General features: G+C 36.2%; 2 protein-coding genes and 1 non-coding gene across 3 annotated transcripts; 2 read left to right on the forward strand and 1 right to left on the reverse strand.

Moving 5' to 3' along the window:
• Positions 1-15,793: 15,793 nt before the first annotated feature.
• Positions 15,794-20,355, reverse strand: LOC149540940 (3-ketoacyl-CoA synthase 11-like). The gene is made up of 2 exons (XM_089799772.1): positions 18,917-20,355; positions 15,794-16,630 (listed from the first exon to the last, which is right to left on the reverse strand). Exons 1-2 carry the CDS (start codon positions 19,771-19,773, stop codon positions 15,928-15,930), a joined length of 1,560 nt encoding a protein of 519 aa, XP_089655898.1. The 5' UTR covers positions 19,774-20,355; the 3' UTR covers positions 15,794-15,927.
• A 271-nt stretch (positions 20,356-20,626) lies between these two features.
• TRNAY-GUA (transfer RNA tyrosine (anticodon GUA)) lies at positions 20,627-20,721 on the forward strand. Its single transcript has 2 exons — positions 20,627-20,663; positions 20,686-20,721. It is a non-coding gene; the product is annotated as a tRNA-Tyr (tRNA).
• Positions 20,722-33,067: 12,346 nt separating this feature from the next.
• On the forward strand, positions 33,068-37,608 carry LOC149540942 (uncharacterized). The gene is made up of 2 exons (XM_089802757.1): positions 33,068-35,055; positions 35,775-37,608. Exons 1-2 carry the CDS (start codon positions 33,068-33,070, stop codon positions 37,606-37,608), a joined length of 3,822 nt encoding a protein of 1,273 aa, XP_089658883.1.
• The last annotated feature ends 34,481 nt before the right edge of the window (positions 37,609-72,089 follow it).

Here is a 72,089-nt window from a genome sequence, read left to right on the forward strand (position 1 = left end):
TATTATGGTGGTGAAAACCACATGGAGGAATTCTGTTTGAAAAAGAAGGACAATAAAAGGCAACAAAACAAGCCCAAGAAAGGAAATTTTAAGGATGACAAGAAGGATAAATACAACTTTGTAGCCATCTCCCAAAAAAGAGAAGATGAATAAAATAAGGAGGTAACTTCTACACTTGAAATAAACTCTAATGTTGGGGAGGGGGGGTTAATTTACTTCAGGTTCTATAAAGAATGGATTTTAGATTCAGGTGCATCATTTCAAATGACTAGAGATATATCTTTTCTTACTGATTTTTATGAAGGAAAGAATTCAAATCAAAAAATTACTATTGGAAATAAAATGAAACTACCAGTTATAGGTACAAGAACTATTAATGTAACAAATGGGTCTTTGAAAAATGTTTTATTGGTTGAAGGATTAGAGGTGAATCTAATTTTCATATACAAAATAGTTCAAGATGGATGTAAGTTTGTTGTTACTACTGATCAAGTCATTGTTAGAGATAGAAAATACCCAACCAATATAATTTCCATTGGTAGAGTTGATCATGAAGAAAGTCTTTTAAAATTTGTGGGATTTTCTAATGAAGAATTTAAACACTCTCATGGTTATATTGCTCAAGCTGATTATATGTCAAAAATTTGGCATGCTAGACTTGGACATATCAATTATAGGAAATTGCAAGATATGGTTATTATAAGAATTTGGCTTAGGCCAGAATTCACCCAAGAACTAAAGAACTCAACACAAGCACACAGTAGACCAAAATTGATAGAGTATGATCAGAATGATAATATTCATTCAATAATTGGATTCAAGAGTACACTAGGAGTGCCTGAATATAAAGGCCTCAAGAGAGCTTCTAGAATGCATAGAAGTTAACATCATGATATGTCATACAACCAGACACATGTCCACTAGATATGGGTTATCCTCCATTAACCATGGGATTAAGTGCGATGATGTGAGGATAAGCCTACAATGGTGTAAGCATGAAAATCAGTGGAGTAGACAACATGTGCTAAATAAGGAGTGCGAATAACTATTTTTTCATCATGACAACTCAGTGAATGATGCATACTCCTGTGTTGTAGACACCATGTGCATAATTAGAGTTCTGTAACTCAATGAGAGTTCACAAACTCCTAAGTGTCTCACCTAAAATAATCATAAAATAATGCATTAACCTAAGAAAAACTTAAGTAACTGTAATAAGTAAATACTTATTTACACCAACACCCCCCCTTAAGTGCAACTTAGGGGAATGCCCTTAAGCTTACAAAATCTAAGATGAAATGCAATATGGGTCCCAGCTATTAGGCCATGTTAGGTACCCATGTACATAATGATATGCAATCTCCGATAAAGCGAGGAAAGAGGGAAAACCTCATGGGAAAAACCCTCCCCCAAAAAGAGAGATAAATAAGGATGCATCGATGGATGGAGTAATCAAGACCCCCCCATTACAACATACATCCAATATATACATAAGAGAATGATGAGAAGAGGAAGAGAGACAGGATGGGCTCCCCCCCCACCCCCCCCAAAGAAGAGTGCCAAACAGTGACTGCTCAAATGAAGAAGCTGATCCAAGATTGCAGAATGGTGTTCCTACCCTTAGGAAGAAATAATGCCAAGGGTACAAATGAGATGCTTCCACTATGTGTGGAAAGAATCCCATGGATAAGTGATTTCTTTGAAACCTGCTCAACTAACTGAAGAACCTATCCCAAAGAACTGTTTGCCTTTGCAACTGATGAAGAAGCCTACTGCAACTACTGATCATAAGTATCCACAATCACTTCAACTTGTGTCAATTGATCATGTAGAGAATGAACAAGAGAGTCAAATGGAACCCTCGTGACAACCAAAGAAAGTATTTCTGCATCAAGAAGAAGAGACAGATCATGAATACTGTCCCCCAAATCTGTCACTAAACCTGTATCTGGAAGACTAGATGTACCCTGTTGTTTTGGACCTATCACTGTGGTGATGTAGGCATGTGGATTGAACTGATGAAGTGACTTCTCACTGTATCTGTCGATATAACCCGACATGTTTGAATCTATTGAAGCACTATTGCTGGTGTCACTATCAGTATCCACACTACATGATCTATCAAGAGGAGTAGAGAACAAGCTTGGTGAACATTCCTCAAAGTATACATTCTTCTCCACAAATATTTGATGTGTCTTAGGATCTAGAAGTCTATATTCCTTCACACTATCTTCATGACCAATGAAAGTACAAGGCCAAGATGACTATGCCTTGCATCCCCTAGAAGATCTCTTTGCCCATGTAGGACAACCGAAGACTCTTAAGTGTGTCACAATAGATTTTCTGCCGCACCATGCCTCAAAAGGAGTTTTTCCATCTAAGGCTGGATGAGGAGAATGATTAAGAATGTGAGTGGCACTAGAGATTGCTTCAACTTCTAATGATGGATCAAGAGACTTGGCATGAATCATGCAACTTGCCATAGACTTAAGAGTTTGTATCCTCAAAGCTGCAACATCTATCTTATGTGGACTGAATGTTGGAGGAGTCTAAAGATCAATGCCCTCATGTCTGCAAAAGTCCTTAAGTCTTCTGTTCACATCCATGTTTCCATTGTCCATTCGGAGTACTTTGATGGCTTTTCTGGATTTTCGTTCTACATGAGCCTTGAAGTCTAGAAACTTGTCCAACACTTCATTCTTGCTATGCAAAAAATAGACCCAAGTGAACCTTGAAAAGTCATCAACAAAAGTATGTAGCGACCCTGGCTTAATGTAAAAGGACTTGCTAATACCATGTGAACCATTTGTAGAAGACTTTTTGCTCTAGAAGACTTCCCTCTTTGTAACTTCCCCTCTGGATGCATATCCACTGAATCTATTGAACACTTACCCTTAGAAAAGTTGATTTGAGGTAGACCTTTGACCATGTGGTATGTGCAAAGTTGCTAAAGATAGTGATAGTCAAGATGACCATAACGCTCATGCCATAATTGCATGTTTGAATTGGATTGAGATAACAAGGATTTTGAAGAAGACTTGGGTACAAAATGTGAGAAAGAGTACAACCTCTTGTGATCATTCACTTTCCCCACTGCAACCAAGGAATTATCTCTAAGACTGTGCACTTTTAATGAGTTTGGAAGGAACTCAACTCTATGTCCATCTCCAAAGTGAGTGACTTGGTAGATTGAAAGGAGATTTGAACTTAGGTTTGGAACATAGAGAACCTCTTGAAACTCTCCATTTTCCATCTCCACATTTCCTTTTCCTTCAACTTCCATTTTGCTATCATTCTGCATGAAGATGTGTAGTACCTTTGAGTGATTCAATGAAGAAAAATCCTCCTTTGAAGAACCCATGTGATATGAGGCACCTGAGTCAAATATCCATTCCTTTGAAGAGTTTGCATTTACCATGAGTGCTTTCCCTTTGCCCTTCAAATCTGAAGAAGATCCCTTCTCCTTATAAGCATTAGGCAATGGAACATTATGTTTCTTCATGATGTTGGTTAATTCATCAATCTGTTTGAGATAACACTCATGCTCTTCATGACCCGATTTCTTGCAATAAGCACACTTCTTCTTCTCCTTATTATTGTTGTACCCTTTCTTGTTGGAATTTGAGGACTTGCCTTATTGATTTGATTGAGGTGTTGTCTTTTCTGCATCCTCAGATTTTCTCTTCTATTTCTTCTTACCCTTTCCTTTATTTGAAGATTGTCCAGCTGAATGTTGAGAACCCTCATTGGCCACCAATGCTTTGGATTGAGGTGATTTGAGAATCCCCATTGATTTCAACTTCTTTTCTTCATCATCCAACAGTTTAGCATATTCATCAAAAGTGACTTTCTTGTAGGTAGACCCTAAGGCAGTCTTTGAGGTGTTAAAAGAAGATACAAATGTGGAATACTCCGATGGTAGCTTGTTATGGATGAGACAGATTAATCTGTCATCTTTTATAGAACTCCACAATCAGTAAGCTTTGTCCTTAATTCATTCACCTTGATGATGAAGTCCTGTATTGAGTCATACAACTTAGGATCTAAGGAAACAAGCTCATCTTCAATTTTGAACACATCCTCTTCAGACACTTTAACATAAAGGCTTTTGAGGGTATCCCAAGCTTCCTTGGATGTAGTACATTTCTTAATTTGATACATGATTTTATCATCTACCCCCAAACATATATCAACTAGGGCTTTCCTATCCGTGGCTACCCAATTAGAAATTTCACTTATTGATACATTATCACCTACTGGTTTAGGAAGAGTACCATCTACATATTGTGAAACTCCATTATGCTTAAGTGATACAACATTTTGATTGACCACGAAGCATAGTTATGAGAAGTTAATTTAGGAAACTTAAAGTTGCCCATAATGTAGAAAATGAAAGAAAAGTGCAGAAAAGAGAGAACACAACACCAAGAACACCCCCCCTTTTCACTAAATCAAGAAACCCCCCCAAAATAGATGCTTTGGGCACTTTATCAGTAGTGTGATTACAATGGGCCACTTGCCAATTTTGGCCTTTGTGGACTTCTAATTTTTCTTGTTATAACCTCTTAATGGAGTACAAATTTGAAACTTTACAAAGTGCTACAATACTGAAGCATTACAAAGCAAAGAAAGGCCCTATTGCTGAAAGTGACAATTTTGTCCACAAAACACTACAATCTAATGCTAGATCTGGAAAGTAGATGAAAAATAACGCACTTTCAAAAAAAATGGAACCTATTTTCGACTCCAGATGTGCTCGAATGGATCATTTGAAGTTGCAAAATGCAAGATTATGCAGGTATAGTCATCAAAAATTGCAATTTCTGAACAATTCATACACCAAAACCAAAAAATAGCTACACCACTAAAAAATTTAGAAAATTTTACCCAATTTCAAAAAAAATTGCACCTGATTTGGAGTTGATTTGGTGAGGGGTTGCACCAGCAAAAGATGGAGTTAAATTTGATAGGCATACGACCGTCGTAGAATTTTTAATGTGGCTTGTGATGACGTTCAAACGAGCGTCAATTTTAGGCTCGTAAAATGATGATGTCAGCAGAAAAACTTGCCCTTGGATAATGTGGCAGTTGACGTGGATGTTTGTACTATACGAAATCATATGGAAAGTATGGAAAAATGAGTCACTGTCTGCATGGATGCTAACTGGATTTTCACGTGTCCAGCTAGTATAGTAGAACAAGTTTCGAATTCCACTTTTGCAACACGTAGAATGTAGTAGCAGTGCTAGATTTCTTATGGAATTATCCCACATTTGTGGGTATATCATGCTCTGGACTATTGAAATACCAGTCTCCACGAGTTGTAAATCAAATGGCCACTGATGGTAAAGGGAGCTCTAAGCAGTGTTGTCGTCGGCTGTTTCACAGGTAGATGCCGAGAAATGCTTAGTGACATCGAATTTCACAGTGTTATAGTTGTGAAATGAGTGTACGGGGTCAGAGTTAAATGCACAGGTATGGCTGTCAGATTAATTAACTCGCCTGCAGATTCAATAAATAGCCCTACGAAAATAATAAAATATATCCGCCTAAATTTGCAGGCCAGGGGTTGATAGCTTGGTTCTGACAAAAATTTTCTCTGCTAATAAAATCAAAAATAATTTCAAAAATATCAAATAATTGTAGAGAAAAAATGACTTCAGATCTAAAAATTAATTAAATAGATCCGAAAATGAACATACTCAGATTGCAAATCGGGGCCTCCGGGTTCCGATTGGCAAATTTTTTTTTACCTCACAATCAACTTTCACCAAATATAGGCAAATTTATAGTTGATCTTCACCGAATCGATGCTCTGAATGCAATGGTGAGGTCAGATCTGGCTCTAGATGCTCCCAATTTTTTTGGATCCTCCAAATTTGTGTCAAGGTACTGAAGCATGAACAGTCTCGAATGGCTATGATGAGAATCTCCCTCAGCTCTGATACCATGTAAGAATTTGTCTTAGGCTAGAATTCATGCAACAACTAAAGAACTCAATACAAGCACACAGTAGACCAAAGTCGACAGAGTATGATCAGAATGATGATATTCATTCAATAATTAGATTCAAGAGTACACTAGGAGTGCCTGAATATAAAGGCCTCAAGAGAGCTTCTAGAATGCATAGAAGTTAGCATCATGATATGTCATATAACCGGACACATGTCCACCAGATATGGATTATCCTCCATTAAGCACAAGATTAAGTGCGATGATGTGAGGATAAGCCTACAATGGTGTAAGCATGCAAATCAGTGGAGTAGACAACATGTGCTAAATAAGGAGTGCAAATAATTGTGTTGTCATCATGACAACTTAGTGAATGATGCATACTCCTATGTTGTAGACACCATGTGCATAATTAGAGTTGCATAACTCAATGAGAGTTCACAAACTCCTAAGTGTCTCACCTAAAATAATAATAAAATAATGCAAAATAATTAAATAATGCATTAACCTAAGTAAAACATAAGTAAGTGTAATAAATAAATACTTATTTACACCAACAATTTTAATGGATATGGTTAGAGGGTTAAAAAAAATCTCACCATCTAAAGGAGTTTGTGAAGGATGTGTGCTAAGAAAACATCATCAAGATCCTTTTGATTTAGGTAAAGCATGAAGAGCCAATCATCCATTACAACTCATTCATAGTGATTTATGTGAACCAAAATATCCCTCACTTTCAAGTGCCAGATATCTCCTCACTTTTATTGATGATTATAGTAGGAGAGTGTGGATTTATTTCATTGAAGGAAAGACTGAGGTACTTGAAGTTTTCCAAAAATTTAAGGCTTTAGTTGAGAATCAGTGAGGGAAAAGAACTAAATGCTTAAGAATAGATAATGGGGGTGAGTAATATAACTATGCATTTGAGTCATTTTGTGAGAATTGTGGAATTAAAGTGCAAAAAGAAATACAATAGACTCCTCAACAAAATATGGTGGTTGAACGAATGAATAGAACTCTTCTACAAATGGCTCGTTGTATGTTGCATGTAAAAAGTTTTCTTGTGCCACATATATTGTGAATAGAGTTCCAACTAAAGCCCTCACAAATATCATCCCTAAAGAAGTTTGGAGTGGTAGAAAACCCCACATTGGTTATTTTAAATTATTTGGGTGTATTGCTTGGGCAATATCTCTGATGAAAAGAGGGAAAAGTTAGAACCAAAGAGTCACAAGTGTTTGTTTATGGGTTATAATGAAGAATCAAAGGCTTATAGGTTAAATAATTTGGCAAAAAATAAGGTATTTGTTAGTAGAGATGTAAAGTTTGATGAACATTCACAACTTATAAAAACAATTTGTTGCGAATATATTGAAAACAACAAAAGAGGGAGATAGTTTGAGGGAGATTATTGAGAGCATACAAGTATTATCAATATGTTTCAATCATTGTTTTGTCACTGATGTCAAACCTGCTACTTGTTGGTAAGACAACTACTTATATGGTTTAAGTACTATTACTTATTTTATTGATGAAGAGGATTTGATCAAAGGATGTAACAATAGCACCTAGAGGAAAGGTTGAGTTATGCTTATGTAAAGAAGTACAAGAATCAGCTAAGACAATGATAACATGATGTATTGATAATCTACTTAAGGTTACAAAGATTGGTTTCACTAAGAAAGTTTAGAAGAACAAGTAACACAAAGTTTGTCTGCCAAGCTTGACTGAATGGATAGTAGGTGCCGAGCAAAGTCAATGCAAGACAAGCATAAAATCAGTTGGAGTTGAGTAAAAGTTTATTCTAGTGTATGCCAAGCAAAATAGTGGATGCCAAGTAAAGTTTAGTTGATGTTGAGCACTAGTAAACTTTAGTTTGTGTCGAGTAATTTCACAAAGGATGTCAAGCAACGTAGTATATGCCGAGCATTAGAAGCCACATAATGCTGAGTGGCTACATTATTCAAAAGATCATGAATTTGATGAATTTGAGTTGACAAGTTTGTTTTCTTGGAATATGTGAACCAGATGGAAGATAAGGTTGATTAGCTAGTGGCACAAAATTCAAGGTAAACCATTTTTAGGAAAATTCAAAGAGGATTCAAGGAGAAGTCTCTAGAAGAGATATGGAATGTGGGATAGATTTATTATATCCTACCTAATCTATCCTAATCCTAAATTGAATGATGGAAAATGAGCAGGAAAAGATCTTAATTTTCTATTTATAGGAATGACTAGTCAGAAGCAAAGAGAGTCATGTGTGAGAACCTAAGGAAGACAGGGAGTCAAGGGTTTTGCTTCATCAAGTGACCTATGAGAAGAGACTGCATTGGCATGTCAAGTAAGAAGGCTTAAGGATATGAATGCTTGAAGGGTGGACAAGCTATCAGAGCTAAACAATATGAAGGCCAAGTAGAATGGAGGATTAAAACAATGATTTGTTATCTGCAAATGAAATTTTAAGTTGTTATCAAATCAAGCCTTACTATTACTCTCTAACAATTGTATCAATCTAGGGTAAATCCTTTGGATTAAGATTGACCTAATAGTCATTTGTAAATCCTTTAACCAAGTGATATTCTAAGTGAATGGTCTAAAGTCCTCTAAAAAGGCTCACTCCTAACAGGGTGATTGAAATCCTTTAATAGGTCACATTTAATAGTGTGTATTGTAACCTTTAATAGGGTTGGCCTTTCACAAGGCATCACTGCAGAAGAGTGAAAAAGAGTAGCATGTTACTAGTGGTTTTTTTTCAAATTGGGTTTCCACATAAATCATTGTGTCAATTATGTTAATGAATCTATTATGTTTCATGTTTACATTTTTGCAAGTTGATTTGACAGTAACCTACAAGTTTTAATGATTGCATAATCTTATGAATGCATGCATGAAGAATGTTTTATGGGTTCAGTAAGCTATGAAAAGTTTTATTTATACATCTGGACCTTGAATAACTAATTCACACCGCCCCCCCCCAACTATTCTAAAATGAATTCCAACATAATTGCTTCTCCTATTCTAGAACAAAGTGAAGACTGTATTGATGAGGATGATGTATGAATTACTGATACAAATAAAACTTCTAATGCTTTTGATCAACCATTATTTGTAGGTAGTGATAATAAAGAATATGTTTCTCCAATTAGACAAAAGATAAAAAGTGTTGAAGAAATCTATAGGCAAGGCTCAAAAATAAAAGGAAGGAATGGTTGTGCTCTCATGGCCAAAGTTACAAGAAAATGATCCAAAATCCAATGAGGAAGCTCAAGGGAAGAAAGAATGGGAGTAAGCTATGAAAGAAGAATATAATGCATTAAGTGAAAATGAAACTTGGGAACTTGCACCTCAACCCCAAAATAAGAATGTTATTGGTTGCAAGTGGGTTTACAAAACCAAATTTAGATCAAATGGTGATATAGAGAAATTCAAGGCTAAATTGGTTGCTAAAGGATTTAATAAAAAAGAGGGTGTTGATTATGAAGAAACATTTGCTCCTATCATTAAAATGAATACAGTTAGAGTTATTTTATCTTTGGCTACAAGTCTTAGGTGGTATGTTCATCAAATGGATGTAAAAAATGCTTTCTTAAATGGAGATTTATATGGAGAAATATATATGGATCAACCTCCAAGTTTTATAAATCAACAACATCATAATCATGTTTGCAGATTAAAGAAGTCACTCTATGGACTAAAGCAAGCACCGAGAGCATTGAATGAGAAGATTGACAAGTATGTTTAGCTTCATGGGTTTAGAAAATGTAAGTCAGATCCAAATCTTTATGTGAAGGTGGTGAAAGATGACATCATCATTGTTTCAATTTACGTAGATGATTTACTCATTGCTAGATGAAATATTAGTTTAATCAATGATTTGAAATTGACTCTCAAAGGGGTATTCTATATGACTGATTTGGGTGAACTAACTTATTTTCTTGGCATGCAAATTAGTAGGCTTCATGATGGGTTGTTCATCTCTTAAACAAAATATGTTTTGTATCTTTTAGAGAAATTTAAAATGCTTGATTGCAAGCTAGCCCCTACTCCTTTCCAATTTGGAGTCAAGCTTACTAAGGAATGAACCTCCAAGAAAGTAGATCCTACTCTACATAGAAAACTTGTTGGTAGCTTGGTATATCTAACTCATTCTAGACTAGACATTTGTTTTGCAGTTAATCTGGTATCTCGATTTATGCAGGAACCTAAAGAAAGTCATTGGATGGCTACCAAGATAATTTTGTGATATGTTTGTGGAACAATGTACTATGGCATACTTTACAATTATAAGTCCCCAATTTCCTTGCTTGGCTTTATAGATTAAGATTGGGGCAGTGATATTGATGATAGAAAATCTATTGGAGGCTATATTTTTCATCTTGGCTCAAATCCAATCACATGGAGCAGAAAAAACAAGCCACTACATCACTATCTTCATGTGAAGCAAAATATAGAGCAGCAAAAGAAGTGGGGAAAGAAGTAGTTTGGTTTCGACATCTTTTATGTGAGCTTGGCTTTGAACAAAGTTCAGCTATATTTACTAAGAGTATGCTTAAGGCTAAATTTCTCAAGCTACAGAATATGCTCAATATGATTGAGGTGAACATTAAGGGGGGATGTTTAGGGTTAAGATTGTCTATAAGAATCCAGAGAAGAGGCTTCCTAGAGCCTTCCATTGTACAATCCAGATTAGATTTAGAACATTCTAGGATATAGAATACTCTAAAAAAAGAGTTTCTAGAATTTGGTATTACATGTATAAATATGTGATGTGCACATACAAGTTGTGCATTGTTAGAAGACATTTGAAGGTCTGATGTATGTAAGCAAGCTAGATTAATTAACAATTATATATCTCTATTTTTTTGGCTATGTTTTTCCTTGCTTTCTATATTACAACAATCATTACTTTGGTTTTTATGTTGTTTATGGCCTATTTTAACACCTTTTCTCCCCCCTTATGAGGATCACCATAGTTCATCTCTCTATCCCTAGATGGGTTCCTAACCATCTTCAAAGTGAAGCAATTTCCTTGGAGATTAGACCAGAGACATAAGTGATTGTAATTCATATCCTTGAAAACCTTGTGTTGTGCCCAAGTTGAAACCGTATTTGCACAAGGCACACATGGGATTTAAGTGACAACAACACATGATTTTTTATATGAATTTGAGTGGTCATCTGCAATCAAAGACAATATTTATGCCCAAGACACCAGGGAGGAATATATGTATAGACTTCGTTCATAGATTGCAGTATGCTCTAGGTCATGCAATTTTTTGTAGAGTTGACATCATTCCAATAATTCAAAAAGTTATTTCTTAAAATGTTGCATTTTATTTTTTTTCTAAATGTTTTATCTTCATATGGTTTGAATTTTTTATTTTTCGCATATGAGAGTATCATATAGTTTTTTGTAGAGTCAACATCATTCCAATAATTCAAAAAAATATTTCTTACTATGTTGCATTTTATTTGTTTTCTAAATGCTTTATCTTCATATCATTTGAATTTATTATTTTTCGCATATGTTAAACTCAAGAAAGCCAAAGCCATGAAAAGGAAGAAAGCAAAACAAAAAAATGTATAAGGGACCCTAATTTTCTCTTTCATTTATTAGAAATATATAGTGCCACAGTAGTCTACTATGATGTATTCACTACTAGGTAGGATATATGAATGACTTATAAAATATATCAAACCCTCAAAGTCATCATTTTGTTTGGGGTGAAATTTTTGTTTCTATATTTATGAAAGGATTTTCCCTTGTATTTGGGCGAGTGTCTATATTTTGGGGTCCATTAGGGTTCATCAAATTAGCATGTGTAACAAGATGTAATATTTTAGAATCAATAGATAGGGAGTTTCCCCTTAACAACTATTAACTTATCAATAAAACTTATTGAAAATTATCATTTATTTTCCAATTCCTTCACATGTTAGTTGTGTTATATTTTGGGGTCCATTAGGGTTCATCAAATTAGCATGTGTAACAAGATGTAATATTTTAGAATCAATAGATGGGGAATTTCCCCTTAGCAACTTTTAACTTATCAAGAGAAAATAATGAAAATTATCATTTATTTTCCAAGTCCTTCACATGTTAGTTGTGTTATATTTTGGGGTCCATTAGGGTTCATCAAATTAGCATGTGTAACAAGATGAAATATTTTAAAATCAATAGATAGGGAGTTGCCCCTTAGCAACTATTAACATATCAATAAAAAATATTGAAAATTATCATTTATTTTCCAAGTCCTTCACATGTTAATTGTGTTGTTTGAGATTGGTTGGGCAATACAATGAATTTAGGGCCCAAAACTTAAATTCTTTTCTAAATATTTTATCTTTATATGATTTAAATTTACTATTTTTACATATGTTAAATTTCAGAAATACAAATTTATCATAAAATTTAAACACTATATATTTTGTCTTTTTAAATTAAAATATTTTAAAATTTCTTTTTATAATTAATTTTTTAATAAATAATTTTAAAAATATAAATATATCATAAATAAATATATTATAAATTTTGTAGAAGCATTTGATATACAAAATTTTGATGGGCAAGCCCCAATCATTTCCTAGATTGTACATATTGTGGAACAAATAAATGTTGGAGATATTGAAGTAAATGAGAAATTGATGGCTTGGTCAGCCAAGCAATCCAAGAATAAGGTTGTGGAGAAAGTCTCAACAACCATTGCTGAGAAAAAGGTTCAATTACATGAACATGTACATAATACCATGAAACTTATGCATAATGTACAATATTTTTTGTGTGATGTGCCAAGATTCACAAGTGATCTTCAAGCAAATATCCAACAAATTTAGGCTGATATTCAGAGAACAAGTATCATCATTTCATAGTCAGTTGAATCCAGCTCAAGCCATTATAATAATTTATTGAATGCTCAACGAAAATTGGATGAGCTTCAAATAGTTGATAATAGCATGAGGTCAAAATTGATCTCCATCCAATCCATGTTGATACCTCATTTGAAGGTATGTAGTGAGAAGTGAAGTCAACACAATATCTTATTCATGAAGATCACAATCTTTTAGTTGTTGATTTGGCAGCTAGATTGGAGTTACATAATCATATTTTGGAATCCACAAGAACCACTTGGGATCATGCACTTGCTATGATCAACCAAGTTCACAAACTATTCATTGAAAAATACAGTTTGATTCCATACATTCAACCCCACTAGAAGACATAAATGACAAAACCAAGGGGGAAAGATGGAAATAGGGAATGTAATGATGGTTACATATTTTTAAGGGAATAATGATTGATCACAAAGGGTATGTTAGATTAGAAGAGTAAAAATCAAACAATTCAGAGATCAACATGTAGAAGGAAAACAAGGTATGACACTGAAATAATCAGACTATTTAGATTAATGTGTATATATTGTTTATTGTTCATTTTATATTTGACATAAGTTTTGTTAGTTCTATATGAACTAAGTCATAGGCTTGGGGGGGGGGGGGTTACTCATATTATCATTATAGCAATGTAACAATGTAATCATGACAAAGTGTTTTTGCCACTAATGTGAGAGGGGGAGATTGTTGGTATCCCTAATTGTTGTTGTCTATTAGTGTCAAATACTTAGTCATATATTAGGAAGAGTTAGAAGGTCATCACTGTGACCGAGCTACTCTATATAGGCCAAATCATGTAAAGACTTGTGTATAAAACATGTAAATGCCAAGCTCCATACGAGTCTAGCAAGTCTTTGGTCCCTGCGTATTTTCAATGTAAGATGAGCCTAATGATTACTAAGCAGTTCAAGCATATTGATGCTAAGTTACACAAAATGTGTTGAGCATAGTAAAGACTGAGCGTCGACAACATGTATAGTGAATGTCGAGTATCAAAGACAGTAAGTGCCAAGCAACGTAGAATTGACATTCAAGTAAGGAATGATATAGACTTTGAGATAAACCATTTTAGGTTGACATGGACAAGATATTTAATACTTGTAGAGGAAAAGGTCATTATGCATTTTATGACATGGATCATAGATCCCTATGTTCTATGATGAACCAATTAGATGAAGAGGAAAAAGATGGAAGCATCTAGAAAACTCTTTACAAAATCTTTAAATAGAGAAGATCTTAACTTAGTTTGATATATGGTGAAGAGCATGTTGATGTGATGAGAACGAGTGAACAAGCTATTTGTGCAATCACAGAGAAAATAAAGTATGAATGTGTGAACATTGAAAATAAGGAAAAATAGTTAAGTTTTGTAGAGGACACAACCTTGTCAAAGCAGTGAAGGATAGTAAAGCTATATCAGATAAGAAATCAAATTATATTGAAGAAAGGAGATCCAGAATCAACTTAGCAGAGAAAATTGAGGATCAGGCACTAAATAAGTTTTAACAGATTAAGTCAGGGATAATCTCTTAACAGAGTGGTCTTAAAATATCTTTGTAAATCTCTTAATTGAGTCCTTACTTTGTTGTAAGTGTAAAATCATTTCACAAGGTGAGACCTAACAGTCTCAAATGCCTTTAACAGGGTAGACCCCTCACCTGGTAGATCATCAGATATGGTCAAACATTGTAACCCTAATAAGTTAACTTTATTACTGCGGCAGTGAAGATTTGTGGGTGTCATCCCACCCTAGTTTTACCTTCAACTTGGAGGGTTTCTAGGTAACCAAATCTTTGTGTTATGTGATTACATTTCATGCATGTGATATATTAGATCTATATGTTACTACAATTTTATTTTATAAGTTATGCATGCATTATATATGAGATGGTAAGTATGGTGAATGCACTAAAGTAATCTTGGTTTCCAATTAAGACTTCCAGCAAGAGGAACATATACAGACTTCGTTCATAGATTGCAGGATGCTTTAGATTATGTAGTTTTTTGGTAGAGTCAACATCATTTGAACAATTCAAAAAATTATTTCTTAATATGTGGCATTTTATTTTTTTTCTAAATGCTTTATCTTCATATGGTTTAAATTTATTATTTTTTGCATATGTTAAACTTAAGAAAGCCAAAGCCATGAAAAGAAAGACAGTAAAAAATATATATAAGGGACCCTGATTTTCTCTTTCATTTATAAGAAATATATACCACAATAGTCTACTATGATGTATTCACTACTAGGTAGGATATATGAATGACTTATAAAACATATCAAATCCTCAAAGTCACCATTTTGTTTGGGGTGACATTTTTGCCTCTATATTCATGAAAGGATTTTCCCTTGTATTTGGGTGAATGTCTATATTTTGAGGTCCATTAGGGTTCATCAAACTAGCATATGTAACAATATGTAATATTTTAGTATTCAATAGACAGGGAGTTGCCCCTTAGCAACTATTAACTTATCAATAAAAATTATTAAAAATTATCATTTATTTTCCAAGTCCTTCACATGTTAGTTGTGTTATATTTTGGGGTCCATTAGGGTTCATCAAATTAGCATGTGCAACAAGATGTAATATTTTAGAATCATTAAATAGGGAGTTGCCCCTTAGCAACTATTAATGTATCAATAAAAATGATTGAAAATTATCATTTATTTTCCAAGTCCTTCACATATTTATTGTGTTGTTTGAGATTGGTTGAGCAATACAATGACTTTAGGGCCTAACACTTTAATTTTTTTTCTAAATAGTTTGTCTTTATATGATTTAAATTTATTATACATATGTTAAATTTAAGAAATACATATTTATCATAGAATTTAAACACTATATATTTTATCTTTTTAAAATTAAAATATTTTAAAAATTCATTTTATAATTTTTTTTAATAAATAATTAAAATTTTATAAATATATCATAAATAAATACCCCTAAGATATTTACAATTTAATTTGCATCTTTATTAAGAGGTTATTTCATTCTTTGAATGTAATAAGCCTCTTGGAAACAATGTTCTATGAAGACCTGAACTAGTTTTATATCACAAATTTATGTAAAGAATAGGTTCATTTCAAATTAGATCTTCTCGTTCCTCTATTTCAACTGGATAGCTATGAATAAAATCCAGCCAGGGATTGTTTGAAGGCAAAGCCACATCCTTCAACGCCTTCCACACCGCACTATTGCACTTGAATCCTGACCCAAAAGCAATCTGCCACACTCTATCCCCTTTCTTGATTCTCTCCTTGGCCTCCATGTAAGCCAGTTCATACCACAAACTGCTGCTAGAAGTGTTGCCAAATCTATGCAGGGTCATCCTAGAAGGCTCCATCTCATACTTGCTCAAACCCAACTTCTTCTCTGATTCATCCAAAACTCCTCTGCCTCCTGCATGAATGCAGAAATGCTCAAAAGCAAGCTTGAAGTTGGGAATATAGGGCTTCATGTCCATCTTTAAAAACCTTTTACATAGGAGCGTTGCAAGGAATAGGAATTGCTCTGATAAGGGAAGAACCAAGGGACCCAATGTGGTTATGTTGTCTTTCAGTGCATGGCCTGCAACTTCCGTTAGATCTTTTGATATGGATAATCCCTTTACCCCATTCTCATCTTCCTGCTCATACACGCATTGGAAACTCTTGTCCTCGGATCCTTTGTGGGTTCTAACAATGTGTTTAAGTTGGTACTTTGATCTTCTCTTGTCACTTCTTTTGTTTGACAAGAGAATTGCAGATGCCCCCATGCGAAACAAACAATTGGGCAGTAGCATCGACCTGAAAAACAATATCAGTTAAGACCTACAGAAATTATATTAATGCGGACCTGTAAATGTGCAGGGAAGTTAGAGTAGACCAGAGAAGTGCTACAAACGTCTATCGAATTAAGAAATTATCAGAATAATAAAGTAAAACCAGCCTATATTTGGCATATGGCGTCTAATAGGACGAGCCTCAGCATGATAGAGTAGAATAATCTGACCGCTGTATAAAGGGTTTGCGGTGAAAGATATTAGCAATATGTTGTAGGCTCGATAGAAAAGAGTGCGGCTATCCTTATCAAATTTTTGAAAAAATATAAAATACAGTAGAAATTTATTATCATTTGTTCTTCATGATTTACATATTTTATGGGTGGAAACAAGAAAAACAAATTAGAAAAAAATTACTGTATACAATGGAAAAATTTCGCCATTTGTTCTTTATGATTTGCATATTTCACATCTGTATATTTCATAATCGAATACAGCAAAAAATTTAGAAAACAATTACTATATTTTTGCAAATCTGAAAAAAAATTTGACTTTTTAATTTGTTTTTGATGCATTTTAGATGGAAGATAAAGAGTGCCAATAGAAAAGGCCATGCTAGAAAGTAGGTGGATTTTGACACCATAAGGTTTAGTAATGTAGTGTTGCAGGTTGAATCAAAAGGGCAATATGATGAGGCTTATGGAAATTCTGAATCTGTAGTATTGGACTCATAAAGATACACACGTTTTACCCTAGTTAAAAAGTTGATAAGGTCATTGTGTAGTCTATGTGTACATTCTGCCACTCTAAATGCTTAGCAATCAAATATCTGCATGTTTCAGGGTCAACCAATTTTTTTTTAAAGGGCCAATTTTTTGTAATTCTGATTCTCTGATATGTAATCTAGAGAAGTGAAGTATAAACTTCAAAAGTACCCCAAAAAAAAAAACAAATCAATGGCTCCTAAAATAATCGCTTCACCAAGCATGTGCAGGTGAAACTGTATTATTCCAGTGTAACATTAGTATTGAGGTATGTCAGGATGGCAGGACATCGTGATGAGTTTCACAGACGGTGGGACAATGGGCCTCAATTTTGGGATGGCGGGGGATGGCGGTCAGGGGATGACAGGGTACAAAGGGGTGTTGTAATGATTTTTCAGTAAAACTTATCAAGTTAAAATACTTGAACATTGTGAAATTGCAATACAAACTAGAACTATTGAACATTCAACATTATAAATACCTAATAATAACATGCAAAAATCAAAATTCAAATAGAAATTCAAGTACCCATCCCAGAGACAGTGTGGTTGCAGAAAGATAGAGATAGGGGGTACTCAAGTACTCCAAATACCCAGTGCGGAGATGTCATGAGGACAGTATTTCAAGATTCAGAAAGAGGTGGGAGTCTCTGTGTTTCACCATATTATTGTGTAAAGTACATTCTTATCGTAAGTGCCGAAGTTGAGAATGATAAACATGCTTCATGTTTCACAAGTGATTTTCTTTAAACGAAAAAAAGAGACAACCCTAAGATGGCTTTCATGGTCAATACCATCCATGCCCACTTCCTAATTAGAGGCTTCATGAAGTGAATGACACACTAATGAATCAAAGTATTTAGGCTCATGAATGCTTCACTTCATATGCATTTCAAAGGCTTCATAGAGATACTTTTGTGCCATGTCTACTTTTGTTCAATTATCCTATAGAACCTATGGATGGCTATACAAATTTAGGCCCAATTTGATGGCGTTTCATAGGTTTACATATGCATTTCATAGATTTCAGAGAGATACCATTGTGCCATGTCTACTTTTGTTCAATTAACTTGTAAAAGTCTATGGGATGGCTATACATTTAGGCTAAATTTGATGGTGTTTCATAGGTCTAACGTGGATAGTTGAGTGCCTGGACAGTAAATAGCATTCACCTTATGTGTATTGTCATCACTAACTTGCCATTACTATTTTTATGTTTTGTCTTATCAATTTCATGAAACTTGTCAATTCAGAGGGATGGACTAAATTGATGAAACTTGTCAATTCAGAGGGATGGACTAAATCATAAATACAAGTCTAATATGGCTATAAACATTACATACTAAGGTAGGTAGTAATTAAGTTGAGAAGAGTAAGTCAACTTTGATTATTTAGTATTTAATACTTTTAATCTAGAAATAAAGCATTAGTATGTGATATTTAAGCACTCTAATACAGATAACAGTTAACTTCATCAAACATGTCAAAGAAAGAAATGGAGTAGCTTATACTTCAAGAAATGGAGTAAATTGTAAGTACAAAACCTACCTGTTGTTGCCTATATACCAATTCAATGTTAAATTTTCCGTGCTCACAATTACCGCATGAGAATCAGAATGAACGTGCAACAAGTCCTTGACTAAATCCAGAGCAATGATCCCCGCACTACATCCCATTCCTGCAAGACTAAAGTTCAAGACATTTTCTCTCATCTTGTAGTGATTTATGATCAAGGCCGAAAGAGATGGAGTGGGATTAAACAAACTGCAGTTCACTATGAGAATTCTAACATCTTTGGGACTGATCTCAGACTTGAAGAACAATTCATCGAGAGCACCAAACATGACTGTTTCCGCTTCTTCTCTGGCCGCTTTCATGGTGGGATTGTAGTGTGGAGCAGATACAATAGCCTTGGGAAGGTGGGTTTTTTCCCCTAGCCCTGTTCTGATCATTATTCTTCTTTGAAATTCCAAACTGGCCTCTTCAAATCCCCCCATCTTTCTAGACATTGTCATGAAATGTTCCTTCGAGATCCTAAATTCATCAGATGGTCTATAACAGGCAAAGTCCACAAGATAGATTTCTTTTGTTCTTGATAAGAAGTAGATACACAAGAGGCATATGCTTTCTCCGCATAATATAATGAGGATATTATTGGCCTGGTCAAACTTGAAATGACTCCATGCTCCATGTGGTGACCCTAAGGTACTCAAAACTAGCATCAATACAAGTGGGGTTGCGAAGAGTACAATGGCCTGGATATTCAGATATTGATAACCCAACTTGGCATACTTTAACTTCAAAGATTGTAGGAAATCAGGCAAAGCTCCGCTCACTTTGACAGAGTATTTTTGAACTCCTTGTCCCGCGATCTCTGTGGACAGGAGAGACTGTTCCCCAATCATAATGAAAAGTTATTTCAGTGATCAAAAGCACAGGCAAGCCTTTATATTCTTGTTGTGCAAAATATTCAATGTTTTCTTCAGAATTTGTGACAAGGGTTTAAATTGTATTGAATTCTGACAGATCAGCCTTTTGATACAACGACAACCTAACAACTCTTTCACTGAATACAGAGCTTCAAACAAGATTTTTATTTACTAGAATGCATGGAGATGAGTTTCAAGATACAAGTAGGTCGTAGGAAAGGTTAACAACCTATAAATTGGGTGGCCAACTCCACCTGCTGATCATAACTAGCACTCATATTCTGGTCCTAACCCTTCTTTATAAGATTGTTCAGATATGATGAAAGTTGATTCATTGCTGATAAAAATGAAGAACAAAATATCTCATGGCTATCACCTGCTCAAATCAAAATCAACTCCTCCAAACCGTCCTTGAAATTCCTATGATGACTACAGCAGTTTCGTAATTAATATAACCCATTCTTATCAATGCGCTATCCAATCGAGTCCCAATTTCTCAAAACAAATTCATTTTATAACAAAATTCCCATGTCTCTTTGTCCGGCATTTCTTTTACAAATAGATCTGTGTGATTGGATACTGTCGAGTCTGTAAGTGTATACAGAGCTTAGAGTTGGTAGAGAGTGAACAATCACACGACCTTCGTGACAAATAACAGGCAGGAATGAATGTCATGAATTATTTATGAGCGTGGATTAAGGTCATGAAAATGGTGACAGATTGTTTATATCCAAAACAAAATGGTAGGTAAGTCTTTTCTTTCCTTTTTGCGTCTGACAGATAGTGTTTTTCAGTATAAGTTGTTTTGTCTTTGAGTATAGTTGCCAAACCGACCTTAGCTCAGTTGGTAGAGCGGAGGACTGTAGTGGGATTTAAAATTCCAAAGAAATCCTTAGGTCGCTGGTTCGATTCCGGCAGGTCGGATCTTCACCAAGTGTTTTTCGTTTTCGTTAATTTTTGTTTTTCGTTTTTCGTTTTCGTTAAAATAGGATAAAATTATATTTTTCGTTAAGATTGAGCCTAATGGATGCTTGTATCCACAAAATCATCTGTGCACTGCAATCAAAAAGGTAGAAGTGAAAGACAAGAAGTCCTTGCAACGGTTTTTTGGTCTTGTAAATTATATTGCAGGTTATTATCAGAAGATAGCAGAAGCTCGCAAAGAACTAAACAAGCTCCTGAGAGAGAATGCTCCTTGAGCCTAATGGATGCTTGTATCCACAAAATCATCTGCGCACTGCAATCAAAAAGGTAGAAGTGAAAGACAAGAAGTCCTTGCAACGATTTTTTGGTCTTGTAAATTATATTGCAGGTTATTATCAGAAGATAGCAGAAGCTCGCAAAGAACTAAACAAGCTCCTGAGAGAGAATGCTCCGCCATGGATAGAACAACATGATCACATTGTTCAACAAATTAAGGATCAGCGTCAGCAGCTCCCGCGATTACGAATTCTCGGTTCTGGTAAAAAAATTGTCCAGACAGATGCAAGCAATGAAGCTTGGGGTGCTGTGTTGCTTGAACAAGTTGAACATGAAGGAAAAATCAAAGAAGAAGTGGTAAGATATGAACCAGGTGCCTTTAAAGGTTCTGAACTTAATTACCACAGTACTCATAAAGAGTTGTTAGCAGTTATCAATGCTTTTACTAAATTCCAGCTCTTTATTGGAGATAAACCCTTCTTATTCAGAAGTGATTTACGTCACTTATCCAGTTTCTTTAAGAAGGAGTCCAAGCACAAGGTTGCTCGAGGTCGCCTATTGAGATGGGCATAGTTCCTCGATACATTTGATTTTGAGACAGAGTATGTCGAAGGTGTAAAGAATGTCCTTGCTGACTTCCTCAGTCGTGAAGGATATCATGTTAATGCTCTCACTGAAGATCAGGAGTATGATGAGTATACTCGCCCACGAGCAAATCCTATTGCTCAAACACTTCCTGATATTGTTACTAATCTGTATAATAGTATTTATTTTCATCCTGAATTGTCTAACCAACAGGTTCATCAAGATCAAGTCAGAATGAGTATTGAAGAAGAACGTGGTCGGCTCGCTGAAGACCATCGTGATCAGAATATGATTCGCCTTCAACAACCTGATCAGTATGTGCAGATCAGTTTTGAACCTGTTGCTCCTGAACCTGTACCAACACAAGCTAATCAGCAAAATGTCAGAATGATAATGGAACGAAAAGAAACCTATCCTATGGTTTGCAATACTCCCTGGATTGCTGACACCTATCTGCTCACAAAACACATTTATGATGAGCTTAGGTAGTATCACTTTGCAGCCAATCGCCAGCTTCTCACAGACTCTTTAATAAGCAAGTACCCCTGTCGTGAAGTTGATCCTGAGATATCTGCTGCAATAGGTCCTATAGGCACATATGCCTCATCCTATGAATGGCCTATAGAATTCCTTAGCAACACTCACATTCCTAATCAACATACAAGTCAATATCATTTCGGATAAAATTATATTTTTCGTTAAGATTGAGCCTAATGGACGCTTGTATCCACAAAATCATCTACTCACTGCAATCGAAAAGGTAGAAGTGAAAGACAAGAAGTCCTTGCAACGGTTTTTTGGTCTTGTAAATTATATTGCAGGTTATTATCAGAAGATAGCAGAAGCTCGCAAAGAACTAAACAAGCTCCTGAGAGAGAATGCTCCGCCATGGACAAAACAACATGATCACATTGTTCAACAGATTAAGGATCAGTGTCAGCAGCTCCCGTGATTACGAATTCTCGGTTCTGGTAAAAAAATTGTCCAGACAGATGCAAGCAATGAAGCTTGGGGTGCTGTGTTGCTTGAACAAGTTGAACATGAAGGAAAAATCAAAGAAGAAGTGGTAAGATATGAACCAGGTGCCTTTAAAGGTTCTGAACTTAATTACCACAGTACTCATAAAGAGTTGTTAGCAGTTATCAATGCTTTTACTAAATTTCAGCTCTTTATTGGAGATAAACCCTTCTTATTCAGAAGTGATTTACGTCACTTATCCAGTTTCTTTAAGAAGGAGTCCAAGCACAAAGTTGCTCGAGGTCGCCTATTGAGATGGGCATAGTTCCTCGATACATTTGATTTTGAGACAGAGTATGTCGAAGGTGTAAAGAATGTCCTTGCTGACTTCCTCAGTCGTGAAGGATATCATGTTAATGCTCTCACTGAAGATCAGGAGTATGATGAGTATACTCGCCCACGAGCAAATCCTATTGCTCAAACACTTCCTGATATTGTTACTAATCTGTATAATAGTATTTATTTTCATCCTGAATTGTCTAACCAACAGGTTCATCAAGATCAAGTCAGAATGAGTATTGAAGAAGAACGTGGTTGGTTCGCTGAAGACCATCGTGATCAGAATATGATTCGCCTTCAACAACCTGATCAGTATGTGCAGATCAGTTTTGAACCTGTTGCTCCTGAACCTATACCAACACAAGCTAATCAGCAAAATGTCAGAATGATAATGGAACGAAAAGAAACCTATCCTATGGTTTGCAATACTCCCTGGATTGCTGACACCTATCTGCTCACAAAACACATTTATGATGAGCTTAGGCAGTATCACTTTGCAGCCAATCGCCAGCTTCTCACAGACTCTTTAATAAGCAAGTACCCCTATCGTGAAGTTGATCTTGAGATATCTGCTGCAATAGGTCCTATAGGCACATATGCCTCATCCTATGAATGGCCTATAGAATTCCTTAGCAACACTCACATTCCTAATCAACATACAAGTCAATATCATTTCCGCTCAAGGATTGATGAGTTCTTTTTAGGCCTTTACCCACATGCACATAGTCAGCAGCCATTGACAACCAATTATGGTTATTTGTTTCATCTTCAGTTCTTATCCAGAACACCAATGCCAATCTCTCATAGAATATTTGCAGATTACGGTCTTTCTAGTCCTCAACCTGACACCATTGAACTAAGGACATTATCTTCCTTTGTGCAAGAATGAAAACTAGTTTGGTTGTTCACACAGTTTGAAACAATTCCAGAAAACCGCACGCCAGATATAAGTCTATCTACTGCATTCATCTGTGTCACACGATGTATTCTCTAGAAAGAAGATTCCATCGAAGACCGTCTAGAACAGCTAGAGGAAGAATGAAGACCTGCTTCACTCAATACTGAAGACGAAGACTACATGAATTGGAAAACTAGTTCCCCTCATAGTCGTGGATCTTAAACCTATCAAGTGAGGTTGTCACTTGACGAAGGCATCTCAACCTTTGTGAGCCAATCTGAGACATGGCTGTCAACCATGGTAAAACTGACACCTATCGAGTTAACCTTCTCGTTTCAAAAAAATACTGTTGTAATAAAGTTGTTGGTGTGTTCTTATCCCATATCACTGTTCACCTCCTTTCCCTTAGTGGAGGTCTTGTTTGGGATTCTTTTCTACCAAAAGTCCTTTCCACGTGTCCACCTCCTATGGTCGGACTTGAAGCAATTGTAAACTAAAGCTAAATCTCTCCATCTATATAAGGATGAGCTTCCTTCACTCTTAGGCAGAGGTTATCTAGTTAAGAGTTGGTCTAGAAGTCTTAGGTCCTTAAGAAGTGTCAAGTTTGAAGCAATCATTCTGGCATAGAGAGTATGCTCTCTTCTCTTTGAGAAGATCAGAAATCAGACTGTCAAGATGAGTGTGTGATGCCTTATGTGAAATTGTAATAAGCTTCCGCATATGATCAATATATATATATATATAGAGCATTCATCTTTCACATCACAGCTCTAGTAAAAGTTGGTATCAGAGCCTAGTTCTTTCTTGTTATATTCTTTGTTTGATCTTCACAATTGTTTAAGTGTCTCTCGTGATTCTGTCTGGTCTCCAGCGTGAAGTAAGTCCTCGTGTTGAAGCCGTGTAAAGGCGTAAAGAGGCAGGGAAGGTAGCGCACTTTCGACCAACATACATAATAGAGATCGAGATGACCGATCCAACCGATCGACAATTTGCAGATCAAACATCAGAATTAGTAAGTTTGAACTCCGTCTTTGACTCCATTCAAGATATTAATGTTGAAGAAGATGTTGTACAGTCTGAAGCTTATTCTATGCCTAATGAACGTTTTAAGTTGCCTGTAAAGAAGTGGAATGAAATCTATAGTGATTTAGGATTGTTAGCGTATAAGTCCAAAACCATGAAAGGGCATGCGTTCTAGATCCAGGCTTCATATTTAAGTACTGAGTTCCAAATTGGAACATTAATACTTCATCTAGATGGTCATCCTATGAATTGTGAACAAGATGCAATATATTGATATTGATATTCGGAAGCTTATGAAATATTCACAATATACATCACGCGCTCATATGCACAGTAGGACTAAATCAGTTCTTGACAGTCTGATTTCTGATCTTCTCAAAGAGAAGAGAGCATACTCTCTATGTCAAAATGATTTCTTCAAACTAAACAAGACAATCCTCTAAGACTTGACCTAGACTCAACAATTTCTTAGCTATTTTTACCTCTGCCTAAGACTAAAGGAAGCTCATCCTTATATAGATGGAGAGACTTATCCTTAGTTTACAATTGCTTCAAGTCCGACCATAGGAGGTGGACACGTGGAAAGTACTTTTGGCAGAAAGGAATCCCAAACAGGACCTCCACTACAGAAAATGAGGTGAATAGTAATTTGGGACGAGAATACACCGACAAACTTTATTACAAAGCATCTTTTTGAAGCGAGAAGGTTAACTCGACAGGTGTCAGTTTTACCATGGTTGACAGCCATGTCTCAGATTGGTTCACAAAGGTTGAAATGCCTTCGTTAAGTGACAACCCCACTTGATAGGTTTAATACCCATGACTGCGAGGTGAACTGGTTTCCCAATTCATGTAGTCTTTGTTTTCAGTGCTGGGTGATGCAGGTCTTCGTTCTTCCTCTAGCTGTTCTAGACGATTTTCAGTGGAGTCCTCTTTCCAAAGAATGCATTGAGTGACACGGATAAAAGCAGTGGAAAGACTAACGTCTGGCGTTCGATTTTCTGGAACTGTCTGGAACTGTGTTAACAACCAAACTGACTTTCGGTCTTGAACAAAAGAAGATAATGTCCTTAATTCAATTGTATCCGGTTGAGGACGAGATGGACCATAATCTTCAAAAATTCCATTAGAGATTGGAGTTGGTGTTCTGGAGAGAAACTGAAGATGAAACGAATAACCATAATTAGTGGTTATTGGATGTTGGCTATGTGAATGAGGATAGAGGCCTAAGAAAAACTCATCAATCCATTATCGGTACTGATATTGGGTATGATGTTGATTTGGAATGTGAGTATTACTAAGAAACTCTATAGGCCATTCATAGGTTGAGGCATATGTGTCAATAGGGCCTATTGCAGCAGATATTATAGGGTCAGCTTCACGACAAAGATATTTGGCTATCAAGGATTCTGTTAGAAGCTGGCGATTGGCTGCAAAATGATATTGCCTAGGTTCATCATAAATGTGTTTTGTGAGCTGATAGTTGTTAGCATTCCAGGGAGTATTACAAACCATAGGATAGGTTCCTTTTCTTTCCATGATCATTCTCACATGTTGTTGATGAATTGGTTCTGGTATAGGTTCAGGAACAGGAGGCTCAAAGCAGACTTGCACATACTGATTCTCTTGTGGAAGACGTATCAAATTTTGATTGCGATGATCTTCAGCTAGACGACCATGGTCTTCTTCAATTCTCATTCGGATTTGATCTTGATGAACCTATTGGTTAGACATCTCAGGATGAAAATAAATACTATTATACAAATTAGTAACAATGTCGAGAAGTGTCTGAGCTATAGGATTTTCTCTTGGGCGGATATATGCGTCATATTCTTGTTCTTCAGTGAGAGCATTGACATGATATCCTTCACGACTAAGAAAGTCAGCAAGGACATTCTTGACACCTTCCACATATTCTGTTTCAAAATCAAAAGTATCGAGGAATTGTTCCCATATCAATAGGCGACCTCGAGCAACCTTGTGTTTGGACTCCTTCCTAAAGAAACTGGATAAGTGACGCAAATCACTTCTGAGTAAGAAGGATTTATCTCCAATAAAGAGCTGAAATTTAGTAAAAGCATTGATAACGGCTAAAAACTCTTTATCAGTACTGTGGTAATTAAGTTCAGAACCTTTAAAGGCACCTGACTCATACCTGACCACTTCTTCTTTAATTTTACCTTCATGTTCAACTTGTTCGAGCAAGACAGCACCCCAGGCTTCATTGCTTGCATCTGTCTGGACAATCTATTTACTAGAACCGGGAATTCGTAATGGCGGGAGCCGCTAACACTGATTTTTAATCTGTTGAACAATGTGATCATGCTTTTCTGTCCATGGAGGAGCATTCTTTCTCAGGAGCTTGTTTAACTCTTTTTGGGCTTTTGCAATCTTCTGATAATAACCTGCAATATAATTTACAAGACCAAAAAATCGTTGCAAAGACTTCTTGTCTTTTACTTCAACTTTGTTGATTGCAAAAAGCAGATGATTTTGTGGATACAAGCACCCATTGGGCTTAATCCGTGTACCAATAAAGATAAGACTTTCAGTGCACCAGTGTAACTTGGTAGGATTGAGGCACAAACCATGACTTTGACAGATATTAAAAAATTGACGTAGATGACTCATATGACTAGTATAGTCTTGGCTAAAAATGAGGATGTCATCTATGTATGGCTGGATAAACTTGGAATATGGGAAAAAAATCCTATTCATATGACTCTGGAATATGGATGGAGCAGTCTTGATGCCAAATGGAAAAACATTCCATTCATACAAACCTTGTGGGACTGAGAAGGCTGTTTTATACCTTTCTTAATTTTTTACAGAGATTTGCCAAAATTCTTTTGTCAGATCAAACTTGCTAAAGATATTACAACCTTGGATACGCTGTCAAATATATTCTTTGCTTGGCAAAGGATGCTGGTTATTTTCTAAGTAGACGTTCAATGACTTATAATTCACAACTAATCTTTTCTCAGCAAGTTCATTACCATTTTCATCCTTCTTTGAAACATACATAACATGGCATGAAAAAGGGCTTTTACTAGGACGAATGATATTTTTTGCTAGAAGTTCAGTAATATCTTTCTCATAGAGTGTTTGTTCTTCTTTTGACAGGATGAAATAATTGGCTTTGCTTTTAGGAACCATCGCATGGGCATTCTCATCTTTCTTGAGAGGAAGGACACATTTCATATGGCATTCATATTTGGTCAAATCTTTTGTTAACACAGTGGCTTCAAAATCGACTTTGATTGTTGCTAAATCCCCTCGGGTCAAAAGAGATTGCGTGGCTAACCAGACACGTGAATTTGGAGGAATGGGCTTACCAGGCTGTGGAAATGATAATTTTGGGGCATAGGCATGAAATTCATTTATCTGAGGGACCCGACCAAACTGAAAATCTATATAGGTTCCTTGATGTCCAACGGTATAGGGAGACCATTGTTGGAGGGTTTGGTTGCCTATGATGCAGTCATACTATTCTATAAGAAATTGTAGAAAGGTAACCATACAATTTTGAGTACCAAATTGCAAGGGGATGTGTGCTTGAAAGCGAATGGGATTATTGGAGTGAGTCAGAGAGTGAATACTAGTCTGTGTTGGAATCCAACAATCAGTAGGAAAAGCTTCTTTCCTGGCCAGAGTACAATTGGCACTAGAATCTAACAGAGCACACAACTGATATGCTTTTAATCTCGAAAGCTTGACAGAGAGTAGATATGCTGGACAAGGATTATGCATACCTTTTTGATAACCGAAGGCTTTCTTGGATGCAGTATCTTCTGGTTGTGTCTGTAGATAAGACACATCTGCTTCTTCATAATGTTCTGCAAGAGGTTCTTCTGTTGTTTGTTTAACTTCAAGAAGAAGTTTGTCAAAAGCACTAAGAGAACTCGAACTGCTTTCATACTCCATTAGTTCACGTTGAACTTGACTGATTTCTTTCAGAACATCAGCTTTAGCCTGATAGAGAAAGGCAAGGCGCTGAGAGAGCCATTCTTTTCTGGACGCTTTAGCAAAGGCTTGTTGTCCTTGTGGGTTATGGGCATACCCATGAGGAGCTAATACATTTCCAGGAGCATCTTCATCATAAAGTGGCAAGATTTCTTCTTGCTATTGTAACATGATTCTGTTACGCTGATCTTCAAGAGCAGCTAACTTCTTTTTGACTTTTTCAAATTGATGAGGAGTGAGGAAATCTTTGTTTCTTTTGAGTAACTGATTACTTCTGACTTGAATTCTTTCAAGTTCTTGCTCTGGAGTTAACTTTAACCAATTGGGGATGATTTGAGTAAGAGACCGATGGTGGTCTATGAATCGGTCAGAACGATTATACATATTACAATAAAATGATACTTCTGACAGATCACTTTCACTTGGAGAGAAGTATTGTTTAGGTTCTTCTTCAGAGGCATGTTCCTTGTCAGATATTCTTAAATGCATTACTTGCATTATTTCTTCTTCACTATCTGAGGAACAATCTTCAATACAAAGGTCATCTGAATCTGACCCTTCTGAAACTATTGTAACAGGTTCATTGAGCATATTGACTAATTGCAAGGTGCAGACACACTTTCTTTTCTTCTGATGATCAGGACATTTGTTGGCGTAGTGATCTCCTTTGCAGATATAACAGACTGGCTTAAAATCCATTTTTCTAACCTTTTCCTTCTTTCTTAGAAATACCTTTTTTCTTTTAAACTTCTTATTTCTAGGAAAAGATCTACTATAGTCCTTATTTGATTTATAGGACTTGTATGACTTATGCTTTTTTTTATGCTTGTCATAGCCATATGAAGTAGATTGGCAATGATAGAGACCAGCTTTGAGGTATGGTAAAACTTCCTTTTTCTTTTTCCAATTTTGCTTCTCTGTACATAAGTCACTGTTAATTTCTTTGATGAACTGACAAAGTTGTGGAAATGTTACATCATTTATAGACATCTCTGGAGTGTTCATTAAACTAAAGAGAATCTTCTCTCTATAGTAGGATTTTAACTGCAAAGGGAAGCCATCAAGAAAAGTGTTATACATCCAGACATTGTTATTAGTCTGGCCTGATCTGTAGAAATTTGTGTACTGATCACTACAGTACTCATCTAGCTTGCTCATGTCACAGATTCTATTTTCTTTGAACTTTTTGAGGCTGCACGCTGTTCATTGTCATGCTGACCAACAAACATGCGGTAGAGTGCACTACTGACTGTAGTAACACTAGCATTGATCAAATCATCTTTATAGTCTGTAGGCAGACTATCCCAGGCACTTCTTGCAATGCCGGTTAAGGCATTCAAACCTTTTCTTATTGCCTGATCTGGTGTCATGTTTGCAGCATAGATGGCGTTGTCCATCCATGTTCTGAGTGCATCTAATGTGGCTTTATTTTTTACTGGATCATAAGTATCCAAGTTAATGTATGGGGGTACATTTTCATTGAAAACATATAACTGATCATATGGATCTTGCGATACCATATTGACATGTTTCCATGTACCAGTTGCAGGATCAAACTCTTGCAGCTTTGGAGGAGGTACATGCAAAACTAAAGCTTTACCAGTATGAAGAGAGCATAAACGCTGATGGTCAGCCTGTGAGCTAGGGAAATTGCTAGGTGATCGAGTAGGGGTTGAACTACTTGGTGGTAAAGAGCTTAGTTTATCTATTATCACATTCTCAACTTCATCCTTTATAGACGTCAGGGTTTGATGGATATTTTGTGTATCTGCTAGTTGCTGAGAGCGAACTTGAGTAGTAGTATGTTCTATGGTTGAGATTTTCTTTGCAATGGTTTGCGTTGTGGTTGTAAGCATTTGGGCTATACTAGAGATTTGGTGAGTGGTTGCAGACAAAGAGGACAAACAATTGACACTATCCGTCCACCACGTTTCGCTAGTTTGACGAAAACTCTGATAATTTTGATGCAAACTGGTAATGTCAGATTGCATTTGGGTGGCAAATTGCTGAGATAAACGGGACTCAAGAGCTTGTAGTGAAGCAATAATAGTATGAAAATTAGTATTGGTGCTGGCAGTGGCTTGTTGAGCAGCTAATTCCATTTGAACTAACTTTTGCATTTGGTTCTGCTGTACTAACAAGGCTTTTTGAATGCAGAGATTAGCATAGTTAAGCATCTTGATTTGTGTGGGAGCGTTGGGTTGACCAGAGGCGATCACATGCCGAGGCCAGTAGGGAATACTATATTTATCATGAGTATATTGCAACAAGAAGTCATGAAAGGTAAGGACTTCTAGGTTTTGCAATTTGTCCCTATCAAATGTGGTCTATTGACCGGAAAGTAACATTCTAACAAATCTAGGACGAACAAAAGAGCAATTTGTACATTGCATTTCACCATTGTCGAGTTCCATAAACTGAGGATGTTCACAGGGAGTTGATAATGGGTTTGACACTAAGCTAACAGGTGAATGTTGTGGAGGTGTAGCGGTGCAGAGCACTCCTTGGGAACATTCCTTCTTCATCATCTTGGCATTGGAGGACAAAGCATGGCTGATAGAATAGGTGGTATCAACTCTACATCATATGTAGACATTTTTCCATCTGCAATCTAATCATGGTCTATGAAGATCTTCTTTGCAATGTAATTGGAGTGTTTCCTTCAAGGAGGCTTGAAGCTAGTTTGAGTTTAAAATAGGATTTTAATAAACATTTACCCACTTGTAAAGGTACATAGTCCTATTTGGTAGTTTATAAACCAAGGACTCATGTGACCTATAGGGCTAATAGTATTAGGTGTTTTGAATAAGTCTTATATAGCCTTAAAAGGCTCTAGGCATGTCTAAGATTAGGTTAGGAATGTTTTAAAGTAGTTTGGAAGCAAAAAGTTGCTTATCGGCAAGATGCAACAAAAGTTGCTGTCAACTTTTCAAAAGTTGCTCAGCAACAATTAGCAACTTTTGCAAATAATGGTTAAATCAGTTAGAAACCGATCCCAAGGTGGTTGATCGGTATAGGCATGGTATTTAAGTCATATTCCACCTTCCCAAAAGAAGAGAGGGAAATTGTAAGGATTTTGATTGCATTAATACAAAAAACTCTCAGTTTTCGTGGTAAAATCTCTGGTTTTTGAATTCTGCACATGCTGTACGGAAGAGTATCTGCAAACAAATGCGTGGATTCGAAACCTTGGTGTGTTAGCAAACTTTTGCAAGTGGTTTGAAGTTTTTTGGTGAAGGGAGTCGATAGTTATTGCATTTTGTTCTCAAACAGCCACCAAACCCTCCCTTTAGCAAGGGTTTTGTGCAAATGGGCAAATAGAGTGCACCTATTTGACCTCAGGGGCACAAAACCCAATGAATTTGCAAGCTTACATGTTGTTCTTTCATTCTCTAGAATTAGGATCAATTTCAATGGTGAGAGCACATTTTGCATGCAAGCCCTAGTTCAAGTCTAGGTGTTGGTTTGAACTAGGATTTAGTAACTGTATGGAAATCAGAAGGAATTTGATTGAATAAATTGCAACCAAGGGCAGAAGTTGTTGAGATAAACATTCCTTGAGGTCGCCCAATCATTTTTTTCCATCCATGAACCCATTTCCGTACTGCTCCTTTGTAAACCAAGCCTAATTGGGCCCATTAGGTCTGTGTGCATAGGAGAGGTTCTGTAGTGCAGGAGTGGATTGGGAATTTGATTTTTGGGGGATTGATAGAGTGGGATAAAGGGTATCTGAAACCCTAATTTGTTTGACAAGTTGTTTGGAGAATTTTGGATTTGTTGCAGGAAAACAGGGTATGGAGACCTAGTAGGACAACTAGGTGAGTTGTGGATTTTGGTGTTGCAGAAGTTGGAGAACCCAAATTGTGGGTTATTTGCAGTGTGGGGGAACATTTGGAGGTGTCCCAATCATTGTCTTGTGTTGTGGAGTGCTAGAAGTTGCAGAAGCACTAAAAGGCCTAAATCAGGGATTTAGTCCCTAAAGGCAAATTGGAGACAAAGCTGGATTGAGCCTTCCAAGCATTGGGAGATTGTCCAAACCTTGGAGAAAGGGTTGTTGCAGAGCTTGGTGGATCCTTAAAGTGATCATAGACTTGGAGAGTAAAATTGTGGGTTGTGTAAGTCCTAAGGACAACTTAGGCCAAATTTGGTTATTCCGCTTGCCACTCTGCATCAGGTGGTATCAGAGCAGCAGGAAGACCTTGGTGAGTGGTTTGTTCATCAAAAATTTCGGATGGAGAAGATGGAGAGAGGGAGATCCCATTGAGGATCACCAATATTGAACTAGCCAAGTTGGTGAAAGAACAAATGGCTGAAAGTAGGGCAGTCAGGGAAGAGAATAGAAACATGAGGAGAGAGCTTGAAAAGCTCCAAGGCAAATTGAGAAAGGGTAATGATTATGAGTCAGAAGGAGAAGAAGTTGAGAGAGATACTTATGGAAGTGAGATTCCATTGGAGCAAAGACCACTTCTTCAAGCTTTGGAGAGAGTGGGTGCAAAAGGGGGTGACATCCCTATGTTTTATGGCCGGTTGAATCCAGATGAGTGCCTGGATTGGATAGAGGCACTAGACAATCACTTTGAATGTGATTATATCCCTACTAGTCAAATTGTGAAGATTGCCAAAGCCAAGTTGAAGGGGCCAGCCCTTACTTGGTGGAACTTTGTTCAAAATGAAAGGTTGGATGAGGGCAAGGAACCCATTTCAACATGGAAAAGGATGAAGGTTGAAGTGAAGAAGCAATTTGTACCGGAAGATTATGAAGTCCTCATAAATCAAAGACTACAAAACCTAAAGCAAAGGGACATGGATGTGAGTGGTTACACTCAAGAATTCCATAACTTGACCCTAAGAGCAAAGGTAAATGAATCAAGCAAACAAAAGTTGGCAAGGTATGTTAATGGCTTAAAGTTTAGCATACAAGATGAACTTACATTGATCAATTTAGAATCTGTCCACCAATGTTTCAATCTTGCATTAAAAATAGAAGAAAAATTGAAGAGGAGAAGTGAAAATAATAGGGGAAGAGGAAGTAATTCATTTAGAGGTAGAGGGGGCAGATTTCAAGGTAGAAATAATGCTGAAACCAGGAACCATGAACCAGACACCAGTCAAAGAGGCTCCTTTAGGGGTAGGAGACCCAATAGGAACCAAGGAGGAGGCAATGGGAGAGGAAGAGGAGGTCAAGTGTTCACAGGCAGATGTTTTACATGTAACCAAACCGGGCATCAGTCATTCAGGTGTCCTCAAAAAGGTGGAGAATCCAGTAAACCTGTGGATAGGAGAATCAATCTGTTGCAAGAAGAAGAGGATGGGCAAAGCATCTCATCCTATCACACCACAACCTCCAGACCTGCTAATGCTGAACATGGAGAGTGCCTCATGATGCAAAGGACACTTTTGAAGGTACCACAACCTGCAGATCCACCACAGAGAAGATCATTATTCAGGACAAATTGCAAGGTAAAAGGAAAGGTATGCAAGTTGATAGTTGATTCAGGTTCAACAGATAATATAGCCTCTAGAGAAATGGTTAACAAGTTAAAATTGCAAACAATTCCTCACCCTTATCCATATAAGGCTTCATGGTTAACAAAGGACAATCATACCTTAGTGAATGAGCAGGTTTGGGTTGAATTCACATTGGTTGAATATGTTGACAGAATTTTATGTGATGTGACTAATATGGATGCATGCCACCTCTTGCTTGGGAGGCCATGGCAATATGATGTCAATGCAAAACATGATGGGCATACAAATGTGTACACTATTGTGAAAGATGGAGTCAAGTACACAATGAATCCACTACCGAATGATGGCAAGATGGACCATATGGTAAGTAGTATTGCATTGGTTGGTGAAAAGGAATTTTTGCAGTCCTTAAAAGTGAAAGATACTCCTTGTTTTGCAATTGTGACTAAACCTAAGAATGATGTGTCAAACAAAGTAATATTGGATCATGGTTTAAGTGAAGTGGAACCTAGAGAGGTTAGGGAATTGTTAAACAAATACCATGGGATTGTGGCAGGTAGTTCACCTTCTACTTTACCACCAAAAAGGGAAATCAGTCATTGTATAGACCTAATACCAGGGGCTACACTACCCAATAAGGCTGCCTATAAGTTAACCCCGGAACAAAATGAAGAGATAGCTAGACAAATTGAGGATTTGTTGTCTAAAGGCTTGATTAGGAAAAGTGTTAGCCCATGTGCAGTCCCTGCTGTGTTAGCACCAAAGAAAGAGGGCACTTGGAGGCTGTGTGTGGATTCAAGGGCTATAAACAAGATAACAATAAGGTATAGGTTTCCCATGCCTAGGATGGAAGACCTTCTTGATTGCCTAGGAGGGGCAAAGTTTTATTCTAAGATAGACTTGAAAAGTGGATACCATCAAATCAGGGTAAGAGAAGGGGATGAGTGGAAAACAGCCTTTAAAACCAATGAGGGACTCTATGAATGGCTTGTCATGCCATTTGGATTGTCAAATGCACCAAGCACCTTTATGAGGCTCATGAATGAGGTCCTCAAACCCTTTCTCAACAAGTTTGTGGTTGTATACTTAGATGATATCCTAATTTTCAGTAAGGATAAAGAAGAACACCTAAAACACATAGATCTTGTATTGCAAAGACTTCATGAGGAAGAATTGAAAATAAACCTTGAAAAGTGCACCTTTGTTAAACAAGAATTGATTTTTCTTGGATTTGTCATTTCTAAGGATTGTTTGAAGATGGACCCCACTAAAATTGAGGCTATCATGCATTGGCCTACACCCACAAGTCCAAGTGAAGTGAAGAGTTTCCATGGTCTATGCAACTTTTATAGGAAATTTATTAAGAATTTTAGTGGAATCTCTGCTCCGATGATTACACAATAAAAGGTGGAAAGAAATGTAATTTTGTGTGGACACAAGCAGCCCAAGAGGCATTTGAACTCCTAAAACAAAGAATTGCCCAAGGACCTATTTTAACATTTCCTGATTTTAACAAAGCGTTTACAGTTGAATGTGATGCCAGCACCAAAGCTATTGGAGGGGTACTAAGTCAAGAGGGCAGACCAATTGCCTTTTTCAGTGAGAAATTAAATGAGGCTAAACAGAAGTATTCAGTCTATGATTTAGAGTTATATGCAATGGTGCAATCTTTGAAGAGATGGAGGCATTACTTACTTCCTAAAGAATTCATTGTTTTCACTGATAACCAGGCTTTAAGTTTCTTGAACAGGCAGGATAAATTGAACCAGAGGCATATCAAATGGATGGAGTTTATGCAGTCATATACCTTCTCCATTAAGCACAAGAAGGGGGTCATCAACAAGGTTGCTGATGCCTTGAGTAGGAGGAACCTCATGATCCAATCAATTGACCTTGAAAGTGTGGGTATTGATGCCATGAAGGACATGTACCCTCAAGATGAAGATTTTAAAGAGATCTACAAGGTTTGCCAAGACATGGGAGATAGATACCATTCTGATTTTGCAGACTATTTGATTCAAGAGGGCTTATTGTTCAAAGGAGGGCAACTATGTGTACCAAGGGGTTCATATAGAGAAAATATAATTAAGGAGAAGCATTGTGGAGGTATGTCAGGTCACTTTGGTTTAGACAAGACCTTGGAACAGGTAAAAAGATTTTACCATTGGCCCAAATTGCAATCTGATGTTAGGAAGTTTGTAGATAGTTGCATAATCTGTCAAAAAGCAAAGGGTCATGCTTCAAATGCAGGTTTATACACTCCATTACCCATTCCTTGCAAGCCATGGGATTCAATAAGTATGGACTTTGTCTTGGGTTTGCCAAAAACAAGGGCAGGAAATGACAGTGTATTTGTTGTTGTTGACAGATTTTCTAAAATGGCTCACTTCATTCCTTGCAGAACCACACATGATGCCTCTCATATTGCAGGGCTTTTCTTTAAGGAGGTTGTAAGACTACATGGTCTTCCTAGATCTATTGTTTCAGACAGAGACTCCAAGTTCCTTGGCCATTTTTGGAGGACACTATGGAAAAGGCTTGGAACTAATTTGAACTTCTCATCTGCTTATCACCCACAGTCTAATGGGCAAACAGAGGTCACAAATAGATCATTGGGGAACTTGCTAAGATGTCTCTCACAACAGCATGGAGGATCATGGGACTCTATCCTACCACAAGCCGAATATGCCTATAATGATTCAGTCAATAGAAGCACTGGATTGACACCATTTCAGATTGTCTACGGGGAGAATCCAAGAGGTGTATTAGAACTAAGAGACATCAGTCACCTTGATAGAAAGAGTGCCCAAGCACAAGACTTTGCCCAAGTGATGAAGGACATTCAGCAGCAGGTGAAGGACAGGTTGGAAAGGACTGCAGACAAATACAAAAATCAGGCCAATAAGAAAAGAAGAGACCTCCAATTCAAGGTAGGTGACTTAGTGATGGTGCACCTTAAAAAGGAAAGATTGCCTAATGGGAAATATACCAAATTGATGATGAAGAAGGTAGGGCCATTCAGAATTTTGCAAAGATGTGGCAACAATGCATACAAAATTGAACTACCTCTAGATGTTGGTCTTTCCCCAATATTTAATGTATCCGATTTATATGCATATAAAGAACCTACTGACATTTGTGATGCAGGTACAGATTTAGACAATAAAGGTGATGATTCTCAATTGCCCAAAGCACATAAACCTCAGATTGAATGTATCCTTGATAAGAAGGTGACTAAACAAACTAGGAGGGCAACATACTATGCATACCTGGTCAAATGGACTGGGTTACCTGCTGAAGATGCCACATGGATGACAAAGGCTGAAATAGAGAAGGCAAGTTTTGTTTTTGACACTATCCCAACTCAAGGGACTTGAGTTTTTTTCAGAGAGGGGTAGTATGGTGCAGAGCACTCCTTGGGAACATTCCTTCTTCATCATCTTGGCATTGGAGGACAAAGCATGGCTGATAGAATAGGTGGTATCAACTCTACATCATATGTAGACATTTTTCCATCTGCAATCTAATCATGGTCTATGAATATCTTCTTTGCAATGTAATTGGAGTGTTTCCTTCAAGGAGGCTTGAAGCTAGTTTGAGTTTAAAATAGGATTTTAATAAACATTTACCCACTTGTAAAGGTACATAGTCCTATTTGGTAGTTTATAAACCAAGGACTCATGTGACCTATAGGGCTAATAGCATTAGGTGTTTTGAATAAGTCTTATATAGCCTTAAAAGGCTCTAGGCATGTCTAATATTAGGTTAGGAATGTTTTAAAGCAGTTTGGAAGCAAAAAGTTGCTTATCGGCAAGATGCAACAAAAGTTGCTGTCAACTTTTCAAAAGTTGCTCAACAACAATTAGCAACTTTTGCAAATAATGGTTAAATCAGTTAGAAACCGATCCCAAGGTGGTTGATCAGTATAGGCATGGTATTTAAGTCATATTCCACCTTCCCAAAAGAAGAGAGGGAAATTGTAAGGATTTTGATTGCATTAATACAAAAAACTCTCAGTTTTCGTGGTAAAATCTCTGGTTTTTGAATTCTGCACGTGCTGTACGGAAGAGTATCTGCAAACAAATGCATGGATTCGAAACCTTGGTGTGTTAGCAAACTTTTGCAAGTGGTTTGAAGGTTTTTGGTGAAGGGAGTCGATAGTTATTGCATTTTGTTCTCAAACAGCCACCAAACCCTCCCTTTAGCAAGGGTTTTGTGCAAATGGGCAAATAGAGTGCACCTATTTGACCTCAGGGGCATAAAACCCAATGAATCTGCAAGCTTACATGTTGTTCTTTCATTCTCTAGAATTAGGATCAATTTCAATGGTGAGAGCACATTTTGCATGCAAGCCCTAGTTCAAGTCTAGGTGTTGATTTGAACTAGGATTTAGTAACTGTATGGAAATCAGAAGGAATTTGATTGAATAAATTGCAACCAAGGGTAGAAGTTGTTGAGATAAACATTCCTTGAGGTCGCCCAATCATTTTTTTCCATCCATGAACCCATTTCCGTACTGCTCCTTTGTAAACCAAGCCTAATTGGGCCCATTAGGTCTGTGTGCATAGGAGAGGTTCTGTAGTGCAGGAGTGGATTGGGAATTTGATTTTTGGGGGATTGATAGAGTGGGATAAAGGGTATCTGAAACCCTAATTTGTTTGACAAGTTGTTTGGAGAATTTTGGATTTGTTGCAGGAAAACAGGGTATGGAGACCTAGTAGGACAACTAGGTGAGTTGTGGATTTTGGTGTTGCAGAAGTTGGAGAACCCAAATTGTGGGTTATTTGCAGTGTGGGGGAACATTTGGAGGTGTCCCAATCATTGTCTTGTGTTGTGGAGTGCTAGAAGTTGCAGAAGCACTAAAAGGCCTAAATCAGGGATTTAGTCCCTAAAGGCAAATTGGAGACAAAGCTGCATTGAGCCTTCCAAGCATTGGGAGATTGTCCAAACCTTGGAGAAAGGTTGTTGCAGAGCTTGGTGGATCCTTAAAGTGATCCTAGACTTGGAGAGTAAAATTGTGGGTTGTGTAAGTCCTAAGGACAACTTAGGCCAAATTTGGTTATTCCGCTTGCCACTCTGCATCATGTAGACATAACAGGAGGTGTTCTCAAAGGAGGCATTGACGGTTGTCGAGACATACTGGGTACAGAAGATGAACTACATTTATTGGACATACTCCTAGTCAAGGACTGACGTGCAGGAGTTGACGCAGAGGATGAGGTTTGCGAAGGAGCAAACGAGATCCTAGCTTGGTTATAATCTTCTTTTACATTGGCAATATTGGTCATAGTTCGAGGACCTTCAAGCTGTCTTAATGCCTTCATATCAACTATCCATTCTCTTGGCACTTGGATATCTGATAATTACAACATTCTAGGTGCAGTAATCTGAGCACCTTCTGCATCTGTCTGCCATAACAGAGAATATCTATTCTGAGATTTGTCTACACGAGGGTCCTTTACTACAGGGACTATTGTGTTAAACAAACGGCCATACAAAGCAAACCAAAGGGCATGTGTTCTAGATCCAGGCTTCATATTTAAGTACTGGGTTCCAAATTGGAACATTAATACTTTATCTAGATGGTCATCCAAAAGACTGATGGCAAAATTAGGGATGACACCAAAGGTAGTTGTACCTGCGGCCATGGGAGCAGAGATACCTCCCATTAACATATCACAGTATCGATTATGTCTAACATCAAGCAATGTCATCATGGCAGTTGCTGGAATACCTTTTTGATACAAGGGTTCAATACCAGCCACTATGCTACCTATATGCAAGTACTTATATCCATTCTTTGTCTTTGCTTGCTTAACTAGATTTTGAATATCTTTGCTAGAAAAAAGATTTATGAAGCTATGAGGCTCATTGTTTTTCACAACTACTTGTAGTTCTATCAACTTACATATTGTTTTTGACTTGTAGGCTAACAAACCTAAATCACTATAAATCTCATTCCACTTCTTTACAGGCAATTTAAAACATTCATTAGGCATAGAATAAGCTTTAGACTATGCAACATCTTCTTCAACATTTATATCCTGAATGGAGCCAAAGATGGAGCTCAAACTTACTAGTTCCAATGTTTGATTTGCAGACTGTCGATCAGCTAGATCGGCCATCTCGATCTCTATTCTATATGTTGGTCGAAAGTGCGCTACCTTCCCTGTCTCTTAACACCTTCACACAGCTACAAAATGAGGACTTACTTTATCCTGAAGACCAGACAGAATCACGAGAGACACTAAACAATTGCAAAGATCAAACAAAGGGCATAACAAGACAGAACCAGGCTTCGATACCAAGCTGTGAATTGTGAACAAGATGCAATATATTGATATTGATATTCAGAAGCTTATGAAATATTCACAATATACATCATGAGCTCATATGCACAGTAGGACTAAATTAGTTCTTGACAGTCTAATTTTTGATCTTTTCAAGAGAAGAGAGCATACTCTCTATGCCAGAATGATTTCTTCAAACTAAACAAGACAATCCTCTAAGAATTGATCTAGACTCAACAATTTCTTAGCTATTTTTACCTCTACCTAAGACTGAAGGAAGCTCATCCTTATATAGATGGAGAGACTTATCCTTAGTTTACAATTGCTTCAAGTCCGACCATAGGAGGTGGACGCGTGGAAAGTACTTTTGGCAGAAAGAAATATAAATGTGTTTTGTGAGCTGATAGGTGTTAGCATTCTAGGGAGTATTACAAACCATAGGATATGTTTCTTTTCTTTCCATGATCATTCTCACATGTTGTTGATGAACTGGTTCTGGTACAGGTTCAGGAATAGGAGGCTCAAAGTAGACCTGCACATACTGATCCTCTTGTGGAAGACATATAAAATTTTGATTGTGATGATCTTCAGCCAGATGACCACGGTCTTCTAGCTTGCTCATGTCACAGATTCTATTTTCCTTGAACTTTTTGAGGGTTGCACGCTATTCATTGTCATGCTGACCAAAAAACATGCGGTAGAGCGCACTACTAATTGTAGTAACACTAGCATTGATCAAATCATCTTTATAGTCTGTAGGCAGACTATTCCAGGCACTTCTTGCAATGCCGGTTAAGGCATTCAAACCTTTTCTTATTGCCTGATCTGGTGTCATGTTTGCAGCATAGATGGTGTTGTCCATCCATATTCTGAGTGCATCTAATGTGGCTTTATTTTTGACTGGATCATAAGTATCCAAGTTAATGTATTGAGGTACATTTTCATTGAAAGCATATAACTGATCATATGGATCTTGCGATACCATATTGATATGTTTCCATGTACCAGCTGCAAGATCAAACTCTTGTGGCTTTGGAGGAGGTACATGCAAAACTAAAACTTTACCAGTATGAAGAGAGCATAAACGCTAATGGTTAGCTTGTGAGCTAGGGAAATTGCTAGGTGATCGAGCAGGGGCTGAACTACTTGGTGGTAGAGAGCTTAGTTTATCTGTTATCACATTCTCAACTTGATCCTTTACAGATGTCACAGTTTGATGGATATTTTGTGTATCTACTAGTTGCTAAGAGCAGACCTAAGTAGTAGTCTGTTCTATGGTTGATATTTTCTTTGCAATAGTTTGCATTATGGTTGTAAGCATTTGGGCTATACCAGAGATCTGGTGAGTGGTTACAGACAAAGAGGACAAATGACTGTGTTAACAAAAGATTTGACCAAATATGAATGCCATATGGAATGTGTCCTTCCTCTCAAGAAAGATGAGAATGCCTGTGCGATGGTTCCTAAAAGCAAAGCCAATTATTTCATCCTGTCAAAAGAAGAAAAAACACTCTGTGAGAAAGATATTACTGAACTTCTAGCAAAAAATATCATTCGTCCCAGTAAAAGCCCTTTTTCATGCCATGTTATGTATGTTTCAAAGAAGGATGAAAATGGTAATGAACTTGTTGAGAAAAGATTAGTTGTGAAATATAAGCCATTGAACGTCTGCTTAGAAAATCATCGCAATCAAAATTTGATACGCCTTCCACAAGAGGATCAGTATGTGCAGGTCCACTTTGAGCCTCCTGTTCCTGAACCTGTACCAAAACTAGTTCATCAACAACATGTGAGAATGATCATGGAAGAAAAGAAACCTATCCTATGGTTTGTAATACTCCATGGAATGCTCAAGACCGAAAGCCAATTTGGTTGTTCACACAATTCTAGATAGTTCCAAAAAATTGAACGCCAGACGTTAGTCTTTCCACTGCTTTTATCCATGTCACTCGACGCATTCTTTTGAAAGAGGACTCCATTGAAGATCGTCTAGAATAGCTAGAGGAAGAACGAAGACCTGCATCACCCAACACTGAAAATGAAGACTACATGAATTGGGAAACCAATTCACCTCGAAGTCATGGGTATTAAACCTATCAAGTGGGGTTGTCACTTGATGAAGGCATCTCAACCTTTTTGAACCAATCTGAGACATGGCTGTCAACCATGGTAAAACTGACACTTGTCGAGTTAACCTTCTCACTTCAAAAAGATGCTTTGTAATAAAGTGTGTCAGTGTGTTCTCATCCCAAATTACTGTTCACCTCCTTTTTTGTAGTGGAGGTCCTGTTTGGGATTCTTTTCTGCCAAAAGTACTTTCCACACATCCACCTCCTATGGTTAGACTTGAAGCAATTGTAAACTAAGGATAAGTCTCTCCATCTATATAAGGATGAGCTTCCTTCAGTCTTAGGCAGAGGTAAAAATAGCTAAGAAATTGTTGAGTCTAGGTCAAGTCTTAGAGGATTGTCTTGTTTAGTTTGAAGAAATCATTTTGGCATAGAGAGTATGCTCTCTTCTCTTTGAGAAGATCAGAAATCAGACTGTCAAGAATTGATTTAGTCCTATTGCGCATATGAGCGCATGATGTATATTGTGAATATTTCATAAGCTTCCGAATATCAATATCAATATATTGCATCTTGTTCACAATTCATAGCTTGGTATTAGAGCCTGGTTCTATCTTGTTGTGCCCTCTGTTTGATCTTTGCAATTGTTTAGTGTCTCTCGTGATTCTGTCTGGTCTTTAGCATGAAGTAAGTCCTCGTGTTGTAGCCATGTAAAGGCGTTAAGAGGTAGCAAAGGTAGCGCACTTTCGACCAACATAAAGAATAGAGATCGAGGTGGCCGATCCAGCGGATCGATAGTCTTCAGATCAAACATTGGAATTAGTAAGTTTGAGCTCCGTCTTTGACTCCATTCAGGATATAAATGTTGAAGAAGATGTTGCATAGTCTAAAGCTTATTCTATGCCTAATGAACATTTTAAATTTCCTGTAAAGAAGTGGAATGAGATTTATAGTGATTTAGGTTTGTTAGCCTACAAGTCAAAAACAATCTGTAAGTTCGTAGAACTACAAGTAGTTGTGAAAAACAATGAGCCTCATAGCTTCATAAATCTTTTGTCTAGCAAAGATATTCAAAATCTAGTTAAGCAAGAAAAGAAAAAGAATGGATATAAGTACTTGCATATAGGTAGCATAGTGGCTGGTATTGAACCCTTGTATCGGAAAGGTATTCCAGCAACTGTCATGATGACATTGCTCGATGTTAGACATAACTGATACTGTGACATGTTAGTGGGAGGTATCTCTGCTCCCATGGCCGCAGGTGCAACTGCCTTTGATGTCATCCCTAATTTTGTCATCAGTCTTCTGGATGACCATCTAGATAAAGTATTAATGTTCCAATTTGGAACCCAGTACTTAAATATGAAGCCTGGATCTAGAACGCATGCCCTTTGATTTTCTTTGTATGGTTGTTTGTTTAACACAACAGTCCCTATAGTAAAGGACCCTCGTGTAGACAAATCTCAGAATAGATATTCTCTGTTATGGCAGACAGATGCAAAAGGTGCTCAGATCACTGCACCTAGAATGTTGCAATTATCAGATATCCAAGTGCCAAGAGAATGGATAGTTGATATGAAGGCATTAAGACAGCTTGAAGGTCCTCGAACTATGAGCAATATTTCCAATGTAAAAGAAGATTATAATCAAGCTAGGATCTCGTTTGCTCCTTCGCAAACCTCATCCTCTGCGTCAACTCCTGCACGTCAGTCCTTGACTAGGAGTATGTCCAATAAATCTAGTTCATCTTCTGTACCCATCATGTCTCGACAACCGTCAATGCCTCCTTTGAGAACACCTCTTGTTACGTCTACACCTCCACAACATTCACCTGTTAGCTTAGTTTCAAACCCATTATCAGCTCCCTATGAACATCCTCAGTTTATGGAACTCGACAATGGTGAAATGCAATGTACAAATTGCTCTTTTTTTCATCCTAGATTTGTTAGAATGTTACTTTCCGGTCAACAGACAACATTTGATAGTGAAAAATTGCAAAACCTAGAAGTCCCTACCTTTCATGACTTCTTGTTGCAATCTGCTGATGATAAATATAGTATTCCCTACTGGCCTCAGCATGTGATCGCCTCTGGTCAGCTCGACGCTCCCACACAAATCAAGATGCTTAACTATGCTAATCTTTACATTCAAAAAGCCTTGTTAGTACAATAGAACCAAATGCAAAAGTTAGTTCAAATGGAATTAGCTGCTCAACAAGCCACTGCTAGCACCAATACTAATTTTCATACTATTATTGTTTTACTACAAGAGACAGATGCAAAAGGTGCTCAGATGACTGCACCTAGAATGTTGCAATTATCAGATATCCAAGTGCCAAGAGAATGGATAGTTGATATGAAGGCATTAAGACAACTTGAAGGTCCTTGAACTATGACCAATATTGCTAATGTACAAGAAGATTATAATCAAACTAGGATCTCGTTTGCTCCTCCGCAAACCTCATCCTCTGTATCAACTCCTGCACATCAATCCTTGACTAGGAGTATGTCCAATAAATCTAATTCATCTTCTGTACCCAGCATGTCTCAACAACCATCAATGCCTCCTTTGAGAACACCTCTTGTTACGTCTACACCTCCATAGCATTCACCTATTAGCTTAGTGTCAAACCCATTATCAGCTCCCTGTGAACATCCTCAGTTTATGGAACTCGACAATGATGAAATGCAATGTACAAATTGCTCTTTTGTTCATCCTAGATTTGTTAGAATGTTACTTTTTGGTCAACAGACCACATTTGATAGGGAAAAATTGCAAAACCTAGAAGTCTCTACCTTTCATGACTTCTTGTTGCTATCTGTTGATGATAAATATAGTATTCCCTGCTAGCCTCGGCATGTGATCACCTCTGGTCAACCCAACGCTTCCACACAAATCGAGATGCTTAACTATGCTAATTTTTCCGTCAACCTTCTGGATGACCATATAGATAAAGTATTAATGTTCCAATTTGGAACCCAATACTTAAATATGAAGCCTGGATCTAGAACGCATGCCCTTTGGTTTGCTTTGTATGGCCGTTTGTTTAACACAACAGTCCCTATAGTAAAGGACCCTCATGTAGACAAATCTCAAAATAGATATTCTATGTTATGGCAGACAGATGCAAAAGGTGCTCAGATCACTGCACCTAGAATGTTGCAATTATCAGATATCCAAGTGCCAAGAGAATGGATAGTTGATATGAAGGCATTAAGATAGCTTGAAGGTCCTCGAACTATGACCAATATTGCCAATGTACAAGAAGATTGTAATCAAGCTAGGATCTCATTTTTTCTTTTGCAAACCTCATCCTCTGCGTCAACTCCTGCACGTCAGTCCTTGACTAGGAGTATTTCCAATAAATCTAGTTCATCTATCGTTTGTCCTCTTTGTCTGCAACCACTCACTAGATCTCTGGTACAACTCAAACGCTTACAACCACAACGAAAACTATTGCAAAGAAAATCTCAACCATAGAACAGACTACTACTCAGGTCTTCTCTCAGCAACTAGTAGATACACAAAATATCCATCAAACCCTAACGTCTATAAAGGATCAAGTTGAGAATGTGATAATAGATAAACTAAGCTCTTTACCACCAAGTAGTTCAGCCCCTGCTCGATCACCTAGCAATTTCCCTAGCTCATAGGCTGACCATCAGTGTTTACGCTCTCTTCATACTAGTAAAGCTTTAGTTTTGTATGTACCTCCTCCAAAGCCACAAGAGTTTGATCCTGCAACTGGTACATGGAAACATGTCAATATGGTATCGCAAGATCCATATGATCAGTTATATGCTTTCAATGAAAATGTACCCCCATGCATTAACTTGAATACTTATGATCCAGTAAAAAATAAAGCCACATTAGATGCACTTAGAACATGGATGGAAAATGCCATCTATGCTGCAAACATGACACCAGATCAGACAATAAGAAAAGGTTTGAATGCCTTAACCGGCATTGCAAGAAGTGCCTGGGATAGTCTGCCTATAGACTATAAAGATGATTTGATCAATGCTGGTGTTACTACAGTTAGTAGTGCACTCTACTGCATGTTTGTTGGTCAGCATGACAATGAACAGCGTGCAGCCTCAAAAAGTTCAAGGAAAATAGAATCTGTGACATGAGCAAGCTAGATGAGTACTGTAGTGATCAGTACACAAATTTCTACAGATCAGGCCAGACTAATAACAATGTCTGGATGTATAACACTTTTCTTGATGGCTTCCCTTTGCAATTACAATCCTACTATAGAGAGAAGATTCTTTTTAGTATAATGAACACTCCAGAGATGTCTATAAATGATGTAACATTTCCACAACTTTGTCAGTTCATCAAAGAAATTAACAGTGACTTATGTACAGAGAAGCAAAACCGAAAAAAGAAAAAGGAAGTTTTGCCATACCTCAAAGCTGGTCTCTGTCATTGCCAATCTACTTCATATGGCTGTGTTAATCATAAGAAAAAGCATAGGTCATACAAGTCATACAAATCAAAGAAGGACTATAGTAGATCTTTTCCTAGAAATAAGAAGTTTAAAAGAAAAAAGGTTTTTCTAAGAAAGAAGGAAAAGGTTAGAAAAAAGGATTTTAAGCCAGTCTGTTATATCTACAAAGGAGATCACTATGCCAACAAATCTCTTGATCGTCAGAAGAAAGGAAAGTGCATCCGCACCCTACAATTAGTCAATATGCTCAATGAACCTGTTACAATAGTTTCAGAAGGGTTAGATCCAGATGAGCTTTGTATTAAAGATTGTTCCTCAGACAGTGAAGAAGAAATAATGCAAGTAATGCATTTAAGAATATCTGACAAGGAACATGCCTCTGAAGAAGAACCTGAACAATACTTCTCTCCAAGTGAAAGTGATCTGTCAAAAGTATCATTTTATTGTAATATGTTTAATTGTTCTAATCGATTCACAGACCAGCATCGTTCTCTTACTCAAATCAACCCCAATTGGTTAAAGTTGACTACGGAGCAAGAACTTAAAAGAATTAAGGTCAGAAGTAATCAGTTACTCAAAAGAAAAGAAGATTTCCTCACTCCTCATCAATTTGAAAAAGTCAAAAAGGAGTTAGCTTCTCTTAAAGATCAGCGTAACAGAATCCTGTTACAACAGCAAGAAGAAATCTTGCCACTTTATGATGAAGATGCTCTTGGAAATGTATCAGCTCCTCATGGGTATGCCCATAACCCACAAGGACAACAAGCCTTTGCTAAAGCATCCAGAAAAGAATGGCTTTCTCAATTCCTCACCTTTCTCTATCAGGCTAAAGCTAATGTTCTGAAAGAAATCAGTCAAGTTCAGTGTGAACTAACGGAGTATGAAAGCAGTTCGAGTTCTCTCAGTGCTTTTGAAAAACTTCTTCTTGAAGCTGAACAAACAATAGAAGAACCTCTTGTAGAACATTATGAAGAAGCAGATGTGTCTTATCTACAGACACAACCAGAAGATATTGCATCCAAGCAAGCCTTTGGTTATCAAAAAGGTATGCATAATCCTTGTCCAGCATTTTTGCTCTCTGTCAAGCTTTTGGGATTAAAAGCATATCAGTTGTGTGCTCTGTTAGATTCTGGTGCCGATTGTAATCTAGCCAGGAAAGAAGCTTTTCCTATTGATTGTTGGATTTCAACACAGACCAATATTCACTTTGTGACTCACTCCAGTAATCCCATTCTCTTTCAAGCACACATCCCCTTGCAATTTGGTACTCAAAGATGTATGGTTACGTTTCTACAATTTCCTGTAGAACAGTATGATTGCATCATAGGCAGCCAAACCCTCCAACAATGGTCTCCCTATACCGTTGGACATCAAGGAACCTATATAGATTTTCAATTTGGTCGGGTCCCTCAGATAAATGAATTTCATGCCTATGCCCCAAAATTATCATTTCCACAGCCTGGTAAGCCCATTCCTCCAAATTCACGTGTCTGGTTAGCCACACAATCTCTTTTGACCCAGGGGGATTTAGCAGCAATCAAAGCCAATTTTGAAGCCACTGTGTTAACAAAAGATTTGACCAAATATGAACGCCATATGGAATGTGTCCTTCCTCTCAAGAAAGATGAGAATGCCTTGTTGGAAATGAGAATGAAGTAACTGAGAGGGGGAGGGGGTGAATCAGTTGCTACAAAAACATTTCACAGTCCCTTAGATGTCTAAAAGTTTGATCTATTTTACAGATTACTGAAACTTGATATTGCAGCAAATAATAACAATCATTAAGAACTGATATCAAAACAATTCAGCAAACTCAAACACTAGAGACACCAGATTTAACGTGGAAACCCAATATGGGAAAAACCACCAATGTAACTAGTTACTGTTTTTCACTCTTCTAAAGTGAGCCTTGTTAGGAGCCAACCCTATTAAAGGTTACAAAAACACACTATTAGGTGTGACCCTGTTAGAGGATTTAAACACTCTGTTAGAAGTGGCCTTGCTAGAGGTCTTTAGAACAATTCAACTGAATTGTCACCTTGTTAGAGGATTTACAAAATAGCTGTTAAACCAACTCTGTTAAGAGATTTGGATTCATTGCTACAAAGATTATAACGCAACAATGAAGTGACCTGAATAATATGCAACTTATCTTTTGCTGATTACAGATCTCTGTTCAGCTTGATTGGATCCTTACTGATCAAATACAACTTTACAGCTCCTTTAATCCTTCATCAGGATTCGCTCAGTCTCCTCTTATCCAAGTATTTGCTTTCGCATCCTTGCTTCTCTTGTTCTTCACTTGTTTTTACACCTTTTTTCTCACACACTTTTACAACTTGAATAACTCTATATATATATTTCAGATTATCAAGTCGGCTCAAATAACTTGGAAAACAATTATTCCAACAGTCGGCTGAATTGCAAGATTTAAAAAATCCCTTTACTGGCCGACCCAGCACGGTAAACTCTGTTCAAAAATAATTCCTGTGTTAACCGACTGAGCCCGATTAATATAGAGAATTCTGTGAAATCCTTCAGTCGCCGAGTGAACTTGGTAAGCACTGAGTTCCCTGTGATGACCGAGTGAGCTCGGTGAAACCGACTCCACTTTGATGACCGAGTGAGCTTAGTGAAAACTGACTTCTCCATCTTTCCTTCGATGACCGAGTGAGCTCAGTGAAAATTGACTTCTCCATGAGTGAGCTTGGTGAAAACTGTCTTCTCCATCTTTCCTTCGATGACTGAGTGAGCTCGGTGAAAATTGACTTTTCCATCTTTCCTTCGATGACTCGGTTATCACTGTCTAAACTCAGTTAACTAAGATTAAAGACCGATATGACATTTTGTGTGACATCAAGGACAACACTATCCAACATGCCCGTGTGATGGTTCCTAAAAGAAAAGCCAATTATTTCATCCTATCAAAAGAAGAACAAACACTTTGTGAGGAAGATATTATTGAACTTCTAGCAAAAAATATCATTCATCCCAATAAAAGCCCTTTTTCATGCCATGCTATGTATGTTTCAAAGAAGGATGAAAATGGTATTGAACTTGCTGAGAAAAGATTAGTTGTGAATTATAAGCCATTGAACGTCTGCTTAGAAAATAACCAGCATCCTTTGCCAAGCAAAGATTATATTTGGTAGCGTATCCAAGGTTTAATATCTTTAGCAAGTTTGATTTGACAAAAGGATTCTGGCAAATCTCTGTAAAAAATTAAGAAAGGTATAAAATAGCCTTCTCAGTCCCACAAGGTTTGTATGAATGGAATGTTTTGCCATTTGGCATCAAGACTGCTCCATCCATATTCCAGAGTCATATGGATAAGATTTTTTCTCCATATTCCAAGTTTATCTAGCCATACATAGATGAGATCCTCATTTTCAGCCAAGACTATACTAGTCATATGAGTCATCTACGTCAGTTTCTTAATATCTGTCAAAGCCATGGTTTGTGCCTCAATCCTACCAAGTTACACTGGTGCACTGAAAGTCTTATCTTTATTGGTACATAGATTGAGCCCAATGGGTGCTTGTATCCACAAAATCATCTATTTTCTACAATCAACAAAGTTGAAGTAAAAGACAAAAAGTCTTTGCAATGATTTCTTAGTCTTGTAAATTATATTGCAGGTTATTATCAGAAGATCTCAGAAGCCCGAAAAGAGTTAAACAAGCTCCTGAGAAAGAATGCTCTGCCATGGACAGAAAAGCATGATCACATTGTTCAACAGATTTAAAATTAGTGTCAGTAGCTCCCGCCATTACGAATTCCCAGTTCTGGTAAAAAGATTGTCTAGACAGATGCAAGCAATGAAGCCTAGGGTGTTGTCTTGCTCGAACAAGTTGAACATGAAGGTAAAATTAAAGAAGAAGTGGTCAGGTATGAGTCAGGTGCCTTTAAAGGTTCTGAACTTAATTACCACAGTACTGATAAAGAGTTGTTAGCCGTTATCAATGCTTTTACTAAATTTTAGCTCTTTATTCGAGATAAACCCTGCTTACTCAGAAGTGATTTGCGTCACTTATCTAGTTTCTTTAAGAAGGAGTCCAAACACAAGGTTGCTTGAGGTCGCCTATTGAGATGGGCACAGTTCCTCGATACTTTTGATTTTGAAACAAAATATGTGGAAGGTGTCAAGAATGTCCTTGTTGACTTTCTCAGTCGTGAAGGATATCATGTCAATGCTCTCACCAAAGAACAAGAATATGACGCATATATCTGTCGAAGAGCAAATCCTATAGCTCAAACACTTCCCGACATTGTTACTAATTTGTAAAATAGTATTTATTTTCATCCTGAGATGTCTAAGCAACAGGTTCATCAAGATCAAATACGAATGAGCATTGAAGAAGACTATGGTCATTTGGCTGAAGATCATTGCAATCAAAATTTGATACGTCTTCCACAAGAGGATCAGTATGTGCAGGTTCGCTTTGAGCCTCCTGTTCGTGAACCTGTACCAGAGCCAATTCATCAACAACATGTGAGAATGATCATGGAAAGAAAAGAAACCTATCCTATGGTTTGTAATACTCCTTGGAATTCTAACACCTATCAGCTCACAAAACACATTTATGATGAACTTAGGCAATATCATTTTGCAGCCAATCGCCAGCTTCTAACAAAATCCTTGATAGCCAAATATCCTTACCTTGAAGCTCACCCTGTAATATCTACTGCAATAGGCCCTATTGACACATATGCCTCAGCCTATGAATGGCCTATAGAGTTTCTTAGTAATACTCACGTTCCAAATCAGCATCATACCCAATATCAGTATCGATCATTGATTGATGAGTTTTTCTTAGGCCTTTATCCTCATTCACATAGCCAGCATCCAATAACCACTAATTATGGTTTTTTTTTCATCTTTAGTTTCTCTTGAGAACACCAACTCCAATCTCTAATGGAATTTTTGAAGATTATGGTCCATCTCGTCCTCAACCAGATACAATTGAATTAAGGACATTATCTTCTTTTGTTGAAGACTGGAAGTCAGTTTGGTTGTTCACACAGTTCCAGATAGTTCCATAAAATTGAACACCAGACATTAGTCTTTCCACTGCTTTTATCTGTGTCACTCGACACATTCTTTGGAAAGAGGACTCCATTGAAGATCGTCTAGAACAGCTAGAGGATGAACGAAGACCTGCATCACCCAGCACTGAAAATGAAGACTACATGAATTGGGAAACCAGTTCACCTCATAGTCATGGGTATTAAACCTATCAAGTGGGGTTGTCACTTGACGAAGGCATCTCAACCTTTGTGAACCAATCTAAGAGATGGCTGTCAACCATGGTAAAACTGACACCTGTCGAGTTAACCTTCTCACTTCAAAAAGATGCTTTGTAATAAAGTGTGTCGGTGTGTTCTCATCACAAATTACTGTTCACCTCCTTTTCTATAGTGGAGGTCCTGTTTGGGATTCCTTTCAGCCAAAAGTAATTTCAATGCATCCACCTCCTATGGTCAGACTTGAAGCAATTGTAAACTAAGGATAAGTCTCTCCATCTATATAAGGATGAGCTTCCTTCAGTCTTAGGTAGAGGTAAAAATAGCTAAGAAATTGTTGAGTCTAGGTCAAGTCTTAGAGGATTGTCTTGTTTAGTTTGAAAAAATCATTCTGGCATAGAGAGTATGCTCTCTTCTCTTTGAGAAGATAAAAAATCAGACTGTCAAGAAGTGATTTAGTCCTACTGTGCATATGAGCGCATGATGTATATTGTGAATATTTCATAAGCTTCTAAATATCAATATCAATATATTGCATCTTGTTCACAATTTACAACTTAGGTAATCTTCATCCAATAGGAGTAAATGCTTCTTCTTTGACTTAAACACTACTTCTCAAGTTAAATGGAATACCTTCAATTTGATTGTTGAGAACAACTTTTTTGTACATTTTTTTCCAAGTGTTTTTCTTTTTCGTTAAAATAGGATAAAATTATATTTTTAATAATCAAAATTTGACAAACTTGACATTAATAGAGAATTGCAAGGTAATCTTCATCCAATTAGGAGTAAATGCTTCTTCTTTGACTTAAACACTACTTCTCAAGTTAAATGGAATACCTTCAATTTGATTGTTGAGAACAAGTTTTTTGTACATTTTTTTATCATTGACTTGAATAGAGGATGCATTGGTTCTTTATAAAATTTTGATTATATTTTTTATGTATTGTATCTAAGAGAATAATAAAGTTGTTGATATAATTGCCAATGTTTTGATTAATAAAGATATATTCTTAACTATTTTTAACAACCATCCCACTTTTTAGAATGTCCTAGATTTGCATCTTTGTATTGATAAAATTCAAGCACCTAATTATATATATATATATATATATATATATATATATATATATATATATATATATATATATATATATATATATATATATATATATATATATATATATATGCTTAGTTAGAATTAATACTATTATTTGTCATTATATTGATATAGTTATAAAGATAATTCTAATGAAAATAGTCTTTAAATATATTCATAGATAAATAACTAATCATTATGTGATCTTATATTATTTTGAAGGTTTGATAAGGACTTTGGATTATGTTGAGCTTCAAAATTATGCCTTTGAAGCTTCATACAGGGGAATGTCTATTCTTTTCCTCATATATTTATGCACCCAACTTGACATTTGAAAGTGTTGGAATTATGATATATTTTTCATTAGTGCAAACACTTATTCGATTCTGAATGCTTACCAAGCTCATCAATTAGTCTACAGTATATACCAAGCATTCAGTGGCTACCTTATAAGTTCAACAGGTAAACAGTTCTTACCAAGCATTCCAAAGGATACCAAGTGAATGGGCAGTTCAGCAGTGTTCATCGAGCAAAGGAAGATAAATGAAGAACTCAGTGTTTACCGAGCCAAGCAAGGTAAATGAAGAACTCAGTGTTCACCGAGAAAAGGAAGGTAAATGAAGAACTCAGTGTTCACTGAGCAAAGGAAGGTAAATGAAGAACTCAGTGTTCATCGAGCAAAGCAAGGTAAATGAAGAACTCAGTGTTCACCGAGCAAAGCAAGATAAATGAAGAACTCAGTGTTCATCGAGCACAAGAAGGTAAATGAAGGACTTAGTGTTCACCGAGCACAACAAGGTAAACAAAGAAGTTAGCTTTTACCGAGTGATACTATATCTACCAAGTCACCAATGGTTACCGAGTTCCAAGCAGTATTGTGTGGCTAGTATGAATCGAGCCTCTATTTCTACCGAGTGCATGATGATGCCAAATAATCTAGTGGATGCCGAGTATCAGAAGGTCACCGAGTTAGCTTGAGGAACCTGAGTTTTCTACCATCTGGCCAACTCAGTAATGTTTTGTTCACTTGTGTTTTGGCCGACCTTGTAGTTGTAAATATTGAAATGGTATATATGTAATGTATGATATCATTTGTAACATGATATGGTGTATAAAAAAAAAGGGAGGTAATTTTTGCATATGAAGAAGGTATTGATATATTTTGAGAAAAGTAAAAGAAAATCAGCAGCAAAATAAAAGGGAATACAACAAGGTCAACACAGGAGCAGAAAAGCTATACCTATCACATCAGATGATCGATGCAACAAAGATCTTATTAGCAAACAATTGTAAGCAGATTCACTGCTTCATCCTAACAGGTGAATCAATTTATAAATCCTTTAACCAGGTGGACCTAACAGTCTTTTTGTAAATCTCCTAACAAAGTGCATACTTCACTGTATGTTTGTAAATCCTCTAACAAGGTGGATCTAGCAGTCCTACTTGCTCCTAACAGGGAAGATTACTAAAAGTGATCATTGTAAGCTTTAACATGCCAACTTTATACTACAGTATTGAAGTTTTGTGGGTATCATCCCCACCCCAGTTTTACTTTCTATTTGGAAGGTTTTTGGGTCACCAAATCTCTGTGTACATGTGCAATAAATGTTTGTTCCTTTAGTTATGCAGTAGATTAGATGAATGAATGATGAATGGCTAAAATGTTGAATTTTTTAAAAGTTTTATAAGTTATTGATTCACCCCTCCCCTCTCAGTAAGCTACCTTATCCTGAATATTTCCAACAATTGGTATTAGAGCTTTGTGGCTCTCAGGATAAAGTTTGACAGCTTGAGCAAAGATCAAGGACAATGGAGATATTCAGACTTGACAAATCTATTGAAAATGAAAAGCTAGATCTGAAAATGGCCATGGCTCAACTCAAAGAAGCAAAAGAGCATCTTTCTCAATCTCTAAAAAGAAGGAAGGAACTTGCAAGAAAAATGAATGATCATCAGTATGTTGAAGAAAAGATTGAAGACCTTTTACCATCAAGTAGTTCAAATGAAGCTAATGAAGCAATCAAGGAACTCCTAGCTAAAAATGGTTCTCTGTAGGAAGAAGTAAAGAAGCTTAAAAGAGAATAAGAAATCCAATCCATCAGGCTGTGTGAAGTTTTGGAACAGAGAAACAAGGAAAATGAAGACCTAGAGGTAAGAAATAATCAATCCCTTTAGCATGAAAATCTTGTAGGTCAACTATCTAATGCAAATGAAGAAATTATGACTCTAAGATCTGAGAATGAAAGTTTGAGAAATGATTTAATTACTGAAAGAAAAATCAATGCAAGCTTACAAAGTGATCTAAGATCTGAAAGACAAATCAATGAAAGTTTGGAAAATGACTTGATCACTAAAAGGCAAGTCAATAAGAGAATGATGAAATCTCAAGTAGAAATGACTCAATTAAATCAGCAAAGTGAGAAAAACTTTCATAGAAAAAAAGGCAAAGCCGGTCTTGGATATAAGGAAGAAGGTGAATCCTCCAGAAAAGGTGCCCAAAGGAATCAAAGACCCACTTGTAATCACTGTGGCAAGATAGGTCATACATCAAACAAGTGTTGGAGTAATGGAAAGGAAAAATTCAATGGTAAATGCTTCAACTACAATCAGCATGGTCACAAAGCTAATGAATGCAAAGAAAAACCAAAATTTGAAGGCAAATGTCACAAATGTAAGAAACATGGTCACAAGGCATTCCAATGCAGATCCAAACCATTCAATCCACCTGAACAACTTGTCAAAGTAATCTTTGGATGGGACTACAATACTTGGTGTAGATTTCATTATTGTGGAGAATATGGACATGTTGGCAAAGACTTTTCAAGGCATCATTTAAGGAAAAGAGACACAACAGTAAGATGCTATACATGTACAGAACTTGGTCATATAGCCAAGAATTGCATGAATATTGAAAGAATTGAAGATGAAAAGAAAGCTAAAGTTGATAACATTCAAAAGCAGATGAGACAACAATAGATTCCTAAATCTACCGAGCAAGACAATTCAGATGATGGTTATGTCACTCAAGAAATAGGTGACTCCACCATTTCCAATTAAATTTAAGAAATATCAAGAACTGCATCATCAAGCCATATCTTAAGTAGTTCCAAAATGAAAAAGTGCAAATGATCAAATCAATATTTTAGGTTCAAGAACCAAAGGAAAGTTATCATTCATCATGTTGCATTTATCGAGCAAGGTTAGTTAAAGACTTTACCGAGCTAGGTTGGGAGTATCAAAGATTTTGTTTGATCACCGAGTTGTAAAGCTTTATCAAGTAGAGTGACGATAGACTGGCAAGCACTATGTCATCTCATCTACCTTCATACCTAGCATTAATGACTTAAGAATACTCAGAGCTAAAAGATTTTCAGTGAATCCTGAGCGAATTCCAAGCGATTTGAAGCGAATTTCTTGCGAAGAATTTGTTCAAGATTTTCTTATATTTACCGAGCAGCAATTGCATCCATAGGCACCAACAGTAGCAAGGTGAAAAGAGGTTTAGAGATGTTAATAAAGGGTACAGAATGGAAAGCACCCAATTTCAAGATTGTTCCGGCCGTTGCTGAATCACTCAACCCAATTGGAGCTCAATCAGAAATACCCCCCAAGGTAATTCTTATCAATGATATTCGTACTCATTTCAAATGTTCTATTCAAGAAATTGAAAACCTAGAAATGGATAGTACCCTAGGTGAAATGAGTGTAGATGGCTCTCTGAAACCTAAGTTCAAGCATCTTGGAACCAAAGGCTTGACACATATCTCGCATATGCCTAGAAACTTCCAAAACAAATGGATTGGGTATATCCTAAGTTGGGTACATAATGGACAATTTTGGTTAGATCAGCTAGTGCTAATCACTAAGAAAATGATTCACAAAATCATGGGTCTCCCTATGCTCAGCAAAGCCAAAACCACCAAAACCCTAAGTCGGGAGGAGTTACAAAGGAAAACCCTAGCCGAATGAGATGGTAGAGGTTTAAAGGTAAACACTCTATCTAATGTCGAACTAAGATTCGACATTCATGTAATTGCATATAAATTATACAATTCCAGTAGACTGAATAGTGTACCTTGTGAAGCTGTGGATTTTGCCCTCAAGGTTGTGAAGAAAAAACTTAAACTTGATCTGTCTGAAGTATTGCTGAAACAATTGAATAAAAATATGGATAGTATAAGGACTTCCAAGAATAACCCTTGTAAATTCAGTGCTTTGTTGATTTGTTTATTTTTCTATATTCAAAAATTCTTTCCATCAAAAGGAATTGTTGTATGGAGAAAAGACACTCCAATTTTGTATCAAATAAATGAGTTTGTAGCAGAGATGGGTGAGAATTTTGATAGCATCATGGATAACTATTTTGAAGATTTCAAGGAAAGAATGAATAACAGGTTCCAGATTCCTCCTAAGCTTGTTGAGGATTATAAGGATGATGTATGCTTCATGGTTGACTACAATAAGGTGTACATCCAGGCAGTCAGACCTCGAGTTGCATGGGTAAAACCTCTTCCCTATGAGGTAAATATTGATGAAGCCAGGGACATCATAGAAGCACTTGTAAATGAGCCAGTAGACCCAAGGCAACAAATTTTTGGAACCTATGATGAAGCAAAGGCTAGAATTGAGCTTGAAATCAAGCTACTACAGGCCATAAGCAAAGGCAAGAGGAACATAGCAAAATTGAAAACTGCATTTGGCCCTCTTATGCTAACAGAAGGAAAAGGTGAGGATGAAGGAGATGATGAAGAAGGAGGAGAAGAAGAAAAATAAGAAGAAGAAACTAAAGAAGAACCTTCGAAGAAGAAGGGTAGGGTAATAATTACCAAACCTAAAAAGAAACCTACTGCAGTATTTACCAGAAGGACCAGAAAAGGTAAGCAAGAACCTATATTGGTCAGGCCTGCACCTACATTTGAGGAAAGGCTCAAACAACTAGAAGAAGGAGTTGGCATCACAAATTTCAAAGCATTGAAATTTAAAACTAGAACAGATGCTGAGAAGATGCAGATAGAGGAGCTGGTACTATTAGGGAGATTGCAACTATTGGGGAGATTGCAATTGAGATGGAAATTAGCAACCCAAACAGTAAAAGATATCTATGAGCAATCCCTGAAGAATCTTCAACCAAGTCTCACTGGAGTAGAAGTGAAAACAATAATGAAAAACCATGAAGGTAACATGATGATCAGATTCCACACATGTTTAATTTTGATCAAAGACATTGAGCATGTTGTAAATGATGCTACAAACATGTGGAAAAAATCTATCATCTACATAAGCCCAATGAAGACCCAGTTGAAATCAAAGATGATGACAACAATGATAGTGATGATATTGATGGCACTCCATCTATCACAGTTTCACCGAGTGAGCTCCATGCATTAATGGGAGAAGACAAGGAGGAAGAAGCTGAAGAGGAAGATAAGGAGGAAGATGATCCAGTAAAAATTGCAGCAGCAGTCATTGCATCTCTTCCTCACTCTCCACCTAAAACTGTCACATCATCAAGGTTGGAGTCAGATTCAGTAGGTTTGATAGCATCCACATCAGATTTATCATCTGTACCTGCCACATCACAGCCCCAACCGAGCTACAACCCCCTTCATCTACTGAGCCAGCCTCCTCAACTCCATCATCTTCAATTGGTATAGCAGTAAGTTCCACAATTTTTTCAGCTACATTAGCACTAATTTTTGCACCAGTTAGTCTTCCCATTATAAATATTCCAGCTTTTTCTACAATTTTTTCTACATTATCTACATCTACTTCAAATCTAGTTAGATCAGATATTGCATTACCGAGTGTATCACCATTTTTGGGAAGTACTCCAATTTTTGATCCGGTAAATACTCCTATTGGCACTCAACCCTTAAGTATACCAGTCTTCACTGCTAGCCTTCCATCTCCACTATTGTGTCCACTCCCAAGGTCAAATTAGTCATAACAAAAGCCAAACTAAAACAACCATTAAGACTTCTGCTCATTGGAAAAGAAATTCTTGAGGATATTGATTTAGACGCAAAAATAGTGATTCCAATAATTGACTACAAAAATGCTACCATTAAAGAAATGAGGTATGCTAGTCAACTAATAGAGATGAAGGCTACACAAAAGCAGTTAAGGTCTAAAAGGGATAAGGAGTACAAAATAATTGAGAATGCCAGAATATAATTACAGAAGCTATAGGTGTTGAAGTAGATTCTACTCAACACATTTTGATTCAGTTAGAAGAGGCTGTAAATAAATTCAATGAGGACACCTCCAGTGAAGAAAAATTGATTGAAAAGGCTGAAAGAAAATTTGATAATAAGGTGCTTGAGCACATTGCTCAGCAGATTGTAATAAAATAGATAGAATTATTCACAATTCTGGTCAATCTTGAAAATTCTTTTAATAATGTAACTTCACTTTTTGCCAAACTTTGTGATGTTACCGAATATACCAAGGAGATTAAGGAAAAATTAAATAAAATTGATGAGGATATGAAGGTCAGTGCCCAAAAGCTACAACTTGAACCCAATTCAAATTCATTCCATCACCTCAGAATCAGATTTTTGTCAGAAAAGTAGGCAGAACTATTGAGAGAGGAAGCTAGGATCAGATCTACACTGATTGACATCCAGAATATGATTCTTCCTGTCATGGACACAATGCAGAAACACATTGCCTACTCCAAAACATTGATCCATGACAAAAATTTCTCAGTTGTAGATCATGTGATTGAACTTTCAGCTGAAGTTCAGATAGCACTCTCCGCCTGCAAAATTTTGCAAGACAATTGGGATAAGACTTTGGCTCTTATTCTCAAGGTACATTCTAATTTTATCTCCCATTTTGGTGTTTCTGTGTAAATATATATTGTTTAATTTGGAATTATTGTCAAAAAGGGGGAGATAGAGTACCAAAGAAGGGATAGAGACATATATAAATAATGAAGCCATGTGTATAGATAAGAGATACTTGTAAATACTATGTGCATATTGTATGGGGGAGATATATGTAAATTAGGATGTCAAATTTTGCACATAATTTTTGGCTCATAAGTGTTTTTGTTACTAATGCCAAAGGGGTAGATTTTTGGAATTATGATATATTTTTCATTAGTGCAAACACTTATTTGATTCTAAATGCTTACCAAGCTCATCAATTAGTCTACAGTATACACCAAGCATTCAGTGGCTACCTTATAAGTTCAGCAAGTAAACAGTTCTTACCAAGCATTCCAAAGGATACTGAGTGAATGAGTAGTTCAGTAGTGTTCACCGAGCAAAGGAAGGTAAATGAAGAGCTCAGTGTTTACCAAGCAAAGCAAGGTAAATGAAGAACTTAGTGTTCACCGAGCAAAGGAAGCTAAATAAAGAACTCAGTGTTCACCGAGCAAAGGAAGGTAAATGAAGAACTCAGTGTTCACCGAGAAAAGCAAGGCAAATGAAGAACTCAATGTTCACCAAGAAAAGAAAGATAAATGAAGAACTCAGTGTTCACCGAGCACAGTAAGGTAAATGAAGGACTTAGTGTTCACCTAGCACGGCAAGGTAAACAAAGAAGTTAGCTTTTACCAAGTGACACTATATCCACCGAGTCACCAATGGTTACCGAGTTCCAAGCAGTATTGTGTGGCTAGTATGAACCAAGCCTCTACTTCTACCAAGTGCATGATGATGTCAAGTAATCTAGTGGATGCCAAGTATCAGAAGGTCACCGAGTCAGTTTGAGGAACCCGAGTTTTCTACTATCTGGCCGACTCAGTAATGTTTTGTTCACTTGTGTTTTGGCCAACCTTGTAGTTGTAAATATTGAAATGGTATATATGTAATGTATGATATCATTTGTAACATGATATGGTGTATAAAAAAAAGGGAGGTAATTTTTGCATATGAAGAAGGTATTGATATATTTTGAGAAAAGTAAAAGCGAATCAGCAGCAGAATAAAAGGGAATACAACAAGGTCAACATAGGAGTAGAAAAGTTATACCTATCACATCAGATGATCAATGCAACAAGGATCTTATCAGCAAACAGTTGTAAGAAGATCCATTGCTTCATCCTAACAGGTGAATCAGTTTATAAATCCTTTAACCGGGTGGACCTAATAGTCTTTTTGTAAATCTCCTAATAGAGTGCATACTTCACTGTATGTTTGTAAATCCTCTAACAAGGTGGATCTAGCAGTCCTACTTGCTCCTAATAGGGTAGATTACCAGAAGTGATTATTGTAAGCCTTAACAGGCCAACTTTATACTGCAGTATTGAAGTTTTGTGGGTATCATCCCCACCCTAGTTTTACTTTCTATTTGGAAGGTTTCTAGGTCACCAAATCTCTATGTACATGTGCAATAAATGTTTGTTCCTTCAATTATGCAGTAGATTAGATGAATGAATGATGAATGGCTAAAATGATGAATTGTTTAAAAGTTTTATAAGCTATTGATTCCCTCCCCTCTCAGTAACCTACCTTATCCTAAATATTTCCAATAGAATGTTTATTTTTATGAATTCCAACCATTATATTATTCTTGTTGTGTTCATATTGGCTATGGTTCTTATGATGTAATATGTTTCAAGACCTACTTGCATAACAATTGTATTGTGTGTAAATTTATAATAGTTTAATAATGTGAAATAGTTGTGATTATGCATGATATTTGCCTCATTCATTGTGTCCATCATAAATTATATATTTTCATCGATTAAGAGTTACATTTTTTACCTTGTGCCCATGGAATTTGTTCATTATCTTATATCTTATGTGAACCTTATAGTGGACATTATGAAGCAACTAGTAGATTAGAAAATCAAAACATTTGTCATTTTTAGGATCTATATGTCTATCACAATATTAGATCTTGAACCAAGAGGGGATGCATATCATTGATTAGGGTGAGGATTTGAAGGTATCGTGAAAAATGATTAAACAAGTTTGATGCTTTCACATAACATGATCTTGTAGATTATGGTGGATTAACCAATAAAAATGTATACATTTAATTTTTTTTTATAGATCTACAATGATCATTGATTCAACATCAATCTTGAGTAAACCATAATTAGTCAAAAGTGATATTTTCAGGGACCATGAATGTAAGGCAAGTGGAATATTATAATTATATGTGGAATATTATAATTATATATTAGGATTAGAAATCTTATTTGTAGAATTTCAAGAAATTATATATTTTTGATGAATAGGTGCATCTGATTCTGTATTAATTATAGAATATTTACATATTCATGAAGAAAGATAGGAACAAATTTCACTCCCTAGAGTTAGCATAGGTAAAGTTCAAAAAGCTAAAATACAACAATATAAATGAAATCCACTAAGCAATAAGAGTAATACCAATAGGAGGAAAATGGGGTCTTGGTCATCCAATTTTCTCCATACATCAATGAGGTATTGATTGATGTTAGGAAATAAATGGATATAAATTGCTTATAGTGCACCCGTGATTGCATTGCCAAGGAAGAAACATAAGCCTATGCTTACTCCAACCTCTAGACCCAGTGCTCTGCCAATAAGGTAATAAGGTCCACCACACCAAATTTACAGAAGACATAAAAACTTCAATGACAAGTAAATGGTTTAAAACCATTGATATTAAATGACTAGAATGCAGTACTATAATCCTATTCTCTCAAGATTATCCAATACAAAAACATACCCAAGGTTTGATATATTCAATGTGATTTAGAGCACACACAAATACACAACATTCACTAAATCTAATGCCTGCAACATATTGTCTTCTTGATAAACTTCAAGAAAGGTCTGTTATCAATAAATAACAAATTCCGAATAGACCCAATGTGTTAAAAGAAGAATTGCAAGGAAATAGGTACAAACTACTATTTTTCAAGACCTAATATGAATATTGCTGGAGTTCAGACACAAAAGTCATATAATCTGTAACAAAATACTTTTATTACTTGGAAGTTTAGAATTAATATAAATTCATTGATGCTATTCCAAAATTTGTGTGTGTGTGTGTGTAGTGTGTATAAAAGAAATAAACTATCATTAATAATTATAATTAGAAATTGACTAGAGACTAAGAACTTATTTAAACTAGATCTAACATAAGCCTAAAAAGAAAACTAAATTTGATTTAATTTCAATCTAGCTTAAAAGAAAAGAAAAATAAATAGAGGACGTCTAACTTTTCTTTTTGCTAGATAATGTGTTGAGGCAGTATATATAAATATTGGAAAATTACAGTAAGATGTCTCTACCAATCTATAGTGGACCATAACTACCACTATTGAAAGCCATTACTGCTTCTCTTTTTAGTTATAAAAAAAAGGGTTTTTTGCCATTATATGCTTATCCATTGTAATTACATTACACACCATGCAGACCACAATTACGAGGAAAAACCACACTTGCATTCTCCCAGACAGACTACAGACAAAGTAACAACCATAGTGAAATATTGAGTAAGAACTAAGGGAGCCATCAGAAGGAACAATTATCAACAACTATTAGCCAAAAACTGTTCAACCCTATATCCACATACCTTCATAGAATTATAGCTCCATACTTTACACTAGTAAATTATGGCGAACCAATTCCATACTTTACTCCAAGGTTGCACGTGAGAGTATCTGGTGAGAAATAATGTTGGTGCTTACAACCCTAAAATACTCTTAGATCCCAAGAAACAAGATGACTGCCTGCCTTTAATTCACACTGTGTTCAAAAGAAGAAACTATACCATTAATAATAATATATGGTGCACAAATGCAATGAGGACCTACAATACAGAAGGACCGACAAATGCAGAAGATGTCAAATTGCATATCCCAACAATACAAACAGTATTATTTGTCAGTTGATGCTAGGGCTTTTCTCATAGTATCAAACAACATACAATCTATTCAAGCTATTATTTGACAATTTTCTATGCAAAAATATTCAACTTTCGTGGACAGATCCATCATAACATTAACAAGCTATTTCATTTTTGTAGGAAATCACACAAAAACTCTATATTTGAATCCATTCTAAGTAGATATTAAAAAGAAAAAAAGGCCTGTGTACTTGAAATAATGTTACAGTCCTCTTTGATCAAAGAGCCAACTAAAAATAAAATATATTTGAAAGGAGGGAAAATAAACTAGTCTCTAGTTTGAGTTTACTAGATACACATTTTTTCACCCCATACATTTAAAATATCAATCAATAGACATGTAAAGAAAATCTTAGCATGTAAATGTTCTTGCATTTCCCAACATCAAAAATTTATAGATCTAATCCATCTTGCTTTATATGGAGACTTAGGAAAAAAAATTCTAAATAAGCACTTTGCAAGCCCTTCAAAGAATAATGCAATATCAATAGCACCTCCTATCATTCTTGAATCCACTCAAAAATAAATTAAATGGTCCACTTGGTATAACTACCATACATGTTTGGAGAAAGTCATGCCAAGTCTGAATGAGATCTAAAAAGACATTTAATTAGTGGGGGAACACAAAGAAAATCAAGCTCTTTGACCACTTGTTACGTATAAATTACATAGAAGGAATGTTCCCATCTTTGCAGTATTCAGTTAGCCATACTACTTTGTGCTACAAATGCTCATGTAACAGAAGATTTTGTAAAGTCTAGTGTCTCCATCATTACAGATTATTGAAAGGACCCAAATCAAATGGGAATGAAAATGATTAGCATGGATGGAGGATCTCATTGAGTAGATGGTGCCCTCAATCTTGCAAAATACTTAAGAAAAGGAATTCTGCTGACAAATTTTAGGCAACATGGAAGAAACTTTATTAACCATTCAGTACCTTAATTCTCATGAAGTAATTGTAGAACCGAACCAAACTGAGGAAAGCCTTTGAGAACATGAAATTTATTTATTTCTCTACTTAGATACCATGCAATGATATAAGGCTCATTTAGATCAACTAAAGACATTCAAATGCTATATGGAGGAAAGGACTTTATTAAGCAAAGAGAATCCAAATTCTCATAGAGCTTGCATAGACTAAACTGAATTGAGAAAATTTTATAAAGGGATGACTCCAATTTCCCTTTGAATTAGATTTAGATGTCCTAGAATAGACCAAGTCCCATTTAGCTTGGCTAAAAGAGCTGGGCCTTATGCAGAAAACTAGATTTTACATAATAAATTGATGCCTAATGTCTACATAAGGATATTGAAGCACAAGAGAATTAATAAGTTTCTTAATCCCATATCTTCAGACAATGGATTAAACAGTTTTGTAACAACACAAGTCCCATTTAATCGAGTTGAGAAATTGAAGTGTCATGTAGAAGGTTGGACATTATCAATCATATAATCTTCCAATTCTCCCATATCTATAAAAGAGCCCAATTGGACTAGGGTTTATGAAGTACGAGTTGAGAAATTGAAGTGTCGTGTAGAAGGTTGGACATTATCAATCATATACTCTTCCAATTCTCCCATATCTATAAAATAGCCCAATTGGACTAGGGTTTATGAAGTATAAGCCCCATTTCTGTTTATTATTAGAATTTTGTAATTCAGTTGAGAGATTCAATCATGTGTGATAAAGGGGACTTTAGGAGTAAGATAAGACCCTAATCTTCACAAATCCATACTTTACGAAAATAGAAGATTAATTCTACTTAAATTTTCTTTGAATTGACATGTCCCACAATGACCAAATCTAGATTAGACCTAGTTGAGATATTCAAGCATTATCTACAAAACAAAATAAAGCCACATTTCTAAAATAAAAATAATAGAGTCTGACTGAATTGAGAAAGTTGCATGAAAGGATTGAAAATACACTTTTCTATTGAACTTAGATGCCCTACAACAACACAACTCATAATAAACTCAATTATGAGATTTAGGTGATATGTCAAAAAGAAGAGATCATCAACCTTATAATCTCTTCATGATCACTGGACCCTTGATATCTTGACTTAATGATTTAAGTTAAGAAAATTTATGAAGTCATGAATCGTTTTCCTTCTTCAGTTGGAATTATGTACCCTATGATGAAGTGACATCATAGTGGCTATTGTATTATTTTATTATTTTTCACTTTATTAATTATAAGTCATCCTTTTCAAATAATATTAATTTGTGGACAAATTTATTAATTTGATTGAGTGAGTTGACCAAAAGCTAGAGACATTATGCATGCTGAAGGGAACTATGGTGTAGAGTTTTCTATTCAAGCATACCTTGTTGATACATCTCAAATATTTTTGTTTATAAACATTAAGTTGGTTGATGATCCATTTAAGACAAATCTTTTAGCCACTACAATGGAAATGGAAGCTATGAAGAGCACACAAGAAATATTTGAAAAGGAGGTATCACTTTTTTAGAGCTTTTAAATGCATAAAACACGTATAGTGAGAAACCATAAAAAAAATGCTAACATCAAAGCCCTAGTGGAAAAAAACCTACCAGAAAAAAATAACCACAACTTACAATAGCTTTTATTAACAAAAATGGGCACCAACACAGACTACAAAAGTGAGCACCAACCCTCTTCAAAGCACTGAAGCACCAATTCTAGTTAGCTAGCTGAGGCACCAACCCCAAGATATACTTAGATGGAAGCTTAGTCTAGTGTTGTAGAGACACATTAAACTATTTGCCATTGCCAAAGCCTTATTTAGAATACTATAAAATTGCAACAAAATGTGATATCATAAGGTTCTTCCTTATAATGAATTTCAAATTTTTTTCTTTTATGATAGACTTGAGAAGATTAGGAATTAGATCTAAGATTTGTGAGATTAAAAATAAGCTCCACTAGAGAAGGAAGGAACATGGAGTTTGAGTATACATTTTGTATACCCTAACAAAACTATTATCAAGAACAGGTCCATATACATGCATGGAGATTTTGTATACATTTTCAATACCTTAACAAAATCCTTATCAAGAAATATTGGATGTGCCCCCAGATATCTATTGACCAAATTATAGGAAGCCTTCTTATTCAGTAGAGCAAAAATTCCCTCCACATACCACAAGTGCTCAGTGCAAAGAAAATACTTGGTAAACAACATTTACAACAAGAAGGGCACCTTTAAATTGATGGTTATAGGCTTATAGCTTATACCTTTAAGATAATCACCTTGCTATATTCTCAAGGTTGACAACTAAAGTCTTGTAGCTATATCTCAACATTTCATAAGACATGGGAATATCACAGAAACATGTAGAACTAACATTTTTAAGCCAAACAAAGTGGCACACCCACTTAACAAAAAAATTGCACATGAGTAGATATACATAGATAAGCTCATGTGTTAAAAAGTCACCTCCAACTGGGAAAAAAAAACTCTGTAGGTTTGTACCAAAACACTCAAAATTAGCTTGTCCATAAACTGATCAACAAGTGTTGAAAATTAAAATATAGGTGATCATGATGTATTATGATGGTTATGAATCACTCATAATGTTATATTAATACTCTTAAAACTGGTTTTGAGTTAAAGCTTCTGTATTAGCAACACATACTAATTTGTATATTATTTTGTATAGTCTGTTTAACAAACTTGCAACAATTTCTTAGGCTTTTTCATATTAAATCATACTTGAGGATGGAGATTGATTTTAATTTCCACAAAAATAACACTATCACCTACTTTTACACATGATTTTCCATAAGAAATTGGAAAACAACCTCAAAAGATGTAGAAAAAATTTGGGAGAGGGTGGAAGAAGCAGACCTCTAAAACAAGATACATAAATATTGAATTTAGAAAGTAATTTCCAATTAGCAAGAATTATACTTGTAAGGATCATATAAGATAGGGTTGTGTGTTAAAAGACCACCTCCAACAAACCTATGCAGGCTTCACAGATTCAGAAGAAAAGAAACACACCTTTGCAAGTTTGTACCTAACAACCTTGAATATAATGCAATAAGCTGTAACACTACAAAATTGTACATTTTTATGGTCATTAGGTTTTTTTGTTACTAGTGATGCTCTACAACTATATAGTCATGACAGATCCGATCAAAAGATCATGCATAAGAAGCTCTGGCAACCTTCTCTGATCTTTTGACTAAAACCTTACTAATTCTATGAATTATTCATATTAACCCCACTTTCTTGGATTAGATTTTTAGGATTCTAATTCTAAATAGATAACATTGCACTCAAATAAGAACTGGATCTCTATGCCCAATGTTTTTGCTGGGTCTTTACATCCAGGATTTGAAGTTGACAGTTGTACTTTTATGTCCAAGGGGTTGTGGTGTAATGATTATAGGAACAATGAATGGAACATAATATTGCTCTCAAACTAGAGCTCTATTTTTATGTTGAGGAAGTTATGGTGTAGTGGTAGATGAAAATTGAATAGTAAATTATATTGCTAGTAGATGAGAATTGAGTTTTCAAGAATAAGGTGTTGCGGTGTAATCATAACTAGAATCACCCATGTATCCCAAATGCCATAATTCAGTTGCACATTAATCCACACAGGAGGCCTGTTCAAAGAACTAAAGTTGTCATGTGCAAAATATGGGACATATTAGGTATAATTTATATTTGCAGATCTTAAGATTGAGGATCATGTCTACTCTTCACAACATTAGAGGCATTAAAGCCATTCACAACTTTGTGGCATTAAAGGCAATCCATGTTTATAAATCTTTATAATGTGGCTCAACATTACCAACAAGACATTAAAGGTAGCCCAGAAGCTCACCCCAAAAAATAATATATTATTGTTAAGATGGAGAAATCATAAGACAATCTAATTTCAAATCCTACTGTATATGGTAAACTTAAGCTTAATCAACATTTTTTTTTTAAAAACTTAACAAGGTACAACCTTGTTCCACACCTCATTAAAGATGACTCACATACCCAACCAATACTTCAGAGTAGAGAACGAACATGTCAGGCAACTAAAAAACAAGAAATTTTTTTACTACATGGTGACAAAGTGGCCCATAAGTCCAACAACATGGAGTGAACTAGTCATTTGACAAATATATAATACATTTTAGAATAATGCACATTTCAAATTCTTAACAAATGGTTTAAGCTTAACCCATAGAATGTTAATAGGCAACACATAATCTTGCCCCAAAACAGAGAGAATGAAAAAAGTGGAGTTGCGATGAAGAAATGGAAAAAGAAGTAAAAATTGACAAGAAATGCATGCTTGAAGAGCTCGGGGATTGAATTTATCCACTAAAAGATAGAACTTAAACCCCTCTTTAGCTTTGTCAAGTCTGCTAGCAGAGTCCAGGATCCTTGACCATCCTCCACTCCAACTCATAGGGCCCCATGTACATCAGAGTGTCTACAATTTCAATCACACTGTCAAATTCCCCATCTCTCATCCTTAAAGCTAGAAGACACTTTAGTGGTTTAGGATCTTTGGGCCTCTTATCCACAATTTTTTCCATCACTCTCTCTTTGAATTCCTAAGGAAATTTTTTCATTTTTCCAAAATCTCTTTCTAGCTTTAACTCTTATTCTTGTACTGGTTTTAGAAGTCTTACCAAATAGTCAATACCAGGTTACCCTAGCTGACTGGTAGAATAGTGTGCCTTGGGAATTAAGGCTATAAAATCATATTACTGTGACCAAAAGACTAGCTGTGGCTTCCTTTTTTATCTTCTCAATCAAGCTTAGACTTGATGTCACAATTTTACGATTGCTTGCTAGTTGATGCAGCTATCTTGTGATTAGGGAGCAGAGACGACCTGATAGTGAGAAGAATGATGAAGGCTCCACTTCCCTATCAATTTTTCCCCTCTACATTGTGGCTATGAATAAATGCCAATGCCATGACTAGCACCAGCAGTAATCCCAAACCAAGAAACATCTAATTGTGCAACCATTTTTCCCTCTTCACCAAAACTTTAACTAGTTCCTTCAATCTCAATTTCAATTTCATGACAAATTTTAGGGAATCCATTCAAAAATCAAAACTTAAACCCTTAACCATCCTCCAAATCCTTCTCACGCTCGGTTAGATTATTTTTAATTTTAAAGTTAAAGCCGGTGTTGGTCAAAATTTTGACCAACACGGGTTAGATTTTTATAAAAGAGAAAAATTTCCTTCTACAATCTGACCAACCTAAACCTTTTTAATTGATGGTCAAAAATTTTGGTAGAAAAATGAGGTCAAATGTAGTAGTGGTGGGTTCAAAACCCACCAACAATATTTTGTTAAACAAAACCGACATCCCCTATTTGCCATTTTTGAGGTGCCATGTGGCATTTGTATATTCGTCGATTATGATGCCACATGTCTGCTACATTGAATGCCATGTCAAAATGATGACATCATGCTGACATCATCAAAATAATGTTTTCCACCTTAACTTCAAATTGCCATAACTTATACATCCCATCTTCATTTTTGATGAAATGAACGTCTTAAGAAAGCTCTCGAAGAGCTCTTCAATTTGAAATCCATTATTGACCACTTTTGAGATGGTCAAATTTTCACCTTTTTGATGGCCTCTGTATGAGATTTGAACAAAAAATGAATTAGGTTCAATTTAATGAGTTATTTAATCTAACATTACTTTTGAGAAACATTGGAACACTTTAATTTTTAGGGGTAGATCCACCTGAATCAAACCTCCCCACTAAAAAGGCTTTTGGTCCTCCAAAAGTGTATACAGTAGAACCTTTATCTCCCTTGTCATAGATCTCAACTTTGTTGCCACCTTTGTAGCTTCACTGCAATATTTACTTTTGACAATTGAATCAGACTCTGGTCTTGGTTGAATTCACCTATGCCTTAATACTTTCTATTTTGCCTTCTCAGGGTCTTACATTTTCACAATATCATGAAATCATTCAATGTCATATTCTTCTGCAAGGAGACTTATACTTTGGTCACACTAGAAGACTTCTAAAGAAGACGAATGCAGTTCAAATAGAACTTGAAAAACCATAAAGAAAGAAGAAAAACTAAGTGTGATAAACTTATCACTCAATGCTTCTTACGATGGTAGTTCACGTCTACATTCTAGCCTAGTCACTTTTGATCCTCTTTTCTTGCATACTATATGAGTGATGGTAAGAAAGCCTTAGCTTGAAACATTCCTTCACCTTTGTACTTCAAAATGGCTGACTAAAGGCATCACCAGAAAGATCCAAATATATACACCAAGGTCATGACAAAGACCTATAGGAACATCAGTTATCAACTGAACATTTTTAACTGAGTCATAAAGAAAAGAACTTTAAGGCATTAGCTAGTCATTCTCTGCAACTTTGAATCACATTAGCTATAATAGGTGCTTCTTCTAGAGAGCCTCACACCAAACAAAGTTTGAAATAGGAAGTTCAAAGTATTCTCCTTGCTGGATTATAAGAGATATGGCTTTTAATAGTCATACAAACATCTCAAACCTAGGATTATACAACTTCATTACATAAAAATTTATTTAGAGTCATATACTCATAAAAACACTAGCTTACTATTAACAATTACCCAACTTTAATAAGGTAATACCCACAAAGTTAATATTGCTAGTTAGATGACAATTGTTTCGAACTCTTACAAATTTGTTCAAAGGAACCTCCTTTCATGGGTTTCTCACTACTTTGTCATGCTTCCACTAGAACTACCTTAAGAGGGGTTAAAACTACTTGCATTACATGTGCCTTAGTCTCTTGCATTGTGGTGTTAGGTACCATCTTGACTCCTGCCTTGTTTGTTTTGGCTTGACTAGATTCTGCAATGAACTTAGGAGAGTGTC

Source organism: Cupressus sempervirens, chromosome 9 (assembly GCF_028749045.1).
Source record: "Cupressus sempervirens isolate cs-2001-9-10 chromosome 9, ASM2874904v1, whole genome shotgun sequence".
In the NCBI taxonomy this organism is placed as follows: Eukaryota; Viridiplantae; Streptophyta; class Pinopsida; order Cupressales; family Cupressaceae; genus Cupressus; species Cupressus sempervirens.

What these genes read in the sequence shown, in the direction of transcription:
- LOC149540942 (XM_089802757.1), top strand. Translation starts at nt 33,068, where the DNA reads ATGGCTGAAAGTAGGGCAGTCAGGGAAGAGAATAGAAACATGAGGAGA. An exon ending in ATAAACAAGATAACAATAAG is followed by an intron (nt 35,056 to 35,774) that starts GTATAGGTTTCC and finishes ATGTGATGCCAG; the next exon opens with CACCAAAGCTATTGGAGGGG.
- LOC149540940 (XM_089799772.1), bottom strand. Translation starts at nt 19,773, where the DNA reads ATGATTGGGGAACAGTCTCTCCTGTCCACAGAGATCGCGGGACAAGGA. An exon ending in TGGTATATAGGCAACAACAG is followed by an intron (nt 16,631 to 18,916) that starts GTAGGTTTTGTA and finishes ATTGTTTTTCAG; the next exon opens with GTCGATGCTACTGCCCAATT.